Source organism: Telopea speciosissima, chromosome 5 (assembly GCF_018873765.1).
Source record: "Telopea speciosissima isolate NSW1024214 ecotype Mountain lineage chromosome 5, Tspe_v1, whole genome shotgun sequence".
NCBI lineage: Eukaryota > Viridiplantae > Streptophyta > Magnoliopsida > Proteales > Proteaceae > Telopea > Telopea speciosissima.
The window spans coordinates 54347719-54419807 of record NC_057920.1 but is presented as its reverse complement, the minus strand read 5'-3'; the positions used below and the strand labels follow the sequence as shown (position 1 = coordinate 54419807).

General features: G+C 39.3%; 1 protein-coding gene and 1 pseudogene across 1 annotated transcript; both read right to left on the bottom strand.

Annotated features, from left to right (window-relative positions):
- Nucleotides 1-12015: 12015 nt before the first annotated feature.
- On the bottom strand, nucleotides 12016-24022 carry LOC122663081 (annotated as a pseudogene).
- A 5779-nt stretch (nucleotides 24023-29801) lies between these two features.
- Nucleotides 29802-40656, bottom strand: LOC122663428 (selenoprotein K-like). The gene is made up of 4 exons (XM_043859140.1): nucleotides 40576-40656; nucleotides 30352-30455; nucleotides 30110-30257; nucleotides 29802-30031 (listed from the first exon to the last, which is right to left on the bottom strand). The coding sequence occupies exons 1-4, from the start codon at nucleotides 40592-40594 to the stop codon at nucleotides 29994-29996; spliced, it is 309 nt and encodes a 102-aa protein (XP_043715075.1). The 5' UTR covers nucleotides 40595-40656; the 3' UTR covers nucleotides 29802-29993.
- Between the last annotated feature and the right edge of the window lie 31433 nt (nucleotides 40657-72089).

The window sequence follows — 72089 nt, the reverse complement described above, 5'->3', positions numbered from 1 at the left end:
AAAATTTCACACATAAATGTGCTCATCAGTACCCTGACATCATCTTGCCTAGGCGTACCCAATGTGACGATTATATGATAAGGGTGACAACTATATGATAAGGCTGCCAAGCCCAAGCCCTAGTCGTGACTCCAATTTAAAGCATAGACTTATGGACACATAAAACTCAAAAATTTTATATCGCATGTGATAATATTAAACCAAAACAAATAAGGGTTCAATTTAAATCAGACCAGGTTTGGTAGAAACATAAATCCAACAATCTCCCACTTGTACATCATAGCCAATTTGCCATACACTTTAAAAACATGCCCTCCATATATTTTTCAAACACTTCAGGAGACAAACCCATTGTCATAGAATCAGACACATTTTTGGTAGTGTTAACTTTGGAGATACTCACGTCGTCTTGCTGGATAATCTCTCAGATGAGATGATACTTTTGTTGAACGTGCTTGTTCCTCTGATGAAACCTATGCACTTTTGGTTGGCCAATTTCCCCTCTGTTGTCACATAACTGGGGAATAAGGCATTTGACAAGATCAAGGACTACCTCCAAATCTAATAGAAACGGCCTCAACCAAACACCTTCTTTTGTTGCATCAGAAGTTGCAATGTATTCTGGTTCAGTAGTGCAATCAGCTGTAGATTTTGTTTTGTACTCCTCCAAACAATGGCACCACCTCCCATTATATACGCCATCCCGACACGGATTTTCTATCATATTTGTTTGTTTTAAAATCAAAGTCTATATCCCAGAACTGACAACTGATCACATCCATATACTAAAAAGTAATCCTTAGTCCTTCTCAAATACTTAAGGATATTCTTCACATCAGTACAATGCTTTCGTCTGGGGTTTGACTGGTAACAGCTCACAAAACCTACTACATACCAAATGTCTGACCTCGTACATAACATAGCATACATATGACTCCCTACTATAGAGGCATAAGGAATCCTCTTGATCTCTTCAATGTCCGCTTGAGATTGGGGACATTGAGATTTGAAAAGATTGATTCCATACCAAAAAGGAACACTTTCTCTCTTGGAGTTTTTCATACTAAATCTAGCCAACACTTTGTTTATATAAGTGGATTGTGAGAAACCAAACATCTATTTTTGGCGATCTCTAACAAGTTTGATCCCAAGGATGTACCTGACTTTACTTAGATCTTTCATAGAAAAAGTAGTGGATAACCACAGCTTAGCTGGTGAAAGAAACCCTATATCATTTCCAATAGACAGAATGTCATCTACGTACAATACAAGAAAACATATTGCACTCCCACGAACCTTTTTGTAAATGCATGGTTCATCCATATTTTGATCAAACCAAATGATTTGATTAATTGATAAAATCTGATATTCTAGCTTCTGAAAGCCTGCTTCAGTCCATAAATAAACCTCTGTATCTTTCATACTTTGCCTTCTCCCTCAGTAGAAGAGAAACACTTTGGTTGTGCATGTAGATTTTCTCATCAATAAATCCATTTAGAAATGCAATTTGCACATCCATCTGCTAGATCTCGTAATCATAATATGCAATAATTGATAACAAAATCTTGATGGATTTGGTCATCGCTACTAGGAAAAAGGTTTCCTCATAATCAATACCCTCTTGCTATCAGGGGCCCTTCTTCCTTTTGGAGATCCACTTGCATCCAATGGGCTTCACACCATGTGTGGATCAAATAAAGTCCGGACCTTATTTTAAGTCAATTTTAGAGCACATTGCTTCTAGCCACTTAGTGACATCCACATCCTTAAGTGCCTCTGAGTATGTTGCCGAATCATCATCCTATTCAATCGAAACCATGTTGAATTGTTCCATAGTCTTCTCTTCTTCAGTAAGAAGAGTAAATCTAGTGGGTGGTCAAATAGTTCTCCCATTACATCGAGGCTCTTGAGGTGTGTCAATCTCAGTGGGTGTGTTGATTGGTTTGACTTTTGAAAGTGAAGTTTCTGAGTTATCCGATAACTCTTGAATGACTACAGGTTTAATTTTCTTGGTCATTAGTTCGTCCTCAAGAAAAGTAGCATGTTTACTTACAACGATCTTTGATCAACGGAGTTATAGAAATAGTAACCTATCGTGCCTTTTAGGGGTCAATTCCAGGCCCAGCACGACAAACCTGACCGTGCCCGCCCGGCTAAAGCCCGGCCCGGCCCGTTTACTAAACGTATCGGGCTTAAGCCTAACACATTTAGTAACCGACACGGTCCCAGTGGGGTCTTAGCCAGTCAGACGCCCGACTGGACCGACCGAATGCTAGCCTGACCTTATTTGCTAGTTTTGAAACCTTGTTAATAGAATATTTATAAATTTTAGTAGCATGTTTGGTCTTTGGATGAGCGATCAGTTTTTAACTTAATATGGGATCTTGAAAATTTTCACCTCTTGGTCGATGGATTAGGTTTTTAATACACACATATATCTTATAATATGTTCTCACTCACTCTCATATCAAAACTAATGCAGTAGCTTGATTCCATGTAGCATGAGTAAGCCCTGAAGACGTTTGACTTTAATTGATACCTTGATTAACTTATTTACCTATATTTTGAGGACCATATGATTAGGATTCTTTTTTCATCGTTGATTAAAACTAACAAACCTAAGAAGCGAGGAAGAAAAAGATAAGTTGTTTATTCTATTACTCTTAATCTGTTAAGGCACGGTTAAGACCCAGTTAGGCCAATTTAGAGTTAAACATGTTCACAATCCAGCTAAGGCCCGATTAAGGGCTGATTACACTAGCTCGATTATAGCCTGAAACCCGACCTAGCTCGTGACCCGAAGACTTAAATGGGCGATCACGGTGCATACTTTAAGCACCATGAGGCTTGGCTAGGCCCGACTGAACCCGACCGAGGCCGACCGGTTGACACCCCTAGTGCCTTTAGGCTATCCTAAGAAATAGCATCTTGAAGTCCTGGATTCAAGTTTGTTTATCTATCGCTTTCGCACATGTGCTATGCAACCCCATACCTTGAGATGTTGTAGGCTAGACTTTTGCCCTTTTCACAACTCAAAAGGTGTTTTAGACACAGACTTCATTGGAACCCTATTCAAGATGTAAATAGCTATCTCTAAGGCAACCTCCCCCCCCCCCCCAAAAGAAAGAGGTAATTCACTATAAGTAAGCATACTCCGAACCATATCCAATAAACTTCTATTGCATCGCTCAGAGACACCATTTTGTTGTGGTGTTCAAGGTTTGTTAACTGATTAATAATCCCTTGTTATGTGAGATACTGTTTAAAATCATCTAATAGATATAATGTGTTTATCAAACTTTCTTTTGACTTCGGCCTAAATTTCGTTGAACTTTTCAAAGGCTTCAGATTTTCTATGCATTAAGTAGATATAGCCATATCTAGAGTAGTCATCAGTAAAGATTATAAAGTACTCAATTCCATACCTAGCTTGTATGTTAATAGGCCCATCACACATCAGTGTGTATCAATTATAACAGATTTGTAGCTCTAGTTCATTTATTGCTAAAGGGTTTCTTGTTCATCTTGCCTTGGAGGTATGACTCACAGGTTAGGAAATGTTGGACCTTTAGACTTTCTAATGGTTCATCCTTTACTAACCTATGATTCGGTCCATATTAATGTGACATAATCTTCGATGCCATAAATATGTAGAGTTTACTGGAGCTGATTTTTGTTTCAAATCAACATTTGAAACCATATTCATTTTAATAGGTGTATCTAGAAAATACAAACCATTTCTAAAAAATCCAGAAACCACAAATGAAATATTTAGAGAAAAAAATAAGGTGAAAGGTTTTGTACACGGTCGTGTAAACCGTGTACGAAACTCCCCCCCCCCCCCCTTTACTTTTTTTTTTTTTATGAAACCCCCCCTCCTCTTTCCTCTCCGTTTCCTTCTACCATTCTTCTCCGTCACCGGCTCCCATCCCCCTCCTCCTCCGGCTCCAGCTCCCTCTTCCCTTCCCTCCCTCTCTCTCTCTCTCTTCCACATACGGCTCCTACCCTCCCGCCCCCTCATCTTCCATAACCCTCCATGCCAGTAAACTACTGCTTCTTACTAACCAAGACCAATTCATTCACCAATTTGAAGATCCTCCCATGGAATCTCTGCTACTTCATCAAGCATTGGATTAATTTTCTCTCTCTGAAAACCGCTGATGAAAAGTGGGTCGTCATTGGTTGATCCATTTAATTCTTTGGCACTTAATTGACGCTCTTCCAAAGAATTGATTCGTCCAGTTTCCACCTTATTTTTGACTCCTGCATTTCCTTGATAACTCATCTCACCCCCAGAAAAAACATTTTCTAGTTGCTTTGGATAAGAGCCAACTGCACATGGTGCTAGAAACTTCTGAAGTTTTTCTTCACATGCAGTTCTAACCAAAGATGAAACAAGAACAGGAAGCAAGCCTACAACTGTGGAACCATCCTGGGCCATGTCATTACCTTCATCATTAACCAACATAAACCCCTCACCTAAAGCCATGGGAGGTGAACAAACACCATGGCTGATAGTGGTTTTGCCAACAACATTATGAAGATCTGAGCTGGCAAAAGTAAAACCTGGTTTATCTGTGATTGAATTCAGAATTGGTTTCTTATCTTTAAAATTAGCTGAATCAGATGCATTCTCTTTCTTTTTTCTTGTCATCTCCCCTGTTGAAGTTTGGTGTCTATCTTGAGTTACTGGGTCCATGCTGAAGCAAAACTTATCATGACAAAATTCTTCCCCATTATCAATCTTGTTCAAATCCACAGACTGGCTTTGACCAAGCAAGGTATGTCCTTTCAGGAACTAGGGAGTTAGATCAGAAAATAAATCTGCTGGAGGAGATGCACCGCTCTCCAGAAAGACAGCATGAAGTTCCTGGGCAAATTCTGGGTCTTGTGCCGCACTGATCACATATTCAGAAACATCCTTTAATTTCATCTTTTGGACAGATGAAGCTCCTCCACCAGTGCCAGATGAATTTTCATGCGGTTTATGCAAGGATAGAAGAAGCTTGCCAAATTCATACTCAAATCTCTCAGTTTGATTCTTTTTAGAAATATTTGCATCATCCTTCTTTGCTTGAATGCCAATATCATCTGACAAACTAACTTTGGAAACATGATCTAGGTGTCCAAATATAGTTGCTTCACTTGTTTGATTCTCAAATTGACAATTGAGCTTGCCAAGTGCAAAACATGAACCCTCTACATTCTGTGCAATGTTAACAGAGCTCCGTACATCTAATCCTGGCATGGAGGGTTGTGGAAGATGAGGGGGCGGGAGGGTAGGAGCCGTATGTGGAAGAGAGAGAGAGAGAGGGAGGGAAGGGAAGAGGGAGCTGGAGCCGGATGGGAGCCGGTGACGGAGAAGAATGGTAGAAGGAGAGCCGGTGACGGAGAAGCAAGAAGAGGGGGGTTTTCATAAAAATAAAAAAAGTAAAGGGGGAAAAAGTTTCGTACACGGTTTACAAGACCGTGTACAAAACCTTTCAATTTAGAATTATAGAAAAAACTATATCCATCCAAAACTAATTTTGAAACTAACAGTATCTTTCTCTTAAAAGAGGGAACGTAAAAACAAGAGAAAATTACACTGCCACCCCCTAAGGTTTGTACTAAATACAGGGCAACCCCCTGTGTTTTGAAAATATACACCCAACACCCTTGAGTTTAGGGTACTTGTTACACTCAGCCCCCATCCGTTAGAGCATTTTCATTAGTTGCTGATTTGTTGGCCATTGATGCCTTAAAATGACAAATATATCCCTAATGGGGTGTGAGCTTACCATTTTGCCCTTAGGGAAGCCCAAACTTCACACCCCCTTCCGTTTCCCTTCCCTTCCTTTGCTACTCGAACTTACCTACGATAAAGAGGCCGCAACAAGAAGGCACAACAACTAAGGGGGTCGCATTTGGGCGTAGCAGCGATAAGAGGCAAACCAGGAGTCGCGTTTGAGTGCAACGGCGGCAGGGAGTTGTTGCGGTGAGAGGAGGAGAAAAAAAAAAGAGGAAAAAAGGGTTTCTCGTTTTTGGTTTTTGGGTTTAAGAGAAACACGAGGGAGAGAGGGAAAATGGGGTTTTCTTGATTCAATTTCTACTGGTTCAAGGTATTTTCTCAAATGTTTTGAGTTCCAAGAGCAAAGATTCTTTGAGGCAGCATGGTCTCTTCATTCAACAAGGAAGTTGGGAACAGATGAGTCAATTGAAGAAGCAGCCTTGCGAGAGACAGTGGAGGAAGCCGGTTTAAAAGGCCAAGTTCAGGTCAGTGTAATTTTAATCCTTTGTAGTTAGTTGCCTTGATTTGCAGAAATATTAATATTTGAGTTACTTGGTTCCATCTGTAACTAATTTCTCTTACAGAGTAAAATTGGTGAATGATGTTTGGTTTCGCCATCACATTCTTGGATCGTATGAAGTTTATTTTTATGGTTATTGTTTGTGCAGCCATGGCCGACAAAATAGAAGGCCAATGAATGTTGCCTGGTTTGGAACAAGGAATACCCCTGTGTGGACATGAAGACGGTTAAAGAAATTTAAAAAAAAATTATTAAGGCAGCCGAGACTGCCATTAACGTGGTGCAGAGTTTGGTGCCTTCTGGAAGTGGGGTTTTACCCTCTCCATTATCGTAAAGCACTCACAAGGGCATGCAACCGGTGGCAGCAAAGGCCGCCTGTACAGTGGCACCGGGAGGAACACATGTGGTTGTCGGGATGGGCTCCTTCCTCCTCTGGTGATTTAATAATAATAATAAATAAAAAAACACTGTCGCCTCAAGGGGTCACTTTGACAAAATTCATGGAAGAAGCTTGGAGCTGCTGGGTTGGCCGAAATGGAATCGATGAAAGCAACGACGACAGCGAAGGAGGAGAAGAAGCCAAAGAATAGGGTTTGAATTGAATAGGTTTTGGGTTTATAATCTTAGAAGAGGGCAAAGTTCGCATTTCCCATTGAGTATTATTTATCAGGATATTAGAAGAGGGCAAAGTTGGCATTTTACATTGTATTATTTAACATCATCCATTCAGGGGGTGCGATTGTATAATTTAGAAACACAGGGGGTCACTTTGTATATAGTACAAACCTCAGGGTGTGACAGTGTAATTTTCCCTAAAAAAATCCTTTAAAACTAAACTACTATAATCAAATTCTAAAACTATTGTTTCTACAGTCATTGCCATGGCTTCAACTGCAGTGCCCATACGTAGACGCACCTCAGTTCTTTCCAATTTCCTTGTCTCCTTGAACCCCTGCAACATATTGCAAATATGAACAGTGGATCCAGTATCCACCAACCAAGAGTTGGAAGGTTCAAAATACAAATTTGACTCGTAAAAAACATTTACATCATATGTACCTTCTTTAGGAGTCTTTGATTCTTCTAGCTTCTCGTTCTTCATAGTTTTCAAGAACGCACAATTGTTTCTTTTCCAATGACCGTCCTCGCAATAAAAGCACTTGCCTTTTGTTTTCTTATTGCATGTATCCCCACCTTTGGGTATGAGGGCCTTGCCCTTATTACCCTTCTTCTTCTTCCTCTTGGAAGAAAGCTTGGTATCAGTATCATTGACTTTAGGCTTATCCTTTTTCAGAGTTTTCTCTGCCTCGACCAACATTAGCCAGCTCAGTAAACTCGAATCCCTTCTCATTGATATTGTATGACATGTGAAAAGGAGCAAAAGTAGATGACAAAGAATTCAAGATCACTTAGTCTTGTATAATAGGGTGAACTTTGTCCCCATTGACTCTAGTTTTTCAAACAGATTTATGACATAGACCATTACTAGAGTCCTCTAAGACATCCTAGTGTTATAGATTTGACTCACAACCTCATAATGCGAATGAGTGAGTTTCTTATTGAGTAGTTCAGAAAGCTTATCCATCTTTATATCTTTGATCGAATCAGCTATTGATTTATCCATAAACCCGAACATGTAGAGTGAAGTCTTGGAATCCCTTATCTGGAAATCCTGGAAATACTCCACTTCTTCTGTAACATTCTAGTGAGGTTCGGGAGGTTGTTCTTCATCAAGAATAGAGAAGATACCTGCAGTTAGGAGCAACTTAATGGTCCGGTACAAGTCAACATAGTTGGGTGCAGTCAATTTTAAGTCACTAATAAGTGTTAATAGGTTGGGATTAACGGCAACCATTGATTAAAAATCTACATATGTACAAATAATATCACATGAATTAATAAACATTGATAATACAATGAACAAATAATATCAATGGTCTTTAACATATCAAGTCTCCCTCATGACCTGACCAATGATTTGGATACCAACAACCCTTACATGGATAACTTACCCTCTTGGGAGTCATTATACATACTTTGATTGCGTGGACTATGATGTTCGCCTCCTATGCATCAAATATTTTTGGGCACCTGAGTGTCATATCTAGATCCTGTCGGCTGACACACTCAAGTCATGAATGTACTTATTGTATTGGTTAGAATCACATAATCATAAGGGATGGCCTACTTTTACGGTACACCCTCATTATCTGTGTTCTAAACATAACTAAGAAGAGATAAATACTGACAGTTAAAGTGATATAAGCCTGACTTGATCCTGTCGGTATCAGCGGGGTCATATCACATAACTTCTGCATTTACCTTCAATGGAAGGTCATGGATATGTCTACAAGTTAAGACTAATTCGCATCATTCATGTATCGATACAAAGAGGGATAATGTAACACTCTCACAACATCAATAGAAACATAGATGGCTAACCAAATTAAACAACTTTAATTTAACGTGATTATGGGATGGCGGCATTTAATAGAAGTGATAATAACCCTCCCACTAAATTCAAAAATTCTAATAAATACTTTCTATGTATTATGGGTGCATCCCATGCCTAAGATGCTGCCAAGTATGCACGCATGCTTCATCTCAGTCATCTCCTCTGTCTGATCTTCCATCAAAGTTGGTGATTCCCGACTCCATGAACTTTGATCATCACATGTGGATCAATATCAACATGCACTAGGAAATCCTATTTCCTCTAAAAGAATGCATTAGAAACCTAAAACAATTTCTATACATTTTCCTTTCCAATCAAAAGAAACCCTGATGAATAAACCAAACCACCATTTGGGCTACCCATGGGGGAAGTACATTTGTTTATAAAAAATAAAGAGGAGAGAGAAGCATTACATCCATCTCATAACCATTAAAATATCACGTGTCAATCTAGCCATCCATTTTATTAGAAAGACAATACCATAATCACAAAAGCAAGCAAGAATAATTTTATCATTTAAGGGTACCACAATTAATTAACCCTTAATTAATCCAATCATTAGGGTTCAAGTTTGTGGTTATACCAATTTCGGTGAACCACCTACCGTCTATTATCAAACCATTCCATTGCATAAGCCTCACGCCAAATAACTCCCAATTATGTCATTGGAATCACATCTCATGTGAATAGCCCCACAAAAAATAAAAAATTTGGTTTACAGCATATGTAATCAAAGATCCATGTCCAAATCAATTAAAATCCAATTTTAACCAAGGGTGGGTGAAGACATACTTTCTTCACCCATTTTCTTCCTTTCAAAACCCTAAATAAAATACTTTTATTAACTTTTTTGGTTTGAAGGAAGAGCAAGGCTATAGGCAGGGGCTGCACAACAAGGCCGGAAGGCAACATGACGGCAACACTGCAGGACGGAGAGCCACGCGGCTATATTGTCACTGCTGCATGACGCGCGTGCCTGTGTAGCCGCTAGGCAGCAGGGGCGCACAGGTTCTGGGGCACATGACGCATCGTTGTGGGACTTTTAGAATTGGGGCGCAGGGTGTGAGGTCGCGGGGTGCTTGGTGCAAAACTGCAAGCAGCCATGGTTGCTTGCAAACACAGGCAACCATGATTGCTTGAGTTTTGTTTCTCCATGAATTTGAGGGAGAACAATTTTTCCTCTTTTTATATTTCATGGCAAATTGAAAACCTAAATTTTATATTTTCTGCCCATAGAAATAAAAAAACTCCTCTTCTTTTATTCTCAAGAAAATCAAGAACCCTATTCTTTTCTTTGGAAAAAAGATGAAAAAACTCCAAGATTTCAAGAAAAGAGATGTACGCACACATTAAAGATTTATTCTTGCAAGCTATGTTTTGGTATCCATGGGTGGGAAAGTGTGGCTCTGTAACCAATTGTTGGGCTGGGATCATCTCAATCTTTTTCCCATAAGAATTAGGGTAACAACAAGAAAAGAATAAACATCTTTTTCCATCAACCATGGAAAAAGGGAACCTTTTCATACCCGAATACACAACAGAAAGAGATCAATTCTGGTTTATTTTGCATCCCATGAATATCAAACCATACCATTAACCACAAAAGAGTTAGTTAGATGTGCTAACCTAAAGAACCTCAAGTGTTGCTCCTCCTTCAGATAGTGATTCTTCCTCCAATTAGCACATAGGGAAAGATGCTCTTGAACCTTTTCGGGTGCTGCCAAGATTCTCCAAGTCAAAACAACGATCTCTTCAACAATTCAAAACCAGGGTTTCACTAAATCCTAAGTTCTCAAGGTTCTAGGATGCAAACCAAGAGAATAAGAAAAGAGACAAGAGAGAGAGAGAGAAAGAGGAGAGAGGAGAGAGAAGAGAGTTAGGCCAGAGGGAGGGGAGCCAAAAACCACGCCAACCATTGGGCAGCTCCCACCCACCTTGTGTTTATATATTGCCCCAAGTGGGGCTGCCTCTTTAGTCCATGTGAGAGACTCTCTCTCTCTCTCTCTGTCTCTCTCTCCATGAGTTTGACTTGAATCCCCACATCCAATCGTAGTGTGCTTCTAATTATAGAAGAAGAAAAATCTAAAAAGGAAAGTACATAATTAATTATTTTAATTTAATGGATAATAAAATAATTATACCAAATCTATTAAATTAAATAAATTAATTATTTAATTAGCAAATCCCAAAAATACCTTTACATAATAACACTTTATGTACCAACCCTCCACTAATCAACATCGTCATTATGGAATATGACATGTATTTAAATACTGTCAAACCTCATTCCATAGTACATGCCTATATCATAGTGTATCTGTATGTGATCGGAATCCATAAAATACAATCAAACATTTTTAATCAAAACATACATATAATCTATCATTTTATGTGAAAATAAGTTTTGCTAACCATTTCTAAAACAACATAGGATCTTGATTCTCTTTTGACCATCCACAAAAAATCTCTCTTGCTATTGGGCAGTGGAGACCTTGCTGAGTGACTCTTTCACTCACAAAATGTTCACATGCTCCTAACACATCAGCTTTGATTCTAGAACCTTAGTCATTGATGAACCAAAATACGTGTTCACATTTTGCAGTGACAAGATTCACTCAGGTACTAGGTCTTTGTAACACATGTCTATTTTAAACGTACATCTGGCAGTAACAAATGAGGGAATTGACACAGATAGATTCTTTGCCAGTATACATCTATATGTGTACTCGCATTCGTACCCTAACATCATCATGCTTAGGCGTACCTAATGCGACGACCATATGATAAGCGTGCCCAACCCAAATCCTAGTCGTGCTCCAATTTAAAACATATACTTATGACCACATAAAACTCAAAACTTTTATATCACATGTGATAATATTAAACCAAAACAAATAAACGGTTCAATTTAAATAAGACAAGTTTGATGGAGCCATAAATCCAACATAATGTAGGTAACAATTCCATGCAGGTTTCCAGTACCAGAACCTTTTAAGACATTCCTTAGAATATTAGGAGAATTATGTGAGAGGATAAAGCTGGTCTTCAAGTGTTCAGACTGTAAATCCGTTTATCGATTTGGGCGGTCTTATTTTATTATGAGTGAGCATGAGTGCTTTCAGGTTGGGGTAAGGCGGGTTATGTCCCCCCCCCCTCCCTTGTATTTCATTTCATCCTATATTAATAATATCCTAGGGGCCATCCCGGGTCCCAAATAATAACTGGGATAAACCTTTTAAGCATTTGCAATGTTCTGAAGATCTTTACTTATGGTAAAGAACTACAAGCCAAAATTGTAGTTAGCCGGGACCTTGTTCTCTTCAAGTTCAACATTCTACTGCGGAAGTTTATTGAGCATGCAATACTCGTAATCCTTAAATTTCTTGCTTTTGTACTTCGCTGGGTTCTGTTCATTGGTAAGTTGATGTAGAAGCCCTACAACCATCTCTCTCGGCGGGGAGCAAAACACTGGCCACGAAATCCTTGTTTTCACCTTGTTCACAATGGTTCTATTCAACACGCTCTTGTACTTTCCATTGCTTAATATCTACATACACAAAGTAAGCCTAATTATATTTCTTTTTCCATCTTGTATGGATTGCACAAGTGAAAGATCTTGGGATAGGTGATGTGGATGTTTGGTCTAATGCTGCTGAAGTGGTTCATTGGAAAATTTTGTTGTGGTAGATTGGTGACTTATATTGATCTCATGGTAGCCATCTTTGTATTTAGGTTACATATATAGGTATTTTGGATAGTGGGAGTGTTGCATATGGGTTGTCATTGTTGGCAATCAAGCACAGAGCAATGATGAGGTGGCCAGTCTTGAGGCTATGATAGTGTTCAGTGGCTTAGGAAATATTGTTGGTTGCAGTTTAGAGCATTACAAGCATGGGTAGCAGCGATACAAAGTGTTTGGAGGCTTATGGGTTCCTATTTCATAACTCACCGCGGCTGTATTACCTTCAGGTATTTTTTTAATGGATCCCGCATCAGAATTTCAAAGAGGTTTGAACTAGAAAAAGTTAGTTCGTCGAGTCCTCTTTCCAATGGTTCAAACGTTTCGTCAATCCGACGTCAAATGAGAGAGTTATGATTTTTTCCGTTTGGATGCGCAAATTAGAAGCAAATCTAGAAAGTTGGATTTCAAATTTTGCTCTCGGCCAGCAGCTTAAGATCACTTTTTGGTCTCAGGGGTTTATATGCAAAAGAAATTTAATTTATGTCTATGATGACATAAATAAGTAAAGTTAGAGGGGCTCTTTTTAAAATTATCAAAGTTGAAGAGATTTAAAAAAAAAAAAAAGGAAATCATTACTCTCCCACATGAAGGTTGTGAATGGATGAGTTAAAAAGCTTTTCAAAAAGTCTTTGATTCCATTTAATAGCTTTTGATTGGTTCTTCAAAAAACACTTTGAAAACTGTGTCAATCTCTCTCTACCTTAAGAGAAGTATTTTAATCAATGCTTGATTGAAGATTCCTTTTATGTAAATTCCATTGGCCCATCTAAAAAGGGCTGTTTAGTCTTTTACTTGATCTTTTGTAGAAAGAAGAGAGAAATGGTTCTTCTTCTTCTCTAAGTGAAAAAGGAAGCTACAGAACCGTGGAGTGGTAAAGAAAAAAAAAGGAGAAAGGAGAGGGAAGAAGAAGAGAAGAAAAGAAAAAAAGAAAGAGGGGTTTTTGCTTGAAAAATAGAGTAACCAAATGGGTGAAGATGGAATCTGATTTCTCTCTCTACATTTTTATTTTTGAAGAAATAGAAGGCTATTGTGGGGTTCCATCAAGCTGGTTCTCAATGGTTTTTGAAGATATATTTATGGAGAAATTGGGGTTTTTGATTGGTTCTTGAAGAAATACAAGAAGAGGAAGAGACAAGAAGAAAGGAGCAATCTGTGATCCCCTTATGGCAGTGTGCACTTGAAAACCTAAGTCTCTCATTGTAAGGGAAGAGTTAGTAGTTCCAGTGGGCTCCATCACATCTGAGATCGGTACAGGCAAATGGTTGTAAGGCTTCCAATCTTCCATTTTTCTTTGTGATTGTCTATGAGCTCTATTTTTACTAGTGTTAGGTGATACAAGTTGATAACCTAAGCTAGTCTGAGCTTATTTGTAGGGTATTGATATAAACCCAACTCTATTGATTTTTGTCTTGTATTTAGTGGGTGCTAAATACTGGGAGTGGGTGCTCTCAGGCATTGGGTACTTTTTGTACTGGCTTAATTGCCCTCTCAGTTCTATGCTGAGAAAATTTGGGTGTGGGTGCTCCCAGCTGTAGGTGCAGCGAAGTTGAGTATTTGAGCAAATACGAAGCCCATAGTGGCATTGCTCCGTGGATGTAGGCAACTTGCCGAACCACGTATACCTTGTGTTGTGCGTGTGGATTTTTGCATTATATCTTTATTGTTGCATTTGGAGTGTGTGGGCTGCAGAATGGGTGTACACACTTGGTAGAGCCTTTGAGTCTGGCTGGGGTGTGTACACGACCTTGTAGTTTATTTTCAGATCCGTCCAGTAATTACCAGTGCCAGTGGCGAAGAAATTGAAAAATTTACATCACTGATTCACCCCCCCTCTCAGTGATAGCCATCGAACAACAATTGGTATCAGAGCTTGGGACTTAGTGACAGCTTCAGAGGCAGCTGAGTGATTCAGGGTCAGTATGGCTTCAGGAGAAGGGACTTCAGGAAAGGCACCGCACTTTGATGGAACAAATCATGCTTTTTGGAAGAACATAATGGAGACCTATCTGGGGTCTCTTGGATATGATGTTTGGGCTTCAGTGTTGAATGAATACACCATGACTGGTGTTGCACCTACAGACAACCAAGAGAAGAAGAAATATGAAAACAACAGTAGAGCCATGCATGCAATCAAATGTGCTCTTATTGGCAGTGAGTTTGTAAAAGTGATGGAATGCAAGTCTGCCAAACAACTCTGGGACAAGCTAAAAAGCATCCACGAAGGAGATGCAAAAATCAAAGAAGCTAAGCTCCAAGTTTATAGAGCTCAGTTTGAAGGATTGAAGATGTTGAATGAAGAAAATATTGAAGATTATATGCTTAGAGTCAATGGGGTTGTAAACTCCATCAGAGGACTGGGAGAGAGTCTAATTGACTCTGTTGTTGTGAAGAAAATTCTTAGATCTCTACCAGATAGACTTGACTCCAAGGTTTCAGCTGTTGAGGAAGTTAAGGATCTAGAAGTACTTAGCTTAGATGAGCTACATGGGATCTTTACAGCTTATGAGATGAGAAAAGGCGAAGGAAAATCAGTTGACAAAGAGGCAGCATTTAAGGCAATGAAGAAATTGAAAATAAAAGAGCAACCGGAAAGTGAAGAAGAAGACAGTGATGATGATGATGAGATCATAGCCCACTTCACCAGAAAGCTAAAAAAGGGGACAGGGAAGTATAAAAATAAGCTTCCATTTAAGTGTTTCAACTGTGGTAAAGTTGGACACTTTGCAGCTAAATGTCCCCATAAGGGGCAAATGGAGAGTGATGATGAAGAAGAAAAGAAAACAAGTTTCAAGGGAAAGAAGAAGAAGTTTTTCTCCAAGTCATCCAAGAAAAATCAATTCAAGAAAAGAAGCTTCATTTCTAAGAAGAGCAATGACACATCTGAGGAAGAATCTGAAAATGAATCAGATGATGATGTAGATGATCATGCCATTTTTATGGTGTTTCAAGAAAAAGAGGATGAATTGCCAAGAACATGCACAACTTCTAAAGATGAAGAAGAAGAAGGAGAAGTGATCTTTGAAGAAGAGTTTAAAGCTGCTCTCAAAGAGCTCAAGAAAGAAAAAAAGAAGGTTAAACAAGTTTCACAAAATCTTAAGGAACAAGAACAATTAGTTCTTCAGCTGAAAAAGCAAGTAGATGAATCAAGAAAATTTTTAGAAGATCTTGAAGAAAAGTTATCACAGAAAACTACAGAATGCACAGAGCTTGAATCAGAAAATCTATCTCTGAAGGCTAAATTGGAAGAAGAGTCCAATATCCTAGGTGAATATTCTGATTTTCAGAAGGAGATTGATGCTCTCAAGGCAAAGGTAGCAGAGTTTGAGAATGACTCAAGTATGCATGACATAGAAACATCTTCACAAGTGCATCCTAGTAGCAAGAAGCTTGATGAGATCCTTAATTCTCAAAGATCAACTCACAACAAATTCGGTCTTGGATTTGTAGGAGAATCATCAAAGAGTGCCAAGGGTAAAGGAAAAGGCACAGCTCAAAATCCTATTACTGTGAAGGATAAGAGAGTTGAGAAAAACAAAACTCCACCCCATAAGACTAACTATGCTAGACAACAACAAATGGCATGGCCAGGCAGGAGAGTAGAGAACTTTGGTTATTACTATCCTTCTCAACAGAAAGCTAAAAATGTTGTTGATCACAGGGCTCAGTACAAATGGCAAAGAGAGCCAATGAGACAAAGACAGTTCTTTCAAGGTCATTGTTTCAAGTGTAATACTTTTGGACACAAAATTTCAGATTGCAAATTCAATCTTGGTCCACCAAACTTTGTTGATAGGAATCCTTTTGCACCCTTAATGGATGTGATGGTTGAGTGCTATAAATGTAGCAATTATGGACATATTGCCAGGGACTGCAGAACTGTATTTCCTCCACAGAGATCATATAATAGAGATAGACAGGACAATGTCAGAAGTGTTAAAGCAACCAAGCCTAAGAAACAGATTTCTAGAGAGAAGCAACTACAGAAACCTCAATCAAGAAGCAGAGTTTGGGTTCAGAAGAGCAGTGCAGAAAAGGGCAACAGTTCTATGGTTGTACAAACAGCTTTCAGAGCTCAAGGGGACTCAACACCATGGATTCTTGATAGTGGCTGCTCAAGTCACATGACAGGAGACAAGAAGAGGTTTGAGAAGTTAGAGATCTATGCAGGTGGGTCAGTGAAGTTTGGGAACAATGATGGTGCCAAAATAGTTGGAAAGGGTACCATTAGTCTCAACAATGGGAAGGTGCAATCCCAAGATGTCTTGTATGTGGAAGGGCTTAAACACAACTTACTCAGTATCAGTCAAATCTGTGATAGGGGACATAAAGTGGTGTTTAATAGCCAAGGTTGTGAAATTAGGAGAACAAGCACAGGAAAGTTGATGGCCATAGGAAAAAGAACTTCAGGGAATCTCTACACCTTGACAGAGACAGTTAAAGACACTTGTATGCTAAGCATAGAGGAAGAGACATGGTTATGGCACAGGAGGCTTGGACATATTGGGTTTAACAGTCTTGGAAAAATTTCTTCAAAGAAGGCTGTTAGAGATATACCTATTTTGAAAAAGCCATCAAACCATATTTGTGGTTCTTGTCAGAAAGGGAAACAGACTAGAGTATCTTTCAAGCCAAAAGAGTATCATACTAGTCAACCATTGGAGTTGGTGCACACTGATATATGTGGTCCTATGAGGACACAGAGCATCACAGGAGAGAGATATTTTATCTTATTTATTGATGACAACTCCAGAATGACATGGGCATATTTTTTGAAGCACAAATCAGAAGCATTAGAAATATTCAAAGTCTTCAGAAAACAAGTTCAGAAACAAACAGGGAAAGTGATTAAATGTCTGAGGTCTGATAGAGGAGGTGAGTACACCTGGACAAACTTCAAAGAATATTGTTATGAAAATGGCATCAGAAGGCAGACCTCAACTGCAAGAACACCTCAACAGAATGGTGTTGCAGAAAGGAAGAACAGAACTATTCAAGAGATGGCAAGGACCATGTTGATTGAAAATGGCATGGGTAACAAATTTTGGAGAGAAGCAGTACACACTGCAGTATATATTCACAACAGGTGTATGTTGAGAGCTCATGAGAACAAAACTCCCTATGAGATTTGGTTTGGTAAGAAAGCTACAGTAAGACATTTCAAAGTCTTTGGTAGCAAGTGTTACATCAAAAATACCAATCAAGATTTGGGGAAGTTTGATGATAGAGCTGATGAGGGCATCTTTCTAGGCTATTCCACCACAAGCAAAGCCTACAGATGCTACAACAAAAGACTTGGCAAAATTGTGGAAAGTGCAGATGTCAAGGTTGATGAGAAAAGAGATTCCTCTACTAGCTCAAGAGCTGATTCTATTGAAATTGAAGACCTCACTGAGGTGAGTGAAGCAGGTGAGGATAGGCAAGAAGGAAGAGATGAACATGGGCATGAACATGACAAGTTTGACACTGAGGCAGATGAGCAAGAAAGGCAAAGCAGGACTGTTAAGAATCATCCAGAAAATCAAATTATAGGTGATCCTAGTGCAGGGATGAGAACCAGGAGTACAGGTAAGCAAACTAGAAGAGTGTACTCCAACACCTACTCTCTTCTCTCACAAGTTGAGCCAAAAACTATTGAGGAGGCAAGTAGAGATGAGAGCTGGATGAAAGCCATGAATGAAGAGCTTGACCAGATTGAAAGAAATCACACATGGGATTTGGTTCCTAGGCCAATTGACAAAAATATAATTGGCACAAAATGGGTCTTCAGAAACAAACTCAATGAAGATGGTCAAGTTGTAAGAAACAAGGCTAGACTTGTATGCAAGGGATATGCTCAAGTAGAAGGTATTGATTTTGAGGAGACTTTTGCTCCAGTGGCAAGACTTGAGGCAATCAGATTATTCCTAGCATTTGCTGTTCACAAAGGTTTCAAGGTTTATCAGATGGATGTTAAGTCTGCTTTCTTGAATGGCACATTGGATGAAGAAGTTTACATAGAACAACCAGATGGATTCCAACTTAGTGAAGATTCTACACTTGTCTGCAGGTTGAGGAAGGCTTTATATGGGCTGAAACAAGCTCCCAGAGCTTGGTATGCTAGATTGGACACCTATTTATGTCATTTGGGTTTCAAAAAGGGCATGGTGGACAGTAATTTGTATGTGAAATCAACTGTAGATAGTCAGCTTGTGGTAGTTGTGTATGTAGATGACATCATTTTTGGTGGCCACAAGGATGAGATGTGTAGAGATTTTGCAGAGAAGATGCAGGCTGAATTTGAAATGTCTATGTTGGGTGAACTCTCATTCTTTTTGGGGTTGCAGATCAGTCAGCTAAAAGAAGGAATTTTTATCTGTCAATCCAAGTATGTGAGAGAAATGTTGAAAAGATTCACCATGGAAGACTGCAAACCTGTCAGTACACCCATGATGACTGGATGCAAGTTAACTAAAGATGATGCATCCCCATCAGTTGATTACACCACATATAGGTCAATGATTGGAAGTCTCTTGTACTTGACAGCTAGTAGACCTGATATTCTGCAGGCTGTGTGTATGGTTGCTAGATTTCAGGCTGGGCCCAAAGAAACTCATGTAGCAGCTTGAAGAGAATTTTTAGGTACTTGAAAGGTACCAGTGACTATGGCCTGTTGTATCCCAAAAGTAAAAACTTCAAATTGTCGATTTTTCGGATGCAGATCGGGCGTGATGTGGATGACAGAAAAGCACCAATGGTGGTGCATTTTATTTGGGTGGCGTTAGTGACTTGGCATAGCAAGAAGCAAGATTCGGTCTCCCTTTCTACTGCAGAGGCTAAGTATATAGCAGCTACATCATGTTGTACACAGGTGTTGTGGATGAAACAGATGATGAAGGATTTGAGTGTTGAGGTTGATAGGCCTGTGGTGATTTATTGTGATAATACAAGTGCTATCAACATCTCAAAGAATCCAGTCATGCACCCCAGGACAAAGCACATTGCAATAAGATATCACTTTTTGAGAGAGAAGGTCACAAAAGGAGTGGTGAGATTGGAGTTTATCCCCACAGCAGAACAGTCAGCAGATATCTTCACAAAACCATTACCCAAGGAGCAGTTTGAGTTCCTTAGACAGAAGTTGGGAGTGGTTCTTATTCCCAGGCATTGAGGTGCAGAGGGGCAGGGGGAGCATGCTTATTGTAGATGATTTGCTCCCATTATGGGCTCAGGGGGAGTCCTTGTACATCCCTTTGTACTTGTTGTCAAAGGGGGAGAGAGAGTCTTCATCACTGTATGGGGAGAATTCCTGTCCTTCATAGGGGGAGAAAATGTAGGCTTTGCAAGCAGGGGGAGTTTGAGTATGTTGTGTTAGTTGTAGATGCAGGCACACAGATGATGAGAAGGTTGCCAACAACTCCAAAGGGGGAGATTGTTGCATATGGGTTGTCATTGTTGGCAATCAAGCACAGAGCAATGATGAGGTGGCTAGTCTTGAGGCTATGACATTGTTCAGTGGCTTAGGAAATGTTGTTGGTTGCAGTTCAGAGCATTACAAGCATGGGTAGCAGCGATACAAAGTGTTTGGAGGCTTATGGGTTCCTATTTCATAACTCACCGCGGCTGTATTACCTTCAGGTATTTTTTCAGTGGGTCCCGCATCAGAATTTCGAAGAGATTTGAACTAGAAAAAGTTAGTTCGTCGAGTCCTCTTTCCAATGGTTCAAACGGTTCGTCAATCCGACGTCAAATGAGGGAGTTATGATTTTTTCCGTTTGGATGCACAAATTAGAAGCAAATCTGGAAAGTTGGATTTCAAATTTTGCTCTCGGCCAGCAGCTTAAGATCACTTTTTGGTCTCAGGGGTTTACATGCAAATAAATTTAATTTATGTCTATGATGACATAAATAAGTAAAGTTAGAGGGGCTCTTTTTAAAATTATCAAAGTTGAAGAGATTTAAAAAAAAAAAAAGGAAATCATTACTCTCCCACGTGAAGGTTGTGAATGGATGAGTTAAAAAGCTTTTCAAAAAGTCTTTGATTCCATTTAATAGCTTTTGATTGGTTCTTCAAAAAGCACTTTGGAAACTGTGTCAATCTCTCTCTACCTTAAGAGAAGTATTTTAATCAATGCTTGATTGAAGATTCCTTTTATGTAAATTCCATTGGCCCATCTAAAAAGGGCTGTTTAGTCTTTTACTTGATCTTTTGTAGAAAGAAGAGAGAAATGGTTCTTCTTCTTCTCTAAGTGAAAAAGGAAGCTACAGAACCGTGGAGTGGTAAAGAAAAAAAAAGGAGAAAGGAGAGGGAAGAAGAAGAGAAGAAAAGAAAAAAAGAAAGAGGGGTTTTTGCTTGAAAAATAGAGTAACCAAATGGGTGAAGATGGAATCTGATTTCTCTCTCTACATTTTTATTTTGAAGAAATAGAAGGCTATTGTGGGGTTCCATCAAGCTGGTTCTCAATGGTTTTTGAAAATCTATTTATGGAGAAATTGGGGTTTTTGATTGGTTCTTGAAGAAATACAAGAAGAGGAAGAGACAAGAAGAAAGGAGCAATCTGTGATCCCCTTATGGCAATGTGCACTTGAAAACCTAAGTCTCTCATTGCAAGGGAAGAGTTAGTAGTTCCAGTGGGCTCCATCACATCTGAGATCGGTACAGGCAAATGGTTGTAAGGCTTCCAATCTTCCATTTTTCTTTGTGATTGTCTGTGTTCTCTATTTTTACTAGTGTTAGGTGATACAAGTTGATAACCTAAGCTAGTCTGAGCTTATTTGTAGGGTATTGATATAAACCCAACTCTATTGATTTTTGTCTTGTATGTAGTGGGTGCTAAATACTGGGAGTGGGTGCTCTCAGGCATTGGGTACTTTTTGTACTAGCTTAATTGCCCTCTCAGTTCTATGCTGAGAAAATTTGGGTGTGGGTGCTCCCAGCTGTAGGTGCAGCGAAGTTGAGTATTTGAGCAAATACGAAGCCCATAGTGGCATTGCTCCGTGGATGTAGGCAACTTGCCGAACCACGTATACCTTGTGTTGTGCGTGTGGATTTTTGCATTATATCTTTATTGTTGCATTTGGAGTGTGTGGGCTGCAGAATGGGTGTACACACTTGGTAGAGCCTTTGAGTCTGGCTGGGGTGTGTACACGACCTTGTAGTTTATTTTCAGATCCGTCCAGTAATTACCAGTGCCAGTGGCGAAGAAATTGAAAAATTTACATCACTGATTCACCCCCCCTCTCAGTGATAGCCATCGAACAACAGGGAGAGTTATCCTCCTTGTTTTATTGATACCTCTGAGCTAGGTCTAAAACTTCAGCCTAACACAAGTATAGGAACTTGGAAGTTAAAAGTGATCTAAAGATTGGTAAAGACTAGGCATGCACCGGGTGCCAGCCTGTGTCTGCCACTCTCCCTCCTCTTAGTGAAAAGACCCTTTGCCCTCCCTTGTCCCCCCCCCCCCCCCATGTGCCTATCGCCTGGTAACTTACCTGGAGCGGGCAATGTGCCTATCCCTTTCCCTTAAAGTTTTTATAAAACTGCAATAATGTCATTCACTATAATAGAATCTAATGGTATTCTATAATTTATGAAGAAAAGAACACTGCGAGACTGCAGAGTGTAATGTAAGCTAACACCTCTCTCTCTCCTATGAAATGATATATCTACTCCCTATTATGGATTGGGTATCAATAAGGTCAAGAAACAAATAAAATATGCCATTTAAAAACCCAACTCTTGCAACCCTTAACCTCCAGACTATAGGGTCAAATAAGGTGAGGTAAACAAATACCTGTTGCAAGCCCTATTTTTAGTGACGAAAAGGAAAACACATATCTCAGTCTGATCACCTATATGGACGATAAGAGCATTAGGGATGTAGTTTGCATCAAACCAACGGCCATCTTTGAAGATTTGGAGACCAGGAACTTCGTTAGGCACCAGAATGGTGAGGACTGACAAGCCAGTGCGCGCCACCACACCAAGAGCCAGATCAGGGAGATCGAGGACAAGGTGGGTAATAGTTGATCTTCAATAGGTATTCCAATTCATCTCCACCCACTGCATTTCTTATCACATTTCCTTCCAATCCTAACCCTAATGACAAGTACGTTAGTAGCTTGTCCACCCCTGCTCTTAAGTACTTCGCGTACTCCTCGTTAACTTCCCTACATAAAGAGACATAAATGCCCATGAAATCACGAAATGAAAACCTAAAACGGAGGATGTTAACGCAAACACCAAGAAACACAAAGAAACATAATAGATTCAAGCAAAAATGACACAGAGATTTAACTTAGTTCACACACCAATTTGGTGTGCTACATTAACGGGCGAAGCTAAAGATGGTTCAATATGTAATGGATGAAAAATACAATAAAAACAGAGGATATTAACTCAAACACCAAGAAACATAAAGAAATAAAATAGATTCAAGTAAAAATGACACAGAGATTTAACTTGGTTCACACACCAATTTGGTGTGCTTAGTTCATGAAAATCTCTCAAGAACACCCAAAATCATAGCAATTCAAACTCTCATCACAAAACCCTAATACGAAAAATGCTCAAATCACACCTCACTCTCTTGCTTAGATAGCAAGGCAATTACAGAAGGTAATACTCCTCCAAGTCCGGTTGATAGGACCAAGCCCTCCGTTGCCATTACAAATTTCATAAAATATTTTGAGCATGAATTTTGTCTTTGTACAAGTACCGTCCAATGCCCTCTAGGGCCAGTCAAATGGAATCCACTCCTCGTATGAGTCCCATAGTGGATTCCATGTGATTTTACCCTGGACGGCATTGGATGGTACTTGTACAAGGACACAATCGGGCCTCTAAAATTTTCTCTTGGGGTCACCACCAATAAATGTTGGAGCTGAACAAACTTTGAACCGAGTACAAAAATTCAAGACACAAATAAGAGAAGACCAGATTCGATACCTATAAGAATATAGATTCTTGGGCCAGAACTGGTAGTTGATGACGGAAGGAGGCCATTTATTGTGGAACAAGAAATCAACCCAAGCTCGCTTCCCTTCTTGTTCCTTCTGAAGTTTGGTTCCATAACCTTCTATGGATCCAGGGACAGAAGCGTAAGCTTCTTTTTCTTCTTGTGGGAGCTCGAAGAACTCTTTTCCAACGGTCTGCAACTTTTGAATGACATCTAAAGGTATTCCATGATTCACAACTTGGAAGATGCCCCAGTCTTCGCTGGCATTGGCGATTGAATGGACAAGGTTGTCGTTATTTGGTTCGTTGAGATTGACGGTGGGGATTTCAGGGACAAGTCCATGGTAGGTGGTGGCTCCTGGTTGTTCGTCCTCGGCTCTTATAAACTCCTCAGGGATGGTGTCTATTCTTATGGCATGAGAAGCTATTGCTCTCTCTCTCTCTCTCTCTCTCTCTCTCTCTCTGTGTAAAAGATAGAGAGCTAAATAGAAGAGCTTAGAGAATTGAAAGCGGAAGAGGGAGGTTTTTATATGAGTAAGAGAGTCAAATGAAGAAGAACTGGAATTTGGATCGTCTACGGCCTGCCTGACCGTTGCAGTCATAGCAGCACCCTAATGTGGCGCGGTGCAATGACCTCCTTACCCCTGCCCGAGCATATCTTGTCAATATTAATGAAACATATGGTTAGATATATGCTTTAATTGCCTGGATTTATTTTTTGAATATAACTGGAAAAGGTAAGAATCAAAATTTCATGATTTAGATACAATTGTCCAAAATGCCTTTTATACTTTTTCCTCCCTTGTGAACATAATTATTCAGGGATTCTATCTACAGCATGGATTCTCCAGGATCATATCTCTTATGTAGCCAACAATTATTACAATTTTGTTTGTGTACTTTCATTGTTCACTTGTTCTCATCCAATCCTATATACAAAAATCTCTTGGAGATTTACCAAGATTTATTGCAGGGATTCTTTCCACATCATTGGTTCTCTAAGATCATATCTCTTATGTAGCCAACATATTACAATTTTGTTTGTGTACTTTCATCATTCACTTGTTCTCAACCATTATTTATACAAAATATCTCTTAAAGATTTACCAAGATTTAGTTTCCTTTTTGGGTTTGATGAACCAAATTGTCACCCACTAGTCAGGCGAGGACACATGGCAGAATAGGATTCACTCTAGACCATGCTACCAACCATCGAGCAGATCCGGCAGACAGACCGATGACTACAAGAGGATCATCGGAGATGACCCGACCCTAAAGGAAGTAGCAAAGTATGATCCGACCTGATAATCGACTTAACCACCAGCTAATCTCACACTAGGATATCCGGACTGCCAACTCAACAAGCCTAATCACTTGCCCAACAAGTTAATGGCCCATCGTCGTGTTCTAACTATGGAAAGACTCTTTCCAAAGAGGAAATCCTCTCCTAAAAAGAATCCACACTAGATCTCTTACCATAACTAGAACACTTGCTAAATTGGGACTCTACATAACCGCCTCAATCTCCACCCCAAGCTATAAATAACACAACCCAAGTAGGGGGATTCGTTTCATTCTGAATTTTAGCAACTCATCTGTTGCGAAGGAATCTGACTTAGGCATCGGAGAGTCCCCTGTCGATAGAAACCGGCTCTCCCGTGTCTATTTGTTCTTCTATGCAGATCATCCTCGATAGAACAGTTAGCTGACGATTTCTTCTCGCAACAGGGTTAATTACTTTGTCAAACTTAGAACTATTAAAGATACTCACCATGCCATAAAAGGAAAAAATTCTCAAGACACACAAGGAAAGGGATTTGTTATCTCTCTACATGATACTAAAGACTTTCATCATGCAATAGAGGGAAAGGAATATCAAGACACAATAGGAAAGGTATCTAATATCTCACTACATGGCAATAGTAAACATAAAGGGAATGACTCACTAAGATCTAAAACCAAGGACCATATATGCCAATGAAGTGCTAAAAGTCTTAAGCAATTATCTCTAACCTTCTCTTAAATAGAGGAGGAAGAGAGGCCGTAAAACAAGGCATAACATTGTCCCGCTTACACAGGTGGCATAGCTATGGGACTGGTGCGAATGCACATGATTTAACCCGACGGCGAAACCACACCTTTTATCCTCCTAAATTCGGTATATCAAATAGCAATACTAGTGTTCTACCAAAAAAAAAAAAAAAGGAGAATGTTCTCTATGCCACAGCGCAGCCTGCACATGGGCAGCCTGTGTAGAGGGGCAGGGTGGTCATTGTACCTACCCCCATGTGCCTGGGCACAGGCTGCGCTGTGGCACAGAGAACAGCACCCCCAAAAAAAATAGCAATACTAGTGTGCTTGCTTGATCACCACAAAGGTGAATGAGATGGTACTTTTTGTGTTTTCATGCTAAGGGTTGCACCTCATAACTTAAGCCTACCTCATGAACTATGTAGGAAACTAGAACCTGAACACCTTAAATACACCACAACTAACAAAGATATGTTGATTATGGAAACATGGACTCTTAGTGTTTGGGAATCCCGTTATAAAGAAAGAATGTTGTCATAACTCATAAACCCAATTCAACTCAGTCCAGTTGTCAAAGTAAAGAAAAAAGAACCCACACTTGGAAAGTATTGTCCTCCATGTCACCTCGAAATGACCATCCCGCTCCCATAGAAAGACAGGGGTATATCGGTCATTTTGTACCAAGCAGCCAGTTAGGACATTGTTGATATCAAATGAAATAATGGTGTCAATTTAGAATCAGAACCGAAACTGGCCGTTTATAAATATAGCATATTTAGTTATCATGTAATCAAAAGTAGGGTTGACGATCAATGAATGGGGTAGAAGCACATATATAGCAATGTGAACAGATGATGTTGCTATTCTAACCATTGGATAGAGAGAAGTCTTGGATTAGATTAGACACGTATCAAATTTCATGATCCAATTCAATCAACTACCTTCCAATGTATTTACATGCATTCCATGTATATATCCATGCACTTCTATTGTACTCGGACAACCACTACGCACTCTCCCATGGCAAAGGATGTTCTATTTTGCCATGTGACAAAGTTTGATCGATGCGATAAAACCAAGAGCTAGAGGCTGGCTCAGATTCTCGTACGAGAACCATTCTCATACAAACCTGAGTCGTACAAATGAAATCCAATAGTGGGACCCACCTATCTTGGATTCCATCTGTGTGGCTCAGAGACCATACAAGAATGGTTCACGTACAAGAATCTGATCTGCACTCTAAAGCTTGACATATGAATTGAAGACCAATAGGTCGACTTGTCCACAAAATTTAGGACCTGTCTCATCTAGCCCTCAAGTCCAATTACAAATAAATCATTAATTATTAGAAAGTTTTGATTCACCTACAGTGAAGGAAATCAATGGTCAAATATGTCAATCCCTCTATTGTATGAAATCATTCAAACCCCTGTAAATCTAATTTAACGACAATTAAGGTAGGGAATCCCTTCACCATGGGTGAAAGCAAACTTAGTCTTTAATCATAAATTAAAGTAACAAAAAATTGCAATTTTCACGTTGGATCATTCTCCCCAATTGGGATAAAACTCATCCTTCAGAACAGCAGCTGCCTAGCGCAATTGGAGAGCTGTGGTGCACTTCATGCCCATGCTCACCAAGAGGTCTCGAGTTTGAGTCTCTTGGCTGTTACCTTCACCTCTCCCCAGACCCCCCCCCCCAACTTAAAGATAAAAAAGGATATATATATATATATATATATATATGGACTTCAGCTACTACTGCAGTGTGATGGTTTCACGGTCTTGGATCAATTGAAAGGCAATATGAGTAAAAACTAAACGCTTGCTGTCTCTCACTTTAGGACTTGGATTAAAACTATTATTCAGAGTCTTCAACATAACCAAATTCTAACTATGGAAACAACCCACGCTTTGTCAATGGAACAATTGCAAACAACATTAGCGGAGGAACCACTTTCACCATCTGCGTTATCATAGCTGCCGGCACGAGACCTCCTGAGTCGGGTGATGTTGTTCGGCAATTTCGACGAACACACATCCCGTTTTTTTTCTACATTGGTCCAAAATAGGTTCCAAGAGACCTCTATCATCCTTTTTTTTTTTTTTTTTTGGGTTCAAAGGAGCTTATATTAGTAGGAAATAACTAGAGCGTACAACCTGTAATATGTCATTCCATTAGCGTCATTCCTTATTATAGTGGAAAGAGGTCCTGAAAGATGGAAGACAATCAAGACTAAAATCAACTTCATGAGATAAATGCACAAAACCAGCCAAATAGTCAGCACAGTCATTGATCTCCCTGACATGATGTATAAAGCTACAATTGTGAAAGCTGTCGCGCAAGCCACGAATTTCCTCAAGCAGCCATAATGCGTTCCATTGGGGATGAAAAGATCCCACAATCATTTGCACCGACCCGGACTGCGTTCACGAACACGAGATACAAAAGAAACCTCAACTCCAACTTCACCAATCACAGCAGGCTCAACATCCTGCAAAGGCGCAAACCTATTCCCAACCACTGGTTGATCAACAATAATTCCAGAAGGCTTGGTTCTCATACCCGCACCAGTTCGGTCCATCGAACCTGTATTAGAAACCACAGACAAACAGCCGTTATGTGGTTTAGCCTCCACCGAACCAGAGAGATTAGAAACATGTTGATTATTGCCACGATTAGTCTCCTTTACATCAAGGTGGTTGTTAACCACCACCTTATCCTTGCCATGATCACCTACAATTTCCTTGGACGTTGGAACAACTACCTTTTCCATTGATTCACTTCTTGACACATCATGAATCACTAAAGGGCCTGCCTTCACACTTGTATTTTTAGATCGAATCTTCCCATTAGAAGTGCCAGATGGCGGCTCAATATCCATAGTTGCAGTTACACTTCCACTGTTGTTAACCGTTGCAGACACCTTCGCCGGGGCAGTTACTGCCGGAGTCACAGAAGTCTCCGGCGATGCAGGACGCTTACCACGAGCCCGACGTCTGCTAGCAGGCCGCCAAGGCTCTTCAATAACCATTCCTTCAACCTGCAACACCTCAGTGGATTGGCTTCAATGCACCGCAGCAACTGGGCAATCCTTGTCCATATGACCAAAGATTCTACAAGCACTGCAAATCGGCAGAACCCAGTCATAGTGAACAGATTGTTCTACCAAAGACCCATCCCCCATTGCAATATGAATTGTTGTAGGCAAACCATCAGCAGCATTAACCGACACACAAAACCTTGCAAAGGAGAGTCTCTCCCGTTGCATGGTCCTTCCATCTGTGCAAATAGGACGACCCAAAACACTGGCGATTCGTCCTGGAGAATGGCTACCCCAATACTGAAGATTGAGACCATAAAGACGAACCCATAACGGCAAGTCAGACTCTTCTCTCTTAGAGAGCGAAACCTCAGGGGACCATGGCCTTAAGATCAGAGGCCTGGTGCCAATAGTCCAGGGTCCCTCATCAAGGATCTGGTGACTCAAATCAGATCCATGGAAATCAAAGGCAAAAACCCCACTCTCAAGACCAAAAACATCCACCGCTCCAACGTGATTCCATTTCTCTTGAACGAACCTTTTCATGGAAGAGAAAGTTGGTATGGGACCAAACACATACCCCACTAACGCTGCTTCCCATCGATCAGACTCCTCTACCAAGTCCTCTTTGCAACACACTGCCACCTTCTTCCCAGCAACAACTGCTGGTTCAACAAATGGGATTTCACAAGCACCATCCTTTACTTTACCACCAGGAAATAAACTCACCCATGAACGCTTGAGACCAACACCTTGCCCAACACCATTAGCAGTAATGGGGCAGGAACCAGGATTGTTGGACACAGGAACGGCTGTTTCAGTGACCATAAACTAATCACAGAAACCTGCGCAAGAAATTATTGAACCTTTCTTTCTTTTCCCTGGACTATATTACCACTATTACATCCACCCCTTTTTCTCTACATTGCTTTTCCATGCAAGGGTTAGGACAGAGGATTGGCTCTTCTGATACCATGATATGAATTTCAGGAGAACTAGACCCTAAAACTCGACATGTAAAATAAAGAAACCCAAGGTTGTATCAACCTCCAACATGTGATACCACGACATGTTAGTGTTATGTGCATTGTGTATATCAGCCATTCCGCGATCCCAAAAGTCGGTTAACCATTTGAAATTGAATTTGACTGTGATGTGTTTTGAGTTTATGATTTTGTAGATCTAAAATTAAAATAAATGTGTTCACTCGACATTGCCTCATTCCCTTTGGTGAAAGGATTGAGTGAGATTATTTAATTAGACTGAGCAAGGCTCTCAATCCATTCACACTAGAAAATCCCAAAACATGCTAAACAAAATGTGACAATATATATATAGACATTTCCAATTCCCATACCTGGGGTCTTACAAACAACAAAAGAGGTGTTAATACCAACATCTTCAATTTTGTTTTGAGCTCTTCACATCAAAGTAATAAATGCATTAAAGCGTCTAGCCGAACAACTAAGGTGTAGAACATTTTAAACATGTTGAGCTTTCTAGCCGCCGCAGCATGAGCCGCAAGCTGGAAGTGAACCTGCAAATTACACATAATTTTAGTATGATTAAAACAGGGAGAAGATTATGATTGGTAAAAGAAAGAAAATGCACTCACTATGGTCAATGCCTCGGACATTGTCTAATCCACGGGGTGGTCCCCGTGGCCCACCGCCATATGGACCACTTCCAGGTCCTCCAGGACCACCACCATCCCATTTCTTGCTCGCACCTGAGCTTTTCTTGTAAGCATCTGACTTTTCCATCTATAACATTGCAGACATAAAAAATTGAATATCTAACATACATTATTTGTCAAAGAAATAGGGTATTGGAGATGAGAACGAATCGGAAATATACCGAGAACATTGTCATGAAGAATGTTGCAATGAAATTGACAATGGCCCAGAAGGCATCAGTAATGGTTCTCAATCGCCATATGGATCGCTTAGATTTTACAACACCTGAGAAAATAAGATTTAAAAAAAAATAAGTCATGATAATTCCACTTTTGTAGTAGATAAACATGACATATACCTCACTTTCTTGCAAACGAATCTGCAATGACTGTTAAAGTTGAATATTCAGAATATAAAGGTGATAATAATCTGTAAATCCAGTGCTAATAGAGATAGATTATTAATAAGGACATCACAGTGATGAGCAAATACTAAATGTTAAAACAATATTGATCCACAAGGTTCTCCTCCCCCCCCCCCCCCCCCCAAACCCCAAACCCCCAAAACAAGAACAGGTAAGAATTGCATGAAATAGCAGATGCCAACATTGAAGGGCTGAAAGTACACGAGAATGATGCAAATGTAGGTGTTAGATTTCTTTCATATTCTTGACAAACCATTTATTTTCATATTTTGTGAATGCTTCTACTGTTCCAGTTGTCAGAATTTGCAGGTCAAGAATAGTAAGGACCCTTTACTTATCCACCACCACCCACCCCTGAAAAGTCTCTCACCCACCCCCTTTTTTAATGTATATTTTAGAAGAAAAGAAGATTTTGAATGGCAAAATTAAGTTTTGAAATTGTCATTGAGCTACAAGTATAATTCGTATATTTCCCCAATCTAAATGTATAAAGTTGGAAGGGTAGTACCAAAGAAAGTTCTTTCTCAAACCACTCACTAGATCTACGGGATAAACCTTCATCATCCTCATAACCCCTTCTCACTCATCACCACCAGGCAGGACTAAAACATGAATTCCAGAATTACTAAACTAGGATAGGAATATATTATATGCTATCCTCATCTAAAATTACTGCCCAAGGATTTGAATCGACGAAAGACCTTGTCAATAGAAACAAAACATCAAAAGATGCATTCGGCCAAATTAGGATAGGCATTTAATAGCTCTACCAGAAAAAAAACCAAATATCTATGGAGGAAAAAAATCCACTAGGGAAATTAAATAATAAGGACAACAATAGAGGCTTTGTCTGAAATAAGGGAGTAGCAATAGAAGAAACCGTAGTTGTCAACACATCGCCAAGGTGCAGGCAGTTTTCCAGGTCCTAGGCAACCAGCCGCCAAGTTGTCTAGGCACCCAGGTCCCAAAAAATCATGAAAGAAAAGGAAGAGATGGGGAAAGCAGAGAAAATTGAGGAAAAGAGAAAAAAAAGGATAATGGAAGAATAAAAAGAAAACCAGGGACAAGAAGCAGTAGGAAGTAGCAACTGCCACTACCACTAGAAAAGTTACAGTGGCAACCATTGCCACCACCATCCATTGCCAGGGGCAGCAGTTGCCGCTACAGGGCACCACCACCACCAGAAGAAGAAGGAAGAGGAAGAAGATAGGAAGGGAACGCTCCTCATGTCACCACTGCCTCCAGATTTGGCTCTAATGAGTCAAAGAGGGAGGAAGATGAAGGATCTGCAGTCTTGATCAAAATCACAGTATTAATTTTATTTTTTGATAAGATAATATTTTGTTATCTATATATACTCTTACATATTTATAAGTAATAAGGAGCCAAATTTCATATTTTACACAAGAAACCCTCTTTGATATTTACATCTAAACCAAATGTGGTTCTGGGCAACCTGAAGTAAGAATTTCAAAAACCAACCAAAACTAGAATCACAGTGATGATGCAGTAGTTGCATTAGAGATTGATCCCATATGGAGGCCATCACGTAAGTCTAAAAGGCCCACAAGGGGTAGATGGCAGTCCAATGGGCTAAAAACAAACTGTGGGTAGTCAGGTTAAAGTTTGAGCCTTTAATTTTCATAGGTTGTATTGCAATGAGCCTTACTAAAAGCCCATAAAGTGAGGTAAAGTATATAGACAAAATTAGTAATTCAATTAAGTGTTTGAGTTAGATTAGAATTCTTAATAGCTTTTAGTAGTTTCGTTCTAAGTCTATTTACTTTAAGTCAGTATAAGAGAATGATTAGGAGTACTTTTATGAGTCAATTTAGGAATTCCAAAAGATCTTTATATGTGCAATACACACTCATCAATTGGAGATGATTGGAGTAAAGAATGAGTTTATTTTTTAGGAGTTTTGAAGCCGTTGAGCTTGGCATACAGAATTGTTATCCCAGACCTGATTTCTTCTCTCCTCGTTTATTCTATTCTCTTCTCTTCTTCTCCATCGATTACAAGGTCAGTTTCTGAAATTTTGCTATATTCTTCTGCTGTTTGCTATTCAGAATTTACAATTTTGGTCTCAAAATCTGATCTTTACAATCGAAAATACATATCCTATTGCTACTACACTATTTCTAGATCTCAGTTTATTGTACTGATTTCTAGACCTAGTTTCATATTGTTATTCTACTGCTATTGCTGAATCTGAATATGGTTTCTAATTAGTTCTTAGTGTTGAGGTTTGGTGTCTTGACTTCTGATGATTGAACTGCTTTTGGGGGTTAATTTTTTGTACCTTCATCCCTAATTTTGTTGCCCTATTTCGCAGTTGCTTGGGGTACTTAGGGCTAAGGATTGTTAGAAAGGCCTAAGGCCAAAAACACTGTGTATTCCTGTTTACTCCGTCAATCAAAGAAGAAAAACATCATCCCCGTGGATGTAGGCACACTGGCCGAACCACTTAAATTGCTTTGTCTGTGTGTGTGTTCTTCCATTATTGCTATTGTTTGCAGGTTCCACAAAAAAAACAACACTTAGACCTATTATCCATCGTTTTTTACTTCTTTTACTAAAATTCTTCCATTCTGATTTCCGAAACCTTGTATTTAGCTCTGTTTTCTGGTCTCCAGTTAATCTTCATCTGATTGTTTTTATATCACTGTATTTTAATCTGAAACCCCATAGACCTGTCCATCGAATCCTGCAGTTTTCCAACTTTCCTACTCCCAGTAGGATTACTCCTTATCTCTGAATCTGCCCATCACATTTAGATCATCTTTCAAAGACCCGTTATACTGACTGATTAGAGTAATCTACCAGAATTTTATGCATATCAAATTTGTTTTGATTGAGTTATTCAATTTTCTATTAATCTGGTCCTTGTTCCTACACTTGCAATTCTATTGCAAGCTAATCTTCCACTGGAATTTCACTGTTCAGGATTAGCACTGCATTACACAGACTAACTAAAGTTCTCAGAATTCAGGAGAACACCAATTAAACAGAATCAAAAATTGAAATGTAACTGAAACTCTGGTTGAAGGCTTCAAATACGACAAAATCAGATAACAAAAGCTTAGGGTAATCCAACAGTAGGAAAATGAGATCTGAAGAATCCTTCCAAATACATAATTTCAGGACCAGAATATGGAGAAACCTAATAACTTATCAAGCACAACTCAAAAAAGGCTCAAAAAAACTAGTCGAGGGTTTTATCGGCATAGGGAAATAACTACATAAAATTTCAGCCAATTCCAATAGCGGAAAGAAATCTTGAGATTTGCTATAGGAAGAAGGAATCTCAAGTACAATGACAATCGATGGCCAGGAGTTGCTGATAGTGGAAGGGGATGACAGAATATGGTGAATAAGTGATGCACAACAACCAGAGACACTAGAATTAACCCAATAGCAACTAAGATTCAACTGAAGAAAGCATGCAGGGTTTAATAATCTTATTTTTAATATGAAGTTAAAAGAGAGGGGATATTACCAAAGGAATCACCACCAGTTAGTTTGTTGAATCACGGATCACCACAACAAAGGTTTACTGCATTACCGCAGTAAGTATTCTCAATCACTTTTCGCTACTCAGAAACATGTACAAGGCTGGAGCTCCTTACAAACTTATATAGGGAATGCTTAAACTGAAGCAAACACTAAAAGTGAAAGGCTGGAGCCAATCCTAACCATAACAGGAACTAAAAATAAAAATAAAGGCCGACCAGAACTCCCAAACTGACTATGAAAAAGAAAACAAAAACAAACCAGGAAAACTCCTCCTAATCACAAGCTATAGGAGAAGTCTTATACTGACTAGGACTTGCCAAAACAGAATAGAAAAAAAGTACTGGAATATATAACCAGGATTCCAGCCTTTAAAATGAAAATAATTAATAAAAAATAAAGGTAACAGCCCTTAAACTGACCCACAGTTGGAGAACCAGAACTAAACCATTGGTTCAGTTTTGAACCAGAAAATTTACGAGCTATTCGTAGAAGTGGTATACTATTAAATATTTAAATTTCGTACGGGATGTAACCCCTGTGTTACATAATAGGTGTAGACCTCTTAAATCCAAAATCAATACCACAAGGGGGTTTTCTGGTCTGGTTCACGTCATGCGTTGAGTGTGCCCTGGGCCTTGAATCTGCATCAAAACCCTTCATTTTATATCCAACACCCTAGTGGCCTAGGCATCAAGGTGTCTATTGCTCCCAACCTTTTAGCATCACCTTGTTTCTCTGACAATTATGGAAGAAATTTTTAAGTGGTGCTGCAAAGCCAGCCACAATTTTAATCTGTAACGATTATTATAGTCCAAAATCATTAGAAAACAAGATGTAAGGAGATAATTTGACTTTATTTATCAGAAAAGGTGAAAAGGAAAATGCAATGGGAAAAGACCACATTGACATTGAAACAATGCATAGTTGTCAAGGTGCCTAGGTGACCCAAGGGATTGGAGTGCCGCCTAAGCGCTTAGGAGACAAGGCCCCTGCCTATGCACCCAAGCCACCCATGTTTTTTTTTTTTTTTTATGTATCCATTATATCTAGTATAATAATAATATAAATATGCTTACAGCATTACAGCAACAACAATACAGCTTGAATGTATGAACTAATTTGCCACTATATCTAGCAACATCATTACAACCCTACAGCAACAACATTATATTAGAAACAACATTACTTTAGAGGGAAAAAACACATTAAGTAAACAAGATAAGGAGAACTACAGAAGTGAATTAGTGAAGCTCGATTTCTTTCTTAATTTATTTATTTTAGGTACTAAATGATCACATGCTTCTCACCTATACACAAACCTGTATGCAAGTCAATAAAAATGGTAGAAAAAACATTATTCAGATTGAAAAAAAACATAAATAATAAAAAAATCAACCGCCCAGGGACCTAGGCATCCCAAAGCACCCACCTTGTGAAATTAGAATAAGATGAGCAACTGCCCCAGCCCTTGGAAACCCGTCGTGCACCTAAGTGGTGCCTAGGCAACACCTTGACAACTATGTGAACAATTACTCAAGCATGATATTCCAACATAATGCTTTTGCAAGGAGCTTATGAACAAAATATATTAGATGCAAGTGAAAAGGAAATGTACCAAGACACTGTTTTAGAACTTAATCCCAGCATATATAAGGTATTAATAAGAACACCTATGGTATAGAATGGTTTTGAAAGAACTGAACAATGAAATTAGGAAAAAAGAAATAAAGAGTGGTATTAATATATTAGATGCAAGTGAAAAGGAAGTGTACCAAGACACTGTTTTAGAACTTAATCCCAGCATGTATAAGGTATTAATAAGAACACCTATAGTATAGAATGGTTTTGAAAGAACTGAACAATGAAATTAGGAAAAAAGAAATAAAGGGTGGAATAAGAGATGAATGATATACGGGTGACAGATTTCTTTTCAGGCAGTCAGTAAACTAAGAAACCATCCTCTATGAGGAAGAGAGAGGCATTTCACTTTATAGGTTTTGACACAGGTTAAATACGAGTGAGTACTCCAGGAGAACCAAAATTTGATTAAGGGAAAAAAGAAAAAAAAAATGATTCCATCCTTTTAATTCAACAGAGAAATTACAAGGGTTAGGCAAAATCCCCTTATATCTCCTATAAGGAGTTAAGGAGTCAAAACTTACCAAAAGCAATTTCATCCCAAAAAAAGTGCCTTCTAAAGTTATACTATTTTACTTGAAATAAATATTCCAACATACTAACACGGAGTCTGACAAGCTACTTCCAGAAGGCTTCTCAGAATAAGCTGATTCCTGGCGGAAGACAACTAAATGTGTAACTTTGACAGTAACCTCAAATTGAGAGATTGGAATCAAACAACCACTCCAGACAAGAGACAACCATCGAAAACCATCTGCTTGGTCTAAGGAAGTCAGAACACTATTGAAGTAGGCAGTGTGAGTTGAACTTAAACCTGGTATAGGCAGATCAAACAAGGCCGAGATCCTCATAGACCATAGTAAAAGATGATGATTCTCACAAGAGGTCTTGCTGCTTGTTGGTGTGATTAGGTCCTTATTTGTCAGGACTTTTCAGTTGAGATCATTTCATTGACAGAATAGAAATTAACTGAGGATGGACCTTGACTTGGTATTCAATATCTGGGATTCATGTTTTTCTTTTTTTGATGATAACTTACTAAACTTCAGGGAGAAACTGAATTGTTCATAATACAATTCCCATTGGAGAATGTAAGTCTTGCCTGCGTCGCTGACGAATGAGCAGGCTGAACTAATAGTCTAGGTTGTTTGATCAGGTTTACATTCCCAAAACACTTAAGTAAAGACTGAATATCAAAGAGTAACTGATAAAGTATCTGGGATTCATATGTTGTTGTTGATGGCTGGTTGGAATTTCCAGCTGAAGGAAACCTGCGGGTAGCTCGATTTTTTATGGTCAGAGATATTGATCAGCTTGTAGAGGGTGGACCTACAAGATATGAATCCCAGCTGAAGGAAACCTGCGGGTAGCTCGATTTTTTGTGGTCAGAGATATTGATCAGCTTGTAGAGGGTGGACCTACAAGATATGAATCCCAGATGAAAGAAACCTGAGGGTAGCTCGATTTTTTGTGGGGGTGGACCTTGTCACAACAGTAAGGTTGCTCCATTGCAACCAAGTGGTCGTGGGTTAGAGTTGGGAAACAGCCTCTCCGCAAAGTGGCAGTAAGGCTGCGTACATTATGACCCTCCCCAAACCCCACAGTGACGTGAGCTTTGTGCACTGGGTACGCCTTAGAGATATTGATCAGCTTCTTGACTTCTCTCATGGGTTCCTTTTCCAGCTCTATTTGTTTACATGATAGATGTTCTGTCGCATGACAGAACAAAATTCATCAATGATGGTGCATATTCTGATAGTGAAATAGTAGAATCATGGGCAGTACTTTCAGCTATCAGATATTGGAAGGATGTCTTGTTGATAGCTAGGAGTATTTAGTGTTGCAAGTAGGGTTTCAGAAAAGAAGGAACAAAAAAGCGCAAGGCTATGTGATATTTCAATCAGTTCATGGAACAGGGTAGTTTTGTGGAATTCTAATGTAGTAGCACTTCCATGGACCAGCCCAAACTAGTTTGGAAACCCAGACCGAGAACTGAGCCCAAATCTGATTTGATCTAGAAGGATATTTAGGCATTAATTTTGGTTGATATTATAATCTTTTATTTTATTTTATTCTGTTTTATTTTGGGAAGAATTAGATATGTAGAAGATTCTAGTTTTCCAGTTTCCTTGCATAAGTTTACTTCTAGTTTCCTTGTCTGAGAACAATTTCTTTTTATAAATCTGTAAACAACCGAACCTAAGGCATCGATCAAAAGATGGAAAAGAAAATTAATTTGAGTGCCTGCATGAGTTGTGGTCTCTCTCTCCACTTCCCTGCTTTTTTTATGAATATGGTAATATATTCAAAGAAGTGCAGAAAGAACAAGTAGCTCAGAAAAAATAGCTGGATAAAAGAAATAAGACGACTGAAAACACAGCTGGAGCACCTAAGATCTACATACTCAACAGAACTGAATAGGTAGATACCAAGAAGCCACAATCATCCTATTTCTAGGGTATCCTCACCCAACCCAATTCACCAGCTTGCTTATTATCTCAAAGGACATGAGTTCCAAATATGGATCCTTCTGAAATTTCTTATACGTAACCCTCACCGAGTCACTGGTGGAGGGCCGGTGGAGGATGGGATATCAGAGTTGCAGGGGAGAGGGGAAATCACATAAGAAGAAAGAGAGGGGGGGGGGGGGGGAAGAAGAGTGCACACGCTACTCAAACCATAACTCAACTATTCCATTCTATTCAATCTGTCCAATATGTTGGTTACAACCATATAAATAATAAAAGACACAGACTTCAATAAGGGAACAACTATACTAGGACTCTTAACAATTTAAAACTTACTAAAACTATTCCTACGTATCCTACCCAAATTAAAGATCTCTTTACATAATTATCCCAATAAAATAAATAATAAATTCCTAAATATCTACCAGAATAAAACCCATATTTGGACCTAGTTCTCGGTCTGAGTTCCCAAACTGGTTTGGATTGGTCCAAGGTAGTGCACCTGCATCACTCACACTCAAGCTACCTTACCAGCAAAGCCCCTGTACAAAACCCACCTTGAGTCGAGAGTTTCAAATCAAAAACTCAGTCCTAGTTTTGTTCTTCCGTTAAATCTTAGTTGCAGCCCTCTGATTTCATCCCTGCATTCTGTATTGAGTACCTATCGGTTGGAATCAATGGGTAATTGAGTGAGTTCGATCACCTAAATCCCTGCTGGTTTACTGCTTCCCTGCCCACGGTTGAGAGGTTGAAGAAAACCTATTATTGTGGTTGTCTTATAAAGCTCTCATTATGTAACTCTCAAAATTACCCCTTCCTTCTTCCTCTATTCTATCAAGTTCATAATTTATTTTTCATTCCAAGTTTGCCCTTATTCAATAAATCAAACACCTGTTGCATCTCTATCTACATATATCTTCCTAAGTAACCTTCTAAGATTCTGCTAAAAAGAATTGCTGCTGCCCTTATAAACTTAAAGATATATACATAACTGCCACTATCTTTTGTTGTTGACTCATTCAGAACTTGGGTGGCCCCATAAGCGATCCGAACCACATTTTTGGAACCCCGGAAACCAGATTTTTGGAACCCCAAATTGCATTAAATTCTCCTTGAAGGGCTCTTTGCTTACCTGATTAATCTTCATCTCTTTCCTAAGAGCTCCCCATAGTTAGGCATTATCCGTACTTAATCAGTAGGGAGATTACATAACAGCTTCTTCTTGATAAATTTGCACTCAGATCCGGTCATTCCGATTAAATGTATATTCTCCTTTTTTCCTTTCATAAGATTTTCCTTTGCCAATACAAAAAACAAAATCTGATTTATGTACACTAAGGCAAGTTAGAGGTTTAGGCATGGACAGCATGAACTAGGTACAATATACAAAATACAAGATATGGGAAACCTCATAAGGCTTTCGTACAACTAGGAAGACCTAAATCAATAATAAGTCTAACAAGAAGGGAATGTCAAGGCAAAGACAAGTTACAAACCTGCATACATTGAAGCAGCTCTCATAGATTCAAAGGGAGTAATAATTGAAAATAGAAGATGTTGGCATTCATCTAACATGGCCATTCGTTTTTCTTACTAATTAAAGGAGTCCCTTGTGATATATTTTAGCACATAAATTCGTCTAGTTAAGAAATGAAATTTGGGTTAAGAAATGACATTTGGCTGTAGTCTCTCCCACTAAATTTGGTACAGAAATCCATCATTCCAACTACTAATTTCAAATTTCAAAGCTACAAGGAATTTCTGGACAAAGAGAAGTCACCCTATTTCAAGTTATCCCCACATAAGTTATCCATGGAGCATTAGAAAAAGGAAAAGACATCTTTCAATTTTTTGGCAGCAATTCTCAGGAAAAATATAAAGGCTAAAAACGCTTTATGGCGTTCAACTTCGATACATAACTTGCAAATCAACCATATAAAAGATGCCTTACACAAAAGAAAATGTAAATTAAACCAATAACTCCAGCCAATCGCCAGTAATACACAGTTATTCAACAAATTAACAAAAATTGAGCCTCAGAACGAATTGCCGCCAAAAAAAATTCCAAACTTTAACAACCTAATAGAAATCAGCTATGAACGTTCACAAAAGAAATCGTAAAAGAAAAATAGCATTGGAGGGCAAGTGATAAGCAATCTGCTGAAGCATGACGAAATAAGATCAAACAAGGAGAGATCGGATGAACCCTAAATAAAAGGGGGTGGGGTAAAACAATGATTCTGACTAATCAACCAAAACTCAGTTTTTGAGTGAAATCCGGAATTCCGACGACGATTAACAAGATCTTATAAACAGACAGACATAATGAGAAGAGAAGAATCATATCCTCGACACATACCTTTCTCAACGTAAGCCATTGTAGCAGCAGAAGCTCTTCTGTATCCACGGTCGTCTCGAGTCTTCAAGAAGGAGATAAAAAAAAAAGGCAAAAGGCGAAGAATTTATTTGTAAGAATCCGCTTTTATAAGTCGTCAACGAACGGTTTCATTGCCGGAACCAGTTTCTCTTTGTGACGTGTTCGACTAATTTTCATTGGACGATGGAAATGCTTTTCTAGACGGGTCTGGGTCTTCCTCATTCTTTTACATGGTTCGTAATCTTGGACCGGATCTGCCCATATGGGCCGCATTGGATCGGTATACCCATCCAATACCTATCCAATGGCATGCTTAAAGGGATTTTTATCGCTCCCCCAGTACTTGATTGCCATGACACCTCAAATGCTTTCTGGGAGGTCGACACGTGGATTATTCTAATTCAACGTTCACTTTTGAAAAACCAAATTCCAAAAGAAAACCTAATACCCCTCTCCTATTTCTCTCTCCAACTTCGCCTCTTTCACGCCAATCTCTCTCTTCTGTCACGACAAAGGTTCTTCTCCTTCACTCGAACACTTGCCAGAGAAGCCGCCATAGACGGCAACCAGTAACCAGAAGCCGTCTCTCGATGCTACGAAGACGTCGAGGGTAAGCGGATCGACTCTCTCCCTATCTAGAGCACTCTTACACCGGTGCAAGAGCACAAGACGGAGCACCCTCACTTGCAGAGCTCTCTTCTGACGACCTCACTTACGGAGTACCCTCTCTTCTGAAGACCTCTCCCTCACTCCGCCGGAGCACCCTCAACTACTGCAAAGAAGGTATTAGGGTTTGCTGCCTCTCCCACACTCTTTCTCCTGTTTTTTTTTTTTTTTTTTTTCTTTTCATCTCCGGCAAAATCAGAGGAGTTGCCGTTGGAATTCTTTTTTCTTAAGTTGGATTAAATGTAAGTTGTGCCTTCTATTTTATTAGTTTTCTTTATAATGGAAATGATTTATAAGCCCATTAACTGCAAAATCAGAAGAGTTGCTTATTGTTGTGATTTCTTTTTCAATATTTCCTCCATTTATTTGTTTTGAGTTAGGATACTTGGCTTTCATTCGCAGAGGGGATGCTTGGCTTTCATTCGCAGGGAGAGATATATCACTTTTTTTGAAATAGTTTCCTAGCCCTGTAGAAGTCCTATTTGTGATTGAATTTGTCTCCTCAGTTCCCAACTTATCTATTGTGCCTCTCATGCTCCTCTGACCCATAGGCCTTGGATCACTCAAGTTCAGTCTATTAAGCTTAATATTGATGAATACTTCCGTAGAAATATGGATGGACCCCATATGTAAATGACCACCCAACCCCTGTTTTCAGGTGGTTTGACTGGGCTGACGCTCCAGCTCCAGCCACTGCAGGACAGGAGCTTTTCGTAGAAACATTGGGCAGGTTGGACTTAAAGGCTTTGGGCATCATTCAGTCATTTTCAAGACCGATAACCATGAGTGGAGATTAGAGTATTACTAATCTCAGTCATATGGAGGCCTAGTTTGGTTTTTCTCTCCACATGTCTGGTGTGAATCTACTCCACCTGTTTGGTGTGAAATGTTCCTTTTTTTTGCTATCCATTTCGTCGCTGCTTCCTTCTTCTCTCTTCCATTTGCTTTTTCTCCCTTTATTCCATGCATCACCAGCGTACCAACCTACCACCCCCAGCCATTCACCCTCGGCAGCCTGAGTCGCCTGATCAACATTTTCACACACCACGTCCCACTCATACTCCAGCTGCTGATTCCTCTGATCATTTTAATGCTAAAGATGATACTTTCTTTGTTGATGATAACCTGGAACAGAGTGTTCAACATGATTGGAATCTTACTCTTGCAGGATTCGTGTTAGCCGGAAAGCCTTACAGAAGACGGGCTATTGATGAAGCTCTCAGCCATTCACCCTCGGCAGCCTGAGTCGCCTGATCAACATTTTCACACACCACGTCCCACTCATACTCCAGCTGCTGATTCCTCTGATCATTTTAATGCTAAAGATGATACTTTCTTTGTTGATGATAACCTGGAACAGAGTGTTCAACATGATTGGAATCTTACTCTTGCAGGATTCGTGTTAGCCGGAAAGCCTTACAGAAGACGGGCTATTGATGAAGCTCTCAGCCATTCACCCTCGGCAGCCTGAGTCGCCTGATCAACATTTTCACACACCACGTCCCACTCATACTCCAGCTGCTGATTCCTCTGATCATTTTAATGCTAAAGATGATACTTTCTTTGTTGATGATAACCTGGAACAGAGTGTTCAACATGATTGGAATCTTACTCTTGCAGGATTCGTGTTAGCAGGAAAGCCTTACAGAAGACGGGCTATTGATGAAGCTCTCATTAAAGCCTGGAATACCAAGTTCCCGGTTACTGTTGATTCTATTGATAAAGAGTTATTTTACTTCCATTTTCAGCACAACCTGGATCTTCAGAATGTCCTTAACGAAGGACCATGGTCAGTGGCTAACAATTTAATTATTTTAGAGAAGTGGAACGCTGCTAAAACTTGGGCCTTCTCCCATACCTATTTCTGGTTACAACTTCATGAAGTTCCAGAAGAGCTTCTCCAACTGGAGTTTGCTTCCAAGATTGCAATCAAATTCGGCACGCCTTTGAAAGCCATGATTATTCGCTCCGTCAGGGGAGGACTGCGGCAACAGTATATCCGGCTGCGCATAGTTCTTGATATTACTAAGCCCTTGAAGAATCAATTCCGGATTATTCGCAGGGATGGTTCCTCGCATGTTATTTCCATTAAATATGAGAAGCTTCCTCAATTCTGTTATTATTGTGGTATGATCGGTCATGAGGTCCAACGCTGTACCATAGCGTATGATGATGAACTTCAACATCGCCGTACTCATGGCTGTTACTCATTATCTGAATGCCCAGAGTTTGTATATCGTCATTATAATTCTGATCTCAGAGGTGCTGTGCCTGATTCTCGATCATGCGAACAGGCTCCATTTAGAATTTTTTCTCTTGCTAGTTCGCCGGAAAATCACCAACGGGCTACCCTGTCGTCATCTTCTCAGGCCGGCAATACACCTGGGCATTATTGCTGCCCCATCAACTATTGGCTCCACTATCTCTCATACCCATCCTCCAGAGAATTCCATAGTTCTCGTTTCTAATTCCCAGACTGCCACAATTCCCACTGCTGCTCCATTATCTCATGCTCTAGAAATACTCCAAAATCCAGAATAATCTCAAACCATTTTAAATCTCCTCCCATACTTATCCAATGTTTCGTTTTCAAACCATTCTTTCAATGCTAACATCCTTCATGCTAATCCAAATACCCCTATTTCCAACATTCAAACCCTTTCTCCAACTCCCACAATTAATTTGAATATCCCTCCATCTGTGGGTCCCTTCAATTATTCCAATGACCCTTCCCAACAGTCCACAAACCCACATTTACTTTCTAACCATCATGAGCCTGATCAAGTGTTGCCATCTTCTAAGCGTGCCCGATCAACTATGGAAGATGATCAGGCTGGTTCCTCTCTATCTGAGGATATAATTAAAGATGATGATATGACTTCCAAGCATTTTTATCATGTCGCCCCATGGCGGCTATGGGTTATCAGTCTCACGAGTCATCATGAAAATCATAAGCTGGAATTGTCTGGGTCTCGAGAGTCCCTTGACAATTCAGAGCCTCAAGAATCTCCTGAAATCTGAAAGACTTCACATTCTCTTTCTAATGTAAACTTAAAGTAATCGACAGAAGTTTGAAAATTTTCAGCGCCAACTACCTCCACATTCATCTTTTATTGTTGATCCTATCGATTCTGCTGGAGGTCTAGCTCTCCTATGGTGGTTTGATATTCAAGTTGATGTGCTTAACTCCTCTTTTATCGATGCTAAGGTTTCGTTGGCTGGATTTCCCCCCCTTCTTCTTTACTTGTGTTTATGGAGAGGCTAGGCGTCATATGAGGCATGAGATATGGGATCAAATTCTTTCTTTTGGAAGATCTCGAAGTGAAAGTTGGCTTTCGATTGGAGATTATAATTCTTATCTTACTTGGATGGAGAAATTTGGTGGGGATTCTTCTCATAATCGCGAGTGCGATACTTTTTGAGCTTTCACTGATGGTTGCAATTTTATTGATCTGGGATATAATGGTTCGCTCTTTACTTGGAAGAATAAAAGGACAGGAAGAGATAATATTCATATCAGACTGGATCGAGGTTTTGCTAATCCAAGATGGATCCAAGATTATCCAAATGTTTCAGTGTTGGTTAAGGTTGCTGTTGGATCGGATCATGCTCCTATTATTATCAATTCATCTAGCTGTAATCCTCGATCTAATAGGCCTTTCAGGTTTGAAGATATGTGGTTGACACATCCGGATTGTGGTAAAATTGCTAGTCAAGGGTGGACTATTTCTGCTTCTGGTACTCCATCTCAGCTTATCTCTAAGAAGTTGGAGAATACTAAAAACTCATTTAAAAAGGGGAATAAAGAGTGCTTTGGCAATATTCACTTCAAAATTAAGGAGCTCAAGGAAGAATTAGAGCATATTCAGAATCTCCCTGCTAATTATTATTCTCAAGATAGGGAGAATGCCATTATTTTTGCGCTTGAGAAGGAGTTAAATAGAGAAGAACTTCATTGGAAGCAAAAATCAAGGATTGATTGGCTTCAAGCTGGAGATCGGAATTCCAGATTTTTTTCATGTTGTTACTCTCAGAAGATGCTATAATAACAAAATCTTGAAGCTTAAAAATCCGGATGGGTCATGGACGAATTCTGCACATGATGTTCAATCGGTTCTCTGTAATCATTTTAAAGCTATTTTCAAGGAGGAACCCACGGATTTTGCAGCTGTTGAGGAAGTTCTTCAAACTGTAGCTCCTATTATTTCTAATGAGATGAATGATGATTTAATCAAGCTTCATAGTATTGAGGAGGTTAAATCCAGCCTATTCTCACTTGGTCCTTTAAAGGCCCCAGGCATTGATGGTTTTCCACCCAAATTTTTTCAAAATTATTGGGATTTCATGAAGGACGATATTTTGTAAGTTCGTGGCGGATTTCTTCAAGAATGGTGCTTTCTCCCATGATCTGAATCGAACTCTTATCTGTCTCATACCCAAGATGAAGGATGCAAATTATGCTAACCACTTTCGGCCCATCAGTCTTTGTACGGTCATGGTGAAGTTGATCACAAAGCTTATTGCTACTCCACTCAAGAAAATTTTGGACATGGTTATTGATCCTTCGCAATCAGCGTTTATTCCTGGCAGGTGCATCTCTGACAATATTCTGATTGCACATGAATTATTTCAATATATAAAAAAAAGGAAAAAACATAGCTCATCTCATTATATGGCTATTAAGCTTGATATGAGGAAGGCATATGACAGGGTAAATTGGTACTTTATTGAGAAATTTTTCCTCAAATTGGGTTTCTCCACTGCTTGGGTTTAATTGGTCATGTCTTGTGTTAAGTCTGTTTCATATAGTTTGTTGATAAATGGTTCGAAAAGTGGTCATATTATTCCTTCACGTGGAATTCGTCAAGGAGATCCTCTCCCTCCTGCAATTTTCATTATTTGTGCTCGAGCTCTTTCATCTATCATCAAATCTACTATCATTAAAGGTGATATTCAAGGGATTCGCATTCGGAACCGGGGTGCTCAATTCTCTCATCTTTTATTTGCTGATGATTCTCTACTTTTCGGAAAGGCTCATACTAATGAAATTGTAACTTGGAAGACTCTTCTTGACCTTTACTGTAGGGCCTCAGGACAATAAATTAATCTTAAAAAATCTTTTGTCACTTTTAGTCCTAATCTCCATTCTAGGCTCAAAAGATGGTTCTCTCGTACTCTGAAAATTCCTTATGGGGATGGCCCTTCTAAATATTTGGGACTTCCTACGGACTTTGGCATTTCTAAAAAGCTCCTCTTTCAAAATACTAAGGAGCGTACTATCTCCAAGCTCCAAGAATGGAAAAAGTCCCTACTCTCTTCAGCTGGTAAAGAGGTTTTGCTTAAATCCTCTGCTCTTCCAACGATCAATTTTGCATCATCTCATTTCAAGTTCCCAGTTTCTATATCTGATGAGATTTCAAAAGCTGCTTCAAATTTTTTCTGGGGGGATGATTCTGATAAAAGTAAAATTCACTGGGTTTCGTGAGAAAGGATGTTGTAAGTACCATGGTCCTCAAGACGAGGGTTCCTCGCCTCTTGGCAACAAGGATTGTCTTCGATTGAATAACGGTGTATCGTTCCGATATATCATCATGGGGATTAGGATCATGCTTTATAAAGAAATGGAGTTGCTACCTAGGATTAGGGCCTAGGACCCAATGGGTGCAGCCCCATCCGAGGTTAGCGGAAAGAGCTACGGGATTCCATATGGTCCGGCCGAGATTCGGGGTAAGTAGTCGGGTTATGAGGGTGGGAAGGTGTTAGGCACGCACCTCGCCCGGATAAATCGGTCTTTCTACTAGATCTTGGTTTTTGAATATTCTCCCTTTATAATATATCCTATACTAACATGTAAGGCTAAGTTATGATGCACTAATCTTGACAAAGAAAGAAAAAATCATTTATTATGTACACTAAACGAGTTGCTTTAATTGTCTACATTATGCCAAAAATAATGAGAGGGAAAGAGACAGATACTGCTAGAAATATAAGAAATAAATGAAAGCACACCGAGGCGAAATATGTGATGTCCCACGGCTCGGTGGAGACGGACGATCGGCTTGTCTCTCTCTTGTCGGATAGAATGAGACTATACTAGATGAGTTTTGTCACTCGGACTTTGGGCGAGTAACGGCTATATAAGAGATTCTCGTTATCGTATACGACGAGAATACTACTGTGAAGGAGTTTTTCGTTATCCGTACAACGATGGGATAACAATACCTAAGAGCATAATCGCTCTATGTTTGGATGGATAACCGAAGGATCTACCCACGCTCGAAGAACTCCATTCACTCACATACTCATGAGGAAAAAACGGGGGAAAAGATGGTGAAAAGGGGGCAAAACAAGCCCTGGAGGGTCTCCTTACCGAGAAAAGCTTATTCTTTGGAGGGAGGGGACCCTCCTATTTATAGGGAGGGTCTGTCCTCCATGGCGCCGTGTAGATGTCCACGGCGCCGTGGGACTTTTCCACGTGCGCCGTGGGTGACATCGGGCGATGTCACACCCTCCATGACGCCGTGGAAAAAGTACACTGTGTTGTGGTGGGCCCCCACGGTGCCGTGGAAATGTCCACGGAGCCGTGAGAACGCAGTGTCACTTTTCCTTGATTTTGGGCCTTGTCTGGGCCCATGGGCTTGGTCTTTTTGGGTTTTCTTCTCCTTTTTGACTCTTTAGAAAATTTTCTATCAACCGTGGTGGGGGAGGGTGAGCAGTACCTCCTTCAGCGTTTAGTAAAAGGGTATGATAAGTCATTTTAGAGATGTTAAGGTGATTTGGTTCAGATGTAAGGACAAGAGTCCTTCTTGAGAGAGATACCGATGTCTATCCGTGTCCTGTTATCATCATCGCCGAGGGGTGACAAAATTCAGCATCTACAGATGTGTAGCTCTAAACAAAATGGGCGTCTTGGGTTGAGAGACCCTCATTTACATAATCAAGCACTTCTGGCTCGTAATGCTTGGAGGATTTTGAAGGATCCTTCTTCTATATGGGCATCAATGTTGAAGAGTATTTATTTTCCTAATGTGGATTTCTTGCAGGCCAAATTGGGTCATCAACCCTCTTGGGGATGGCGTAGTTTGTTGGAAGGAAGGGATCATCTCCTGCTTGGACTTTTATGGATTGTTGGTAGAGGGGATAATATTTCTATTTGGAATGATAATTAGATTCCATCTTCTGCCAATTTTAAAGTCCGTTCAGAAGCCTCCAAATTGCACTATTGACAAAGTCTGTGAGCTCATTGATGCAAGGTCGAGAAGTTGGAAAATTGAATTACTTAATGAACTCTTTGTTCCTGCAGATAGAGAAGCAATTCTGAAAATTCAATCAAGTCTCTATCCCCATGATGATAAGCTTGTTTGGGGAGCTGCCAAGTCAGGTAGATTTTCAGTGAAATCTATGTACCATCTTCTTCATAATAGGAGAGCAGCGTCTTGGTGTGACCGGCCCTGTTCTTCATCATCTGTTAAAGCTTTCCAGTTGATGACTAATTCTTTTTGGAAGCGCATTTGGCATGCTAATACTCTTCCTAAAATTAAGCTATTTTTATGGAAGTGTTGTGTGGATGGGATTGCAACTGGTGTTTGCCTTTTTTCTAGAAATATTCCTATTAATCCTTCCTGTCTACGATGTAGAGCAGATTTGGAATCAGTGGGCCATATTTTCCTCAATTGCCCTTTTTCAAAAGCTATTTGGTTCAGCTCGTGTCTATCTCAAAAAATTAATTTCCCAATGGAGGCTACTATGAGCGATTGGTTTAAAGCCTAGGATCCTTTATTTTCTACAGATAAGAAGTTGGCGCACCATCTTTTTTCTCAAGCTTCATTCTTATTTTGGTACATCTGGAGAGCGAGGAATGATCTCATCTTTAAAAATCGCTCTTGGTCGCCAACGGATGTTATTCGAATGGCAGACAAGGCGTTCCATGAATTTCAGCTTGTCAATAACCCACCCTCTAGTTCCCATACTGATCAATGTAATACTTCACCTTGCACCTCAGAGTCCAGTCAAGCTATTAATTGGATACTGCCATCACCATCATGGGTCAAATTGAATGTTGATGCAGCTTGGACGAAAGGAACTAAGAAAGGTGGCATTGGCAATGTTATAAGGGATCATCGTGGTCTTCCTCTATTGGCTTATTCGGTGGGGGTTCATTGTGATTCAGCTTTCATTGCCGAGGCCCTTGCAATTCGCTCCGGCCTTCTTCTCGCTGCTAATGGAGGATTCAAGAAGGTTTTGGTGGAATCAGATTGTTATCCTTTAATCAAGCAATTATCTTCTTCTGAGCTGGAGCTTGCCATTGCCAGTATTCATCATGATATTGCTCAACTTCAGAAATCTTTTGATGATTGCTCTTTTTCTTTTGTTCCAAGGACTGCCAACACTGTGGCTGATACCTTGGCCAGGTCGGCCCTTTCGATTGAGTCTCCGATTGTTTGCCCTCTTACCTCTCCATGGCTTCTTCACCTTTGTCAGTGTGTAGCCAATGTTTGTAATGACTCTTTACTTCAATAAATTTACTTCTTACCAAAGAAAAAAAAAATGGAGGCCTAGTTCTAGATATTCCACTACGGAACAATTAGCCTAGAATAGTGCTCTAGTGCTTTTATAATCTGGCATTTACCCAATAATGTAGATAGGTTGGACAATTTTGTCATGTTTTCCTTCTTCTCGTAATACTAGTGCTGACCATTTAGCCTGCTATATCTTCATCTTATTATTCTCTGTTTTTATTAATCACATCAATTGTAACTTGTAAGTAACCTCTTTGATCGGATGCAACTATTCCTCTAATCGAATATTGGGTACTCTCTCTCTCTCTCTCTCTCTCTCTCTCTCTCTCTCTCTCTCTCTCTCTCATACATGCCTAATGTCTCTTTTTTTGGCTCATTAGGTTTAAAAGAGAAAAAAAAAATCAGTCTCATCATCTCTGGTTCTTCCATTTTACTTGTAAGGAGAAAAAAAATCCAATGTAATAAATTCAGTCTCGTCATCTCTGTTTGTCATCTCTTATGGGTTTTTATCAGTTTGTCATTAAATGGGCTTTCTGATATATTTTTGGTTGTTGCAGGTGATTATGAGTATATAGATATTATGATACAAGATGATAAAGGGGGTTTAGGAAGATTGATAGTTGGCAAGATGACAAAGGGGGTTCAGGAAGATTGATAGTTGACATAGTCATAGAGATGAAGAAAGTAGTGGTGTTGTACAAAGTTCTTCCCTGTTTAGCAAATGGGCACCTCCAGCTCCAATAGTGAAGTCCAGTAGAAGAGAATTGGACTTTCTGTTTTTGTTGATTACAATTTTAGTGGAGGTCTCTTTTTGATGTGATCAATTAGGCATTTGCCTTCATATTAACAATTAAAACAGAGTTACATTTTAGCTTCAAATGTTATCTTCATTAATACCATTTTCTGTTGTTGGTCCCTTCTCCCTCTCCTTCAATTTTTTTTTATGATTCAAATAAAGAAAGCCTAATACTCTTTTCTCATTTTCCTTGACATATCTTAGGTTTATTAATAATTTGTTATGCCATGTGCTGATTCATGCATCATCATATCATCTGATAATTAGGCAAGGACTGCATTCTCAGTGCAAACAAGCAGGCTTAGCTTGGATGATGGGGCAAGGATTGATTAGAAGTTCTTTGGATGATGGGGCAAGTGTCCTGTTTTGGAGCTGTTGAAATATGGAGTGGTGCCTTCTTTTTCACCTGCATGTACACTAATGTTAACATAAAAGCCCCATTAGAATAGTGTTGGATGCATACCATTTCAGCAGAGAAGGAACTCTTATGAATCCGCAGATCATTCAGAGACTGGAAGAGCTGAAGAAGACATTTACTGATTATGTTATTAAATTAGTGAAAATTTATGATCAACATGATTTTCTCAATCTTAATGTGAGGATCTTCTTAGAGTTTGTGTTATATGCTTGTCAGGCCAATCTTCAAGTCATGGCTGGGCATTGGTTTTAAATTATATCATTGTATTTTGCAAATTTAAGATGTTCTGTAACCATCAGTATACAACAGGTCGTGGACTTGTGTAAAATCAGTCAATTGAGTTGATTTATTTGTGAAGTCCCTTGGCTGGTGAGTACACATTGTATATTGGAATTTGTCACATGGATTGGTCGATATGCCTGATCCAAAGTGTTGCATATCAATCAGTTTCTTTTAAGAAAACCCAGGAGGAAAAGAAAAAGGAATAATAATAAATTGGAGGGAGCCATTTCCATGTTTGACTAAAAAAACTAATGGAGAAACTTTTCCTTCACTGTACTAGAATCTAACAAAATGGTAAATTTTGTAATGATTTCTAAGAGCATTCCTTCACAACATACTAGTGAATAGGACAATGAGAAGTACAAAGACCATTGGGTTTACAAAGTCGGCAACACTAAAGCATGAAGAAGTGAAAGTTTCAAATAAAAGACCATGTGAGAAACAACTCAGGTCAATCATGGATACAAACCAGATCTAGACCTCCTGAAACTTCCATCTAAACTTTGCCCTAGGGTTGATTCAATATCCTTTTGATGCAAACCTGAGAAAGGTGACTAGTAAGATACCATGCTTCCACCTTCCAAAAGTTAATAATTCTTTGGTAAAGTAAACAGGGGTCTAGTAAGATAACATGCAACCTTATTACAGAAAATTATGTGTTGCTTTTTTTTCCCCTGATCATCAAGAACAAGGAAATTTTATTAGAAGAAGAAAGTATAGATAGTGTTGTACCCAAACCATGAACAGAACAAAAAAGGCCTCAAAAGCAGAATCCAATCTTACTCCTCCCATAAATGCCTTCTAAAGCAAAAGAGAATTTGAACAACCCCAACCAACTTTCCACTTGAATAAGCAAAATCTGGAAGAAGGGCTTCAATATCTCCATCTAGTCTAAGAATTGTTTCACTTTTGTTTGGAAAGATCCTTCTACATCTCTATATACAAATCCCATAAGGTAAAAGGCATGATAAAATCACTAATGGTCTAAAGAATCAATATTAATTTACACAGATAGTGAAAGTAAACATCAACGGCTAGCTACCGTCCACCACCGTCCAAAGACCACCAAAGAACGGCCACCGTCCAAGACTTTCCCTTAACCATGGCAAGATTGTCAAAACTGTCTTAACTCCTTCGTGGAAAAACGAAGATAAAAATTCTTACAAAAGGGAACCAACCTTTCTGTATTTTGCATCCCAGTTGTAGTAGTTACATAGCAATAGAAGAGTTTGTATCCTAGTTGTCACCCTTTTTCAATAAATATATTTAAAGTTTTTCCTCTGTGACTCTACAAATTTGGTATCAGAGCAAATAACTGGGCTTGTTTTTCTTTCACCGATCATCGTTATAATGTCTCCCCAAGTTTACATCTCTCTCTCTCGAAGATAGTAACCTTCAAGTTAGAAATCGTTGTTGTGAGTTCTTGTAGCCCTTTTTCACCCCAAAGTTTGTAGCTGCCACGGTACATGAGCTACAACCGCTTGCTCCACCATTATAGTTCTTCAACCACTTGTTCCTCCTCTTCCTTGTACCTGCTATCGTTGTGAAATTTTTGTTCTCTAATATCAAATCTCAGCAACTTAGTTCTCTGCATCCTCGTTTTCTTCAAATTTATTTTGTGAAGGACTAAAATGGCTTGCCATCAACATTTCTGGTTAGAATTATAGCTTACTTGGTGAGAGTTATGGCTGCTAGATTTTGTCATTAAAAAAAAAAGTGAAAGTGACACTTGCCTCTTATATCAAGAGTATGCATTTAAGAGGGTTGGAGTGGAGCATTAAAGAGCGTTAGTGTGAGACGTGTATAGGAGGAGGGAAGTGTTGATTATTTTTAAGGGGGAGTGAGTTGTGGTGACAACTTATAATTGTCTTGTCACTTTTGTGTCGGTGGAGTTCTTCTACAAAGAAGAGTTTTTAAATAAATAAAAAAAGAGAGAAATTGGGGAGAGAAAAGAGAAAAAGAGAAATTGGGGGAGAAAAGTATTTGAACCATTTTTTTTTTGGGTTCAACTGGTTTCACTTCAAGTGAACCAAATTTGTAGCCAAACGATCAAGGACTACTATTCTGTTCACACACGGTCAGGACTGTGAAGCCGATTGGTTGGGGACCAAGTTTGCTTAGTAGTGGAAATCAGCTTACTATACTAAGTCACAAATGGTAGATTTGGTGAGTGTAGCTGGGATCGAAAAGCTCAACAACAACAATTATGACTATTGGAGGTCCTATCTTGAGTCATATTTACAAGGATAGGATCTATGGGAGGTCGTTGATGGCAGTGAGACTGCACCTCCAGAAAATGATGCAGCCATAAAGAAATAGCATGTAAAGGCCATGTACGTGTTGAAGATGACAGTTCAAAAGCAGTTGTTGGACCATATTGGAGAAGCCAAGTCACCTAAAGAGGCTTCGGATTCATTTGCTGCATTGTTTATGCGAACAAACGATGCACATCTTCAACTTTTAGAGAACAAGATAGGATTCGTTGCTCAAGTTACGATGATAGTAGCCCAATATTTCTTGAAAGTGAAATCACTATGTCATGAGATTTCATAGTTGGATCCTGACTCCAAGATTAGTGAGCCAAGGGTTCCGGGGCTCAAACAATATAGTGGTTTCATGACAACAGTCTATGGTTGGCCGACTCAACCGTCTCTCTTGGAGTTAGAGAGTTTGTTATCCAACCAAGAAACTCTAGCCAAACAAATGGCAGGAGTTTCAACAAAGATCAAGAGGAAGCACTCTTTAGCAATCAGTGGAGAGGTAAGATAAAGAGAGAAGCCACTTTGTCAGATAGACAAAAGGAGAGAAGTAATCAACAAGGGGGAGCTCGTTATAGTCGATATGGATCCAATCGACAATCTGGAGATTCAACGCACATAAACGTTGAATGCTATAATTGTGGTAAGAAAGACCACTATGCTCGAGATTACCGCTCAAAGAGGAAGCCGGTGGAAAGCAATTCTGCAACATCGACCACTTGTCAGGTTGATAGGAGTGAAGACGAGTGGGATGTGCATGTTGCCTTTTGTACCATCGAACCGATCACTCAAACTTTCTCTGGAGAAGAGGTAGCTCTTACGGTAAGTGCTGGAGAAATTGACTACAATCATGATTGGATTGTAGATTCTGGATATTCAAACCATATAACAGGAGACAAGGAAAAGTTCTTCTCCATGTCAGAGTACAAAGGCAATCGAGTTATCGTGACTGCTAACAATGCGAAGTTGCCGACCACCCATATTGGTAAGGCCACTTGCATTCCTCGCTTTAGCCCTGATGAAGCTCAATTGTAGAATGTCTATCATGTGCCAAGTATGAAGAAAAATCTATTATCTGTGTCACACTTAATGACTTCTAGAAACTATGTTGTATTTGGACCCAAAGATGTGAAAGTCTTCCAGAATATTGAGACATCTGAAGCACCAATCATGCAAAGGCGGCGATTAGAATCTATCTACGTGATGTCAGCTGAATCAGCATACGTAGAGAAGACCAGATGCAGTGAGACTGCAGATTTGTGGCATGCGCGAATAGGGCACGTCGGCTACCACAAACTCAAAGTGATGATGGCCAAGTCTATGGTAAAGGGTCTTCCAGAACTAGAAGTCAGGACTGATACAATCTGTGTTGTCAATTTGATAAGGCACATCAATTACCATACTCTGAGTCCAAGTACAGAGCCAAGAATCCCTTAGAGCTTGTTCACTTTGATATGCTTGGTTGAGTGAAGCAATCTTTGATCAGCGGGATGCATTACATGATTACTTTCATAGATGACTTCAAGGTATGTGTAGGTATTTTTCTTAAAATAAAAATCAGAAGTATTTTCAAAATTTATAGAATTTCAAGAAAATGTGGAAAGAGAAGTTGGACAGAAGATTCGGTGCTTACACACCGATAATGGCGGAGAGTACACATCGGAGGAATTCACTATTTATTTGAAAAAGTATGGAATTCAACGATAGTTGACCTATCCAAATACACCACAACAGAATGGAGTAGCAAAAAGAAAGAACCGACATCTTGGCAAGATATGTCGAAGCATGATGCATTCCGAAAATGTACCTATTCATTTTTGGGCTAAATGCATGAAGACAGCAGCATATCTGATTAATCGATTGCCACAACCTAAGCTAGGGTTTGTATCACCGTTTGAGAAATTATGGAAATACAAACCCAATGTAAGTCACTTTCGTGAATTTGGTTATGTGTGCTATGTATTTGTACCTAACCATCTACACAACAAGTTTGACAAGAAAGCGCTTCGGTGTATATTTGTTGGATATGACACCGAACGAAAACGGTGGAGGTGTTGTGATCCTAGCACAAACAAATGTCATACAACTCAAAATGTTGTGTTTGACGAAGCATCATCCTGGTGGTCACCGAAAGCAGTTGTACTACCAGATTCAAAGGACTTCGAGACCAATCTCCAAGAAATGCTAAAGCAGGATGCTCAAGTGGACGAGCATCAGACTCATCAAGAAATTATTGAAAATTCAATAGAAGCAAATGATCATGAATCTCAATGCATCTCGTCAAGAGCACAGGAGATCACCAAACTCATGATGAACAGGTGTCCATCAGCTGAGAACACCAAAAGGCCAAGTCAGTCTGAAGAAGAAGTTAGCCAAGAACTTCGACGGTCTGCTAGATCGAGAAAGCCAAATCCAAAGTATGTTGATGCTGCTTGTGCTGAAGAAGTAAATATACAGGAACCAACTACATATGAAGAAGCATACCAAAGCAGGGAGTGGGAAAAGGCGATGGAAGAAGTGATTCTGGCACTAAAGCATAATCAAACTTGGGACTTGGTTCTAAAGCCCAAGGAAGTCAAACTCATCTCATTTCGTTGGGTTTACAAAGTGAAGACACATGCTAATGGATCTGTAGAAAGGTACAAAGCTCGATTGGTTGCTCGAGGTTTCTCACAGCAGTACGGGCTAGATTATGACGAGACATTCAGTCTGATTGCCAAAATTACAACCGTACGAGTATTATTGGCACTTGTAGCAAGCAAGTCATGGACACTATGGCAGATGGATGTAAAGAATGCCTTTCTTTATGGGGAGATTGACCGTGAAATTTACGTGGAGCAGCCTCAAGGTTTCGAATGTCAAGACCGATTCTACAAATTACGAAAGGCTTTGTATGGATTGAAGTAGGCACTTTGTGCATGGTACGGAAAGATAGCTGAATTCTTAGTTCAAAGTAGATATTCAGTTACACCTGCAGATTCAAGCTTGTTCATAAAAGCTCAAAACAGTAAGATATCAATCATACTCGTTTATGTAGATGACTTGATCATCACAGGAAATGATGAAAATGAAAATCGTCTGATCAGGGAGAATCCATATGTACGATTTCAAATGTAGGAGCTCAGGGAGCTCAGGCATTTTCTTGGACTTGAGATTGATCGAGTCAAAGAAGGGTTGTTCTTGTGTCAACAAAAATAGACAAGATATCTCTTACAAAAGTATGGCATGGATAATTGCAAATCCATCTCCACACCATTAGAAGTCAACGCTAAACTGAGTGTTGCAGGGGAAGATGATTTGGAAGACTCGACCATGTACAGGCAACTAGTAGGTAGTCTAATTTACCTAACAATGACTCGACCTGATATCAGTTAAATAGTTGGCCTGATAAGTCGTTTCATGCAGAAGCCAAAGAAGCCTCATCTGGAAGCAGCTCGTCACATTTTGCGATATGTGAAGGGAACTGCTGATTTTGGTCTCTTATACAAAAAATGAGAATCGTGCGAGCTATTTGGTTATTGTGACGCTGATTATGCAGGTGACTCAAACATGAGAAGGTCAACGACTGGATATACATTCAGTCTTGGATCAGGATCGGTCTCTTGGTGTAGCAAGCGACAGTCGACAGTATCTTTATCAACCATAGAGGCAGAGTACAGATCAACAGCAATGGCAGCACAAGAAAGTACATGGTTGATGCAATTAATGAATAATCTACACCAACCCGTGAATTATTTGGTATCACTATATTGTGATAACTTATCTACCATACGGTTGGCAGAAAACCCTGTTTTTCATGCAAGGACCAAACACGTGGAAGTTCACCATCACTTCATTCGAGAAAAAGTCTTGCAAGGAGAAATTATACTTCAGCCAGTCAAAATAGATGAACAAGTTGCTGACGTGTTCACAAAAGGACTTAGTTTTACCAAGCTTGTCAAGTACAAAGATAAACTAGGCATGACAAGCATGCTTGGAAAAAGAGTCGATGTTGAGGGGGAGAATTGAAAGTAAACATTGACGGCTACCGTCCACCATCATCCAAAGACCACCAAGAACGGCCACCGTCCAAGATTTTCCCTTAACCATGGCAAGATTGTCAAGACTATCTTAACTCCTACATGGAAAAATGAAGATAACACTACAAGAAATTGGGTCTACGACGGCGTTTTTAAACGCCGCTATAGATCCCAAAAACGCCGCGTATCATTCAACGACGCTTTCTACTTTGTGCCGTAGAAACGTCGGCGAAGGTACCGCCGCTTTTGTACAACGGCGTTTTTGAGAGTGATGTGTAAGTGCCTTTACCGCGCGTTAATAAACGTCGTGGAAAATGTCCTACAACGACGTTTTTAAAAGTGCCGAGGTAGGCATTGAATTCCTAATTGTTGCGACGCTTGTAGCAAATGCCGGGCTTAGTACACTAAAACGACGTTTATAAAAGCGCCGCCGTAGGCAATAATATTGAGGCATTTGTTAATAAACGCCGTAAATGAGGCCTGGCTTTTGTTTTTGCCGACGTTTTTAAAAACGCCGCTATAGGTGCTATTTTTTTAAAAAATTTAAGAATAGCTTCGTATCTATTCCATTAACTGCTTCAAATATAATAGATTCATTCTCGCCACCTATTTCATATATAATGCATTCATCCATATTAATCTTTTCGACCACTTGTTTCATATAGAACACATAAATCCCACAAAATAATGATTTTACTAATGCCAAGATATATTGAACTATGTAAAATATCCATTAAACATAAAATAAAAACAGAGTCTAAAGTACTAAGGTTCCGATATCGCAAAAAGACAAGATCCCCTCCTACACGTAATCCATAGTTCTAAGGTTCCAATACTACAAAAAGATAAAAGATCCCCTCCTACACAAAATCCATAGTACTAAGGTTCGACATCGCAAAAAGACCACAAAGAGACCCCTTCTATAAAAAATTCATAACCCAATTAGCAAGTAAAATAATATTAGTTCATGGATCTCCTAAGCCACCAAAGTTATACTCCCGTGAGGAAACCAAGCCCAAAAGTGAAATTCCAAGACCTGAACACCATCTCCATCCTACACAAAACCATCAAATAGCAATATAAACTAATTAGTAAGACTGAAGGTGACAAGAGGTATGCACAAGTACCAATAACAAAGTAAACAAAAATTATAGGGACGATAAACAATCCAATCAACCATCCTTCACTCGGCTTGTATAAATAAAACCTCTTCACAGATCTTCACACTCAAGCCCACACTCAAAGCCTTGAATTGTGCAACTTTCCTAGATGTTCTTAATCGGATAATTAAAGCTTGTCTCAAGGAGAAGTAAGCATTAAAAAGTAGCATTACTTCCTACTCGAAACCTTGGAATTGCTTACATAGAGACAAGAATCATGCTTCAATCGTAAAATGCCGAGAATACCCAAATGCCTAGCGATTTTAGATTCAATGAAAATCAAGGAAATAAATGCATTTACATACACATGCACACACATGCACACAAATACTGAAATACACAGAGAAAGCTGAACCGGAGGTCCAAAAAACAAATCTAACACGATCATACAATTTCAACCATCTTCTATCTTCTCGATCCTCTAATGCTATCAACAAGATCTGGATTTTACAACACAACAATTACCCGAATTCCAACACGCTATGGTCTCTTCGTGCGGGGTTTATATTACTTCCCAAGAATGTCAAAATTGTGTTAACATAGCAAGTAAAGATATCACACAACGTTGTCCCAATCAAACAGTGCAATAGTATGGTATGATTTATGCATGTTAAGGTACTCCGATCGTTCATCTTCTCAACTATGCAAGAAAATCCAACTTGGTATTTGTGGAATGTGAATAATGTGTCAAACCCAGTTCAATTTAATCGACTTTGGCAAATTTAATGAATGACCTTGTGAACCAAGTCGTCTTTGGTTCTTCCACTCGAATGTTTGCAAATGTGGTGAATTATACAAACAACTTTGAGAAGACTCATGGGTTAATTCTGTACTCTGATATATCTCTGAATGACTCGCAATAGATGCTTAGTTGAAGTTGTTGCTCATATCCCAAATTGTTGCAATGCAAAGCAATGTGGGAGAGTTCTCATGCCCAATCAGAATTTGAGGTTTGAGCTCAATGATCCTTTCTATGAATCAATAGCTGCTCCAACACCTCCATCACCTCCTTCAACTCCTCCTCCTCTTTCCTCGCCTCCACCGGCAAACAAGACAAGAACACAGGTATGTTATGCTTTTAGGAGCTCTAGTTAATACTCGATTGAAGTTTCATTTTATTTTTTACTTAAAAGTGTAATCCTACTCAAGTAGGACTCGATCAACTACTCAAAAGAAACATTATTTGAAAACAGAATCTGCAAGAGTGCAATATCCATAGAAGGTGTGGAGGTTACCTTTGTTTAACCCGTTAAGTTTTCTTCCAAGCATTGCCGCGCCGCCTACCTTGGATTAGCTCTGAATTTTTGAGAAGCAAAGAGCTATGCTTCCCTGCCGCGTGCTGCCTTAGTGCCTCAATTCTTACTTTCCTTCGTTGCCGCGGTTTCGCTTTTCTTCCTTCCTGCGCTGCCTCTGCCTCATCGTCCTTGTCTACCTTGGCTTTAGCATACCTCTCCTTTCCTCAATATCCTCAACCAAGAAACACTTTGTCTTCCATAAGCACCCACATTTTTTTTATTCTAGGGAATTGCCTTAGGATTTCACTTTGTACATGGAAAAGGAATACATGTATGTAGAATATAATATTAGATATACACATTAGCTCATATAAATTTTGAGAGCATCTTCTCTCTTCATATCTCTTATTTGCTTGCTGCTAAAATTTGAAGTGCATACTCTACCTTTCAATAATTTATACTTTGTAATATAACATTAAGAACCATTAACTATCAATCTATCATAACATCGGCATCGATACCCTTCCACCGCTTAGCTATTAGCAGAGAACTCCTTATCACAATCCGATCAGGTTGCATAACACCCACCAATAGGAGCATCCAATGTCAATAAATGTGTTGTAGGACAACACTCTAGGAACAAAGATGAGTGTATAACATTCTACACCAAACTTAATTGCTACACGAAAAAGATGAGTACTCGCAAAATATCACTCAATAATAATGAAGTTTAATGTCACATTCCAAGAAGAATGCTAGAAAATATCAAACTAAAACCTTGCCAAATATGTCTTTAATTTTATGGTCTAACTTATCACAAGGAATGTTCGAACATAAATCGTACGATAAAAATGACCACCCATTATAGGATCAGAAAGCACCGCTTCAATGTGGATCACCGCATTATATGGCATGCTTAATTTTCAAGACAAATAAACTCCTTAACCCCTCTAGTATCTACTCAAGTCTTTCACTTCTTTACCTTTCTTACAAAGCTCTCAACATTGAAAGAACCTAGCCTACAATAATAGGGATTGACCTTTGAGAGTCCATCACTTGTTGGTTGTGGTTTTCTCAACTCATCCAAAATCGTAAACATTTTTCTTCATTCGAAAGCCATAGAAGAAACATGATATGCTATTTCTCTACCTCAAAACAAAACCCGACATACAGGGGAATACGATATGCTATTTCTCTACCTCAAAACAGTAACCCCGACATACAAGGAATACAGTGAAAGGGATCAAGATACGTAATGATAAATATTCCAGGGTTGAAAGCACTCGTACAATATTGGCGTTGTGTTTAAACCTTTTGGGAGGACTAAGGATGTACGTAGTTTCCTTTAGTTGAATTTGATTAGCATGTGAAACATTGCCGATATTTGCTTGGGCCTGTTGTGCTCATTGAATGCGGGGATAAGAAGAGTTGGTGGCTCAAGATGCCTAAGCATTTGAAGAAGGTTCCCGCATTTGTCTAGCTTAAAGAAGAATCTCTTAAAGTATCTAAAAATCTTTCTATTGCGGACATTTTCTAATACATGTCTCCTATTTGATAGGACTTTGCTACTAATAAGGTCGAAAGAAATATTGCAAGTATTATTTTGTATATCTTTTTACTTTGTAGAGTCCTACTGGTGTTGCATTTCAAGCAATTCCCACAAAATATTTGCCATTGGAATAAGTGGAGCCTAAGACATGTAACAAATTCTAGAGAAGACACAGACTAAAACGAAATATCTAGGGGTGGAATGCAACATTATTATTATATTCAAAGAGTGGCTAAAAATGAATTCAAGGACATGCATACTACACTATAATAGAGATTTTGATTTAAACAAATTCCACAACATGGAAAAGATTTCCAAGAATTGACTTATTAACTAATATTTTTATGAACTCCCCAATGTACAAGTTGAATGACCAATTCCAAAACCCAAGCACCTGTTCATGGATTATAAAAATTACCCTCCTAGATTAAATCTCAAGGGTTAAACTATTAAGAATAAACTAATATTTTAGCTCTTACATAGAGGTTTTCCAAAGTAAGATGCAAGATCTCACCTTAATGGTTCATCTTCTTCCTTTCTTTTCTCTCTTTCTTCTTTTCCTTTCTTTTCTTTTCTTTCCAATACCAGTGGTTGAGATCCCAAACATGCACACAACCACACTCACAACTTACTAGGACATGGCAACCACACACATACACACAAGAACACACATGCACACACATGCAAACATAAACACAAGTAATAGGATCGCCTCCTCTTCTCCTTATTATTTTCATTCTTTTCTCTTCTTTTCTCTTCTTTTCTCTTCTTTCTTACTTTTCTTTTCGCTTAGTAGTCTGGGTGAGGCCACTTGAACCTCAACCAAGCACCCAAACACCACAAACACACACACTCACACATTCATACATACAGCCTAATGGGCAGCCACATAAACACCCAAAGACACACACACTCGCAACCACTTGGGCAGCAACACACATGCACCTGGACTTACACAACCCACACACGCATATCGCCTCTCTCTCGTGTGCTGGCCAAGCTCCTCAGCCCCACGATCTAGGAATTTAACCAGGGCTGATTATAGCCCTTTGATTCAAGCATATTACCATGAGGTTTTATAGTCGAGGTTTCCAAAAGAATACGACAGCTGTGGCAAAGGTAGATGGACCACAAGAAAGGCCACTGTACTTTCAGGAATGACCAGACCGGTCTCAGCTCAATCATTTACGAGGTTCATTATGGAAATAAAATGGAAAAAGAAAAGAGAGCATGAATCATATTGCTCATATCAATCGAAAATATTGGTCAAAATGAACTCGTAATTGCATGAGAAATGAAGACTTGAGATTATACATTCAACAAAAGTAACTATGAATCAACAAGTCGAATTCCTTCAACGAATAGCCATTCGATGGTCTCGCCGGCATTTGTCATGCCGCACCAAATTCAGTTCCATTGTCCACAAAAATTCAATTAGATGAGAAGAAAATGGAGAACTAGGTAAAAACACATGAATCGCCTCCCATAGCTAATACCCTAAACATGAATTTCCAAAATTTTCTCCAACTCAATCTCATAATCAAATAGGACAAGGCCCAAGAATTTAATCAACTAAAATGTAATTTGAGGAAGAATCTTACTTCAGGAATGAAGAAAATCAAGGGAAAATAGGTTGGATGTTCACTAAAAGATAATTCGCGACCAAACACTCGTGAATCGAAGCTCCAAGGGCATCCCGCAGTGAATCTCTATTGAATCAACGACTTAAGCATTTTGCGTAGTCGCTCCCGTATCTGGTTTGAATCGAGCAAAACCTTGATCATTCCAATCAAAAAACCTTGAAGAAGAAAGCCTCAAACTCCTTTTCTTTCTACTCTCTCACGTTCTCTATCCTTTTCTTTCTCTCTCACTCACGTTCTCTCTCCATTTCCCTCTTTCTCTCTTCTTTCTCTCCCACCTCGCTCGATTTACCTTCTTTCCCACTTTATATTTGCCCTAAATCTCACTCCCACCTACCGTATTTGTCGGGAGCAAGTGAGAGACGAGATCACAAGGCAAGGCGTCGCGTAGGCAAAGAGGAGATCGCAGCGCAGAGAAGTCCGGAATAGTGAGAGAGTTGACAGCTTCTCCGTCGCTTGATAGAGGAAAAAGAGCGCTGCTCCTGAGTTTGAAAAGATTTTTAGAAAACTTTGAGAGAGAGATGTAGAGAGCGGGGAAACAAAAAGGTTTTAGAGAAAGAGACGGGAAGCGGGGAAGTGAAAACAGTTTTGGGTTTGGAAATCTATTATTTTATACGGCGTTTGTTTAAAAACGCCGTTGTATTGTAACATACAACGACATTTCTTTGAAAATGCCGTTAATAAGAATATTAAATCACCCTTAAACGGTGAGCTACGGTGGCACTTGTTAAAGAAAACGCCGCGAAACTAATTTGTTTAACGGCAATTGTACACAAACGCCGCTATATACTCATATATGACGACGTTTGCATCTATACGCCGTTAGACCTTTATATATCACGGCATTTTTAAGAAAATGTCGATATATCTTCATATATGACGACATTTGTAAAAAATGCCGCAATAGCTCAACCCAAAGTGCCGCCGTTGCACCAATTTCTTGTAGTGTAAAAATTCCTATAAAAGGTAACCAACCTTTTTGTATTTTGCATCCATGTTGTAGTAGTTACATAGCAATAGAAGAGTTTGTATCCTAGTTGTTATCCTTTTTTAATAAAGAATTTGAAGTTTCTTCTCTGTGACTCTACAGATAGAGCATGATAAAGCGTTTCTTCTTTGCTGTCTTTTTTTCTTCCCCTCTAGCTGCACCATAATACTTAAAAAAAAAAAAAAAAAAACCAGCAATTCCAAGGCCATCACCCACACTTAAAAAAAAAGTAACTCTAAAAGGAAGACAGTCATTCCAAGGTCAGAATTTGAAAGAAAATTCATTGAATTAGTCAACATGAGAGTCTTGATGGACTCGAACCATCAGCTCTTGGTAAAAAACCAGTTGCTCTTCCTTTTTGAGCTAAAGACTCACCCACATCAATTAAAACCATATTAGTTTATACAAGAAAAGCTTAAAGTGATATGTAGTTATTATTTAAGAACTAAAAAAATTGTGTCAATTGATAATGCAAATGCTATTGGGTAAAATATCAGCTCTGTGCTTTCCCTTTTAAAGATATTCATGAAATAACAGTTTGAGAAACCAAATTTAGAAGGTGTGGGGGATTCAAATAGTTCACCATTCCTGAACAGCTAACAAATAACAATGCAACAAATTTTAACAAAAAAAGGGGATTTTAGGGATTCAAAACTTCTTCACCATTCCATAACCCACCTGAAGAGAGATTAGACAAGGAATTAACAGCCAATTTTGAAGAATAGTCCTCTTTTATTGTAAGATTTTACCCCAATTTGATTTTACGACTCAGCTCCATTAATATGTGCCTCCATTGAAATGTGCTTCACCACAGAATCAGCCAACCACCTCTGTATGTTGAATTTGTCATATTAATGCTAGCCATGGATATGGAGAGGAATCAAAAGACAAATGTGAACCACCAATCCAACCAAATTAATGATCCAAAAGCAAGAAACATTTCTGCTACAAAAAAGAAATCATCATTACAATGGATATATATTATTAGGAGCTTCTTCACAGTTGTCGATCTCTAATTCAATTGCATAATAGATGCTATACATAATACATATTGCAAGAAACTTCAAAAGTTCCCATGGGCTTTTTGAGTAGAAGAATTTTTTTAATACAATGGATATATATTATCCTGTGCTCAAGTTCAATTATTATTTAAGAGTTGTGTCTCTCTTTTACAAAAATAGAAGTATACATAGAAAAATGTCCCTGTTTCAACTTTCAACTTCTTCTAAGTAGTATTTGTTATCCAAATGGATGGAAAGATCACTTTTGTTCCTCTGCAGAGTTATTTTATAGGGTCACATGTAGCCCCTCTCTGTAGGTCACAAATCTCTATTTCTCTGACTTTCTCACTCTCTCCATCTATCTTCGTGTCGACTTCACAGGGAGCACTTGAGGTGCAATGGGGGAACAAGTACTTGTGACGATAAATCCATGGTTAAAAGATAAAAGGTAATAAAAACCAATTTTTGTTAAAAAAACAAAGGTAAATCCGTTTGATCTTACCCGATTTTGATTAATTTGGATTGGTATTAGATCGATTTTGGCCTTGACAAATCCCAAGATTAAGAACCATATTCCCTTACCTTATGGTTTGTTTTTTTTTTTTGGTGAATAAAAATTTCATTACTAAAGAGGGAGAAAGGATTTACAAGGGCCCCCAAAAGGGGAAGAAACAAAGAGCCACTCAAATAAGAGGGCTAATAGCTACAAAGGAGACAGAAGAGAGACCCCAAGATACAACAATGTGCATGTTCCTTGGGGAATCAATACAAGAAGAAGGAGGAGCACACGATAACTTTGCTTTAATTTCGAAGGAAATGGAATCCCAAATCTAGTTGTAGGATCGAGATTTGGAGGTTCATTTCTTGATTGTACACTCCATCCAAATATGATTGAGAGTTGCACAAAAAGCCATCTTGCCGACCGAGTCGCAAATAGAAGAGCCTCCAAATGTCATATCATCCATATCCACTCTCAAGAGAAATGGAGGATTCTTCTTGGGGAAGGCCAACATTTGGCCAAGATCCCTTTCCAAATAGCAGTAGCAGTAGAGCATCAAAAGAACAGGTGATCCAAGTCTTCCAAGTTGTTCCAACAGAGACATCAATCCATATCCCTTACCTTATGTTGTCTTTACCGGTTTACCAAAATCAAACCAAAACGTATAGCTATCTATCACTCTAATTTATTTCGATCCAGTTGAACCAAAAAAAAAAAAAAAATTTAATTTATATCCAGTCATTGGTCTGATTTTGGTTTTTTATATAATACTATTCTTCTATAATTGAAATCAAATCGAGTTGTTAACACCAAAACCGTTTATTAAATGATTTGGTTATGATTAAAAAAAAAATGAAAACATTTAGTTAAACGATGCTAGTTCGACTTGAACCATTTAAATGACGATCTCAAAATGATTAAAACCGAAATCTCATTATCTCTACCAAGGATATCATATTGAGTTGCTAGTGAATAATGAAATTATTGACAACTTCGTTTGTCGCTCGAAAAAGTAGCTGAGTTATTTAACAAACTTCTTAAAGAGGATACCATACCTTTTAGTGATCTTTACTTTTCTGAGATTTGTATGGAAGTACAAAAATATTATGATCAGATGAATGCAAGTTTGATGCGATATCATTCAAACAATACTCAGGGATAGAGTCATTAAGATTAGAAAAAATTCCGAGTATAAAACTTCGAAGGAAATCACCATTTCACACATCCATAAACCAGAGCCAACAACTTAAATCCCCTGAATCACCGAACAACATCCATCCAACTTCCAACTTTCATTAGTGTGTAACAGGGTTGGGTTTCGAGTGAGCTGGGGGGGCAGGGGAGCATGTTTAGGGCAGGTTGCAAGGGAGGGACGGGTAGGGAAGGTGAGACTGAGAGCGGGAGAGGAAGCGGAATGGTTTGTAGAGGGGGTAGGGGATGATGAGGCAGGGTTGCAGGATTTGCAAGATGGGTGTCGGTAGTCGCAAGAGGGGGTAGGCTGGTAGGGGGGGGTGGGTATAGGGATGTAAACGGATCGGATGTGATCGGATCTGGATATTCTCTGGTGGAATACGGATACCTTTAAACGGATTCGGATGCAAATCGGACTCAGATTTTCGATCATCCATTTACATCTCAGCCTTGTGTAACCAAGACCTTCCTCTTCCTAGCGGATACAATTCACTCTCAATCCATATCTCTTAGATCACGATTCTCTTTTCATCATATTCTAGAACATGTCGAATCTTCAAAAAACCCTCAAAAATACTATTTACTTAATTTTTTATTATTAAGTATTCGGATTTTTTTTCGAACTGATTTTTATCGGAGTATTCAAATTTTTTTTCCGAATATCTCTAAACAAATACGAATGTCCCTAAACGGATACGGATGCAGATTCGAATTCGAATTTCGGTTATCCATTTACATCCCTAGGTGGGTTTGGAACAACTAAGGCCCCATTTGTGTAGAGGGAAGGGTGGGGTGGGATTGTTGGGAAGATGGGACACACATGTTGGTGGGGTTTTGTTGTGATTGAAATGTTGAGGTAAAGTAATTTTTCCCACCAAAATCCCACCAATATGGTGGGACTTTAGATAGCTAAGGGGTAGGATTTTGAAGAATTTAGCTCGTCTCCAGGGAGTCCAGCACGCCCAAGGTGCTGCCAGCCATTGGGTTGTGCCGCACACATCCCTAGGCATGCACCAAAATGTGTGCGGCACAGCTCGACTGTTGGATGCTCCCTGGCAGCACCCTGGGTACTGGGCTCCTTGGAGACGATCCTGATCCGATTTTGAAGTGCCACATTAGGAGACAAAGCAATTAATGATGTCCCCTTAGCTTTTGTAAGTTTATCGCCCCAAATTAACCAAACAAGGTTGGGGTGGGATTTTGAAGTGCCACATCAGCATTTTCCCACCCCACCTAAATCCCTTCTAGACAAATGGGGTCAATCTCCTACATGTTTCTTGCTGTTTGGATGTTCTTTGGGTGATGAAAGATTCTGATTTTTAAATTTCAAAATTTCATCGAAACTCACGCTTTTTTTCTATTGGCGTAAAAAAACATTTTTCTTGTGTAGAACACGAGAAAGCTTAAAAGGGCCTGCTTTATAAGTGTCCGCATGATAACCTTACAGGTGTTTCTGTTTTGATTATGTGCTGAGAAACAGCAAAACAATTTCTTCATTTTCTGTGCTGAGATACCGTTTTTGACCTGCTTGGTAAACCTGTTCTTGGAAAAAAGCAAAAAAAAAATTTTTAATTAACAAAAGGATATGTTTGGCACACTTTTCCAATTTTACAAAAGAACATAGTGAACGAATTTAGGAGTTTTTATCGGGCACACTTTTTCAATTTTCAACCAAGAAACGACAGAATATGTCCAACATGTTCTATCAAAAGTCTTCCAGGGAGCATAAATTTTGATTTATGTTTCTAAAAACAATCACAAAAAACACTTCATTATCAAGCGATTTTTAGGTGTTTTTCTATTTCTCAGAACGGAAAAACACTAGAAACTATTTCTCGTAAGGTTATCAAGCGGGCTCTAACTTTCCCATAAACTATTTTTGGTGTTTTCCTATTTTGAGAAATGGAAAAAACACCCTAAAAATCACTTGATAAACCTGTTTTGTTTTTTGTGTTTTTTTAATCATAAATTGAAATTTATGTGTCCTAGATCGAATACTTTTGATAGAACATGTAAAAGTTGTTTTTACTTTTCTCAGAACAGGTGACAAAAGTGTGCCCAAAAAACATGACTTGAAAAAAAGGAGGAATCATCTACCACTACTCTCTTCGTACTCAACACCTTGATAGGAAAACCAAAGAAAACTCCTTCAACCCCACTCATCATCTTCAGCGACTACTGCAACTCCACTTGAAGACGGTGTGAGATCCAGGTAGCCTCTCTCTGTCTCTCTCGCTCTCTGATATGGTATGGTCTGCAGAGAGAGAAACGAACTCTATCTTCACCGACCGTTATCTTCCCAGCTCTCTGTAAATGATATTTTGTCAGAAATCGTTGGACTGCTATTCCCTGCTGCCTTACCTTTGAGTTGTAGTTCGAAGAAATCCACCAAAGGTATGGATTTGACACTTTTGATTTTAGGGCTTTTCTTATGTAACCTTCGATTCACTGTAATAGGATTGATTTTAAGGCTTTTCATGTTGCAAATCTTAGGGATTTCACTATAATAGGGCTGATTTTACACTTTTGATTTTAGGGCTTTTCTTATGTAACCTTCGATTCACTGTAAGTCTCTCTCTCTCTCTCTCTCTCTCTCTCTCTCTCTCTCTCTCTCTATTTTACTAGAACTGGATGTAGATTTTCTTCCTTATTGTCTTATTCATGGAAATTTTTTTTAGTTCTTGATAAACCAAAAATATACGAGCCAGTCCCGAAGGCCACGTGTCCTGACCCGAAGGAGAAGGTAGCTCAAGCCCGGCCACGACAAAACCAGTTCGGTAACCCAAGAGGTCATCCAAAGGCAAAGTCTCCATTCAGGCCGGCGACGAGGTCCAACCATGTCATCGGCAAGATCTACGTTATCCCATCACTAAAAGGTCACAACTGGATGTATACCAAAGGGAGGTCTATCCCAAAGAGGTATAAGTCTAACCAAACTCAATACGTGAAGAAGACGCTGAGGGAACCTCTTCCCTACTAGGACTCTATATCTCATGAGGAACTATTTCAAGTACAACTCTACTACGTGATAGACTCTTCCACGAAGAATACTTATCACCGACTGGGACTCTCCACACCGCCATACTCAACCATAAATACTCAGGTATTCCAACACATTAATCATCTTGAATTCCAGTAATTCATCTGTTGCTAAGAGAGATCTAACATAGGCATCGGAGAGTCCTAGGCCGGAACCACACCGGTTCTCCTTTATCCCTGACGTCTTTTTGCAGGTTGCGGCACCTGAAGGACCTACTAGAGATTTCCTGACGCAACAATTCTCTCTTTTGTTTTTCTTTTGGGGGCACTGTTGGAAGGGAAGGAGAGGCCAACAATGACAGACAATGTTGCTAATTTGGAAAGAGCTTTGTATATCTGCGAAGGCAGCCATGATAGCATCTAATGCTAACATCTCTATTGCCTCTAACTGAAAACCCAAATAAAGAATTCCAAAATTTGAAAGAGAAGATGAAATTACAGTGGATTATTGGAAAATGTTGTCTAGGTAATTTGTTCTTCAAATGAATTCTTTTGATTAGTTGTTTGAGATTTATTGTTATACTTGAAAATGGCAGTTTTAAGAAAGAACAGAGGAGAAGGGGGTCTTTTTTCTTAGCAGTATTTGTTCTTCTAACAGAAACAATTGATTAATTATTACCATTAATCAATTAATTCAAATGGGTTTTTGTTTTTCTATGCCTTCTGTGTTTGATCTAATTTTCCAAACTACAAAAAGGATTTGAGTGTGAACTTTAAGGTCATCCGGTGTCTCTCTGTTTTGAATTTCTTGCAACAAAATTATGTGTTTTCGTCTTCTGCTCTCCCGTTGTTGCCTTTCTCCTCTAATGACAGCCGACAAAACAAAACAGACATCATAACAACACTGCTGAACCAGTCGGAGAAAAAGTAAGGAGTAGTGGGGCTGTGCGAGAGAGCTACATAGACAAAGGGGCTATGCGGGAAGAGGTGGGGTTGTGTGGGAGAGAAGAGGAGTTTGGAAGGGAAGCAGAGACGTGGGGGTTTCTTGCTTTTCCCCATTACATTTTTCAACCATTAAAATTTTGATAGAAGTCCTCTTTCAAATTGTTTGTTTTCTTCTTAATATAATAGAATCCAAAAACAATCGCTCTAGTTTCAACTCTCAACCAATAGATCCAGAGCTGGGGAACAAGCGAGCGAGCATTCTTTCCTCTCTTGCACTGGCTTGCTGGGACAAGGCTTGTTGACTCCAGTGGTGTTATTTTGATTTTTGCGATCAATTGCGTTAAGAAAACAACGCCCAAAAGTGGCGATTTGCCGAAGAAATACAAAAAACAAAGAAGAACAAGAACACACAACGCACAACACAAAGGATTTACGTGGTTCACCCCCAAGATGGGAAGCTACATCCACTGCCAGCCATAGAACTAATTTCACTATCTCTGAAAGTGTTACAAACCCTCTACCTCAGCCCTCCTAGGGAAAAAAACAATAAATAGAGAAGCCCTAACCCAGAAAGTATATAAACACCCCTAGAACCGAAAAATGACCAACTAGTTAGGGTCGGACCAAAACTAAACATATGTTGAAATACATATCGTTTTGAAGGTCTCGACGAGCTCTACACAACTCATAGCCTCAAGTAGTGATGTATCTGCTTTTTAGGCCATTTGAGCTTGTTTTGAGACCGAAGCGGCCCTCCGTAGACCCTCTGAACCACTTTCTGGACCGAAATCAGGCTTCACCAATAACAAATTGAACAGGCTTGTAAACCAAGTCGACAATGGTAGGGGAAGTGCTTGGGAGTATCCCTGTCTCGTTTGGAAGCTTAAGGTTTAGCGTTCAGAAAAAGGTTTTAATGCATGGCTTGTCTATTTTCAAGGATCCAAAGACTCGATCCAAACTTGGTGGAAATGGTGAGTTTTGTTGAGAAAACTGGGAGAGAGATAAGATGGAGGGGGTATGCGGGAGGCGGGAGCCGTGGGAGGCAGGAGGGGCCGGTAAAGAGGAGGGAGGGTTATTGTTTGGGAGAGGCGGGGGCTGTTCAGGAGAGGTAGGAAGTGGGGAAAAAAGCAGAGGGAGAAGGAAAAAATTTTGCTACTATCTAGGTAGCAGGAACCCTAGGGATTTTACTCCTCTCAATTTCTAGATCCATTATTTCTTGTTATTTCCCCCTCCAAAGTGCGGCACGTGGCGGACTTAAATGTAACAGCCCTAAATCATTCTCTTATTTTGAGTAATGAACTAACCATGGTTACTCCAACCCAGAGTCTAACCCGGGTCAAGTTTAACCAAA

Excerpts from the sequence above, each read along its gene's own strand:
- LOC122663428 (XM_043859140.1), bottom strand. Across the intron at positions 30,258-30,351 it reads TCTTCATGACAATGTTCTCG|ATGGAAAAGTCAGATGCTTA; the intron begins GTATATTTCCGA and ends GCAATGTTATAG. Across the intron at positions 30,032-30,109 it reads TGTCCGAGGCATTGACCATA|GTTCACTTCCAGCTTGCGGC; the intron begins GTGAGTGCATTT and ends TGTAATTTGCAG.